General features: G+C 35.3%; 4 protein-coding genes and 1 long non-coding RNA gene across 12 annotated transcripts in view; 2 read left to right on the top strand and 3 right to left on the bottom strand.

Annotated features, from left to right (window-relative positions):
- The window catches only part of LOC134250236 (ral GTPase-activating protein subunit beta-like), a 23102-nt gene extending 7726 nt beyond the window's left edge, over positions 1-15376 (top strand). The window contains exons 9-29 of the mRNA XM_062732592.1: positions 252-493; positions 939-1081; positions 1324-1442; positions 2779-2907; positions 3029-3127; positions 3495-3596; positions 5164-5531; positions 5989-6045; positions 8877-8987; positions 9183-9363; positions 9708-9799; positions 9906-10030; positions 10499-10678; positions 11671-11743; positions 11876-12049; positions 12197-12335; positions 12716-12853; positions 13127-13369; positions 13489-13639; positions 13774-13890; positions 14361-15376. Of these exons, the coding sequence (XP_062588576.1) occupies positions 252-493; positions 939-1081; positions 1324-1442; positions 2779-2907; positions 3029-3127; positions 3495-3596; positions 5164-5531; positions 5989-6045; positions 8877-8987; positions 9183-9363; positions 9708-9799; positions 9906-10030; positions 10499-10678; positions 11671-11743; positions 11876-12049; positions 12197-12335; positions 12716-12853; positions 13127-13369; positions 13489-13639; positions 13774-13890; positions 14361-14478 (3101 nt within the window). The 3' untranslated portion in view covers positions 14479-15376. The remainder of the gene's footprint in view (positions 1-251; positions 494-938; positions 1082-1323; positions 1443-2778; positions 2908-3028; positions 3128-3494; positions 3597-5163; positions 5532-5988; positions 6046-8876; positions 8988-9182; positions 9364-9707; positions 9800-9905; positions 10031-10498; positions 10679-11670; positions 11744-11875; positions 12050-12196; positions 12336-12715; positions 12854-13126; positions 13370-13488; positions 13640-13773; positions 13891-14360) is intronic.
- A 1080-nt stretch (positions 15377-16456) lies between these two features.
- On the bottom strand, positions 16457-24425 carry LOC134250235 (putative transcription factor p65 homolog). The gene is made up of 12 exons (XM_062732591.1): positions 24283-24425; positions 23668-23778; positions 22581-22840; positions 21859-22004; positions 20700-20791; positions 20209-20349; positions 19950-20048; positions 19654-19748; positions 19085-19223; positions 18529-18594; positions 18295-18366; positions 16457-17895 (listed from the first exon to the last, which is right to left on the bottom strand). Exons 1-12 carry the CDS (start codon positions 24305-24307, stop codon positions 17273-17275), a joined length of 1869 nt encoding a protein of 622 aa, XP_062588575.1. The 5' UTR covers positions 24308-24425; the 3' UTR covers positions 16457-17272.
- A 6469-nt stretch (positions 24426-30894) lies between these two features.
- Positions 30895-63300, bottom strand: LOC134250232 (serine/threonine-protein kinase MRCK alpha-like). 8 transcript variants are annotated; one of them, XM_062732584.1, is made up of 43 exons: positions 62730-63300; positions 58195-58286; positions 57749-57832; positions 57489-57584; positions 56620-56862; positions 56289-56345; positions 56036-56179; positions 55553-55724; positions 55169-55251; positions 54982-55061; positions 54600-54739; positions 54219-54353; positions 53825-53940; positions 53611-53717; positions 53379-53514; positions 49711-49886; positions 49269-49563; positions 48971-49095; positions 48307-48409; positions 47942-48093; positions 47699-47799; positions 45645-45715; positions 45040-45409; positions 44748-44819; positions 44549-44613; positions 44294-44430; positions 44105-44186; positions 43699-43842; positions 43254-43326; positions 43071-43133; positions 42875-42955; positions 42042-42377; positions 41110-41217; positions 40813-40893; positions 40562-40659; positions 40079-40166; positions 39879-39987; positions 38958-39074; positions 38034-38136; positions 37421-37553; positions 37032-37171; positions 36431-36460; positions 30895-33620 (listed from the first exon to the last, which is right to left on the bottom strand). In XM_062732584.1, the coding sequence occupies exons 1-43, from the start codon at positions 62908-62910 to the stop codon at positions 33477-33479; spliced, it is 5463 nt and encodes a 1820-aa protein (XP_062588568.1). In that variant the 5' UTR covers positions 62911-63300; the 3' UTR covers positions 30895-33476. The 8 variants fall into 8 exon arrangements, with proteins under 8 accessions (XP_062588568.1, XP_062588567.1, XP_062588569.1 ...); XM_062732583.1 differs by lacking the exon at positions 36431-36460 and adding an exon at positions 34120-34155; XM_062732586.1 differs by lacking the exon at positions 36431-36460 and adding an exon at positions 35692-35779 and having other exon boundaries at positions 33483-33620; positions 37014-37171.
- LOC134250233 (uncharacterized) lies at positions 35084-35529 on the top strand. Its single transcript, XR_009988447.1, has 3 exons — positions 35084-35178; positions 35237-35382; positions 35419-35529. It is a non-coding gene; the product is annotated as an uncharacterized LOC134250233 (long non-coding RNA).
- Positions 63301-67362: 4062 nt separating the features above from the next.
- On the bottom strand, positions 67363-71286 carry LOC134250230 (uncharacterized). The gene is made up of 6 exons (XM_062732580.1): positions 71170-71286; positions 70913-71032; positions 70707-70823; positions 70451-70564; positions 68120-70349; positions 67363-67772 (listed from the first exon to the last, which is right to left on the bottom strand). The coding sequence occupies exons 1-5, from the start codon at positions 71211-71213 to the stop codon at positions 68132-68134; spliced, it is 2613 nt and encodes an 870-aa protein (XP_062588564.1). The 5' UTR covers positions 71214-71286; the 3' UTR covers positions 67363-67772; positions 68120-68131.
- Between the last annotated feature and the right edge of the window lie 803 nt (positions 71287-72089).

Genomic DNA, 72089 nt, shown 5'->3' with positions numbered 1-72089 from the left:
ACCTCATTTCAGAAGCAGGTGTTGTGATTAAACCACACAGGAAGTGACAAGGGGAGGAATGTTAATTGAAATTTAAGTTCTGTTGACATTAAATTAATAACTTTACATCAGAGTAAATGTTAACAGTTATGACGAGACCAAAAATATATTTAAAGTACTTATAATTAAGTATTTGATTATTGTATATTGTTAACAGTCATGATTTGATTTAAGGATACATATTTTACAAGTTCATATGAACCTTTCCTCAGGTTCTATCCACTCTGAGCGGCGGTCCAGTTCTCTGACAGACTCACGTAGGAATTCCGTGTCGTTAGACTTCCACTCAGACTCTATTATGGTGTGCGACAACACGTACGAGAATGGGCGTGCTGAGGCCCTGGGGACACTCTGTAGAATCTTCTGTGCACATAAAACAGGGGAGAGCATCCTGCCAGTGTACTACTCTAGATTCTATCTAGCCATGTATTATGGTCTACAGACCTCAGAAGAGGTAAGCTTATTGATATGGTAATTTTACTAAGCTTTTGAACAAATCAGTTATAGTCTCTCTTTATATTTTGTATATTTATGTGATGAACCTCTATGATTCAGATCTAAACTGATCGAGAATTATTATCAATTCTCGTTATTTTTCAAACTTGAAAGGCCAAAGAAAAAACTTTACACATTTATAATTTGGAGGTAATGATGTTAAATATACATGTACATGCATAATGAAAATGTGGTTAGGACTTCCAGCACACTTTGACATATCTATGGTATTCAAGATATCCATGTACAAGATACCGAACTTCAACTTGATTTCAATATTGTTTTCACTGATTTAAGCATATCCATTGTATTTGAGATATCCATGTTCAAGATACGAACTTTACACTGAATTTCAATGTAGTTTTGACTGATTTTGTTATACTGTGATATTTGTTTGGTTTCAGTATATGAGTGGACAAGTGCTAGCCAGTGTTCTTTTTAATAGCTGTGATATTTTACGAGTGGACTTAGATGGAGTGCAGATATTACTCCCACACATATTGGATGCTATTCAGTTAGTGCTTAATGATCTCCCTAATAAATACAAGTAAGTTCTGTATCATACTCTAATTTCATCATCTTTTCTGAACAACTAGAAAATTTAATATTAATCTGGTTGCTCAATGACATCTAGTTATATCAAGAGCAATTGTGATAAAAACAAACTTTCTGAATTCCATTTGATTTTAGAAGGCAATTCAGTATGTGAAAAAAACACATTTAAAGAATTCCATCTAAATTCTTTGAAATATGTTTTAGTTTGTATTCACAGAATTGTTTTTATTTCAGGTTGAATGACACCAGTAGTTCAATAGACTTTAAGAATGTAGATCTACAGAGGGCCTGTATTAACCTGCTGTTGACCACCCTCTGTCTACCCCTCCACTTCAAAGACCTCACCATCAGAGGTAAGTACTAACCCCCCACCCCCATCTCTCCACTTCAAAGATCTCACCATCAGAGGTAAGTAATACTAATGCTCCCACTTCTCTCCTCTGACCTCGCTCAGAGTTAGGTACTGCCAACTCATTCCCTTCCCACCGTCTCACCTTTGAAATAAGTACTGCCCACATACCCCTCACCCCTCAAGGACTTCACTAGTAGACGTAGGTACTGTACCACCACCCCCCCCCCCCCCCCCCCATTGTCGCATCTCGTGGACCTAAATATCTAATAGTTTAACTCTCTACTTTATGTACATCTGTCCATTACATTTGAGGGACCTCGTCCTAAGAGGCAACTGCCTACCACTACTTTACATCAAGAAACTAAACATTTTTAGGGGAAATTGTGAAATGGCTCAACAAGTTTCAAAATGATCACTATACACCAGGGTTCTCCACAAGGGGTTTAACCATGGTGGCCCATTAATAATTTTGGGGACTTCAACATGTTCACAACATGATTAATAGATAACGGGTTTATAAAAGATGACAATTACGAGGCGCGATGATAATCGTCATGCATGCGATTCAAGTTTCTGTGCGAGAAAAAGATACTTTCAAAATTTCATATTCCTCTGTATTTAAACAATTTCTCATGGTCTGATTTTAAAGTTTTAACTATATTATCTTTCTAATAAAATGTACACAAGTGTCAATCGCCATCTTAGTTTTAGAGTTATTTCCAGTTTTAATGAAACGTAGCGTGGTGCTATTTTTAGCACTGGGACACGTGGAGAAGTAAACAAAGGAGTAAACTTGGTGAAAAATGCAATTTCTAGAAAAATAGAACATTAGAAAAAGGGACATTGGTCCAAATGTTCATTTTTGTGTGAGCTTAAAATGAAATACTACCCATTCATCAGATTTAGTCATATTCAAACAAAACATTTCATACAACAGGCTTCAACAATTCTTATAATTTTTAGTTTCTGAATAAAATTGCCATGGTTACTGTTTCAAAAGTTTTTCTTTAAATTCCTTCAAAAGGTAACTACAGTTTGGGGCAAATATTGGTACATTTGTGAAGTAATATAAATAATCATTTTTATTTCAGTTTAGTCATAATTTTTTTTAGCTTTTAAAAGTGTTGGTTATTTCAACATTTGGTGTTGCAGTGGTTAAGTTTAAAAATTGTGTAAAATCAATCTTTGATTAATGAGGGTAAGGAAGTCTAACACGTTTTCGGTCACATTTAGCCTTTGTGCAGCTTCCTCCTGGTTAAATTTTCAAATGTGGAGAACCCTGTTAGGCTGTACACTGTATTTATATAGATAGGTTGAAGAATCCATTTTCTTTACAGATATTGTATCCAGCACAGACACTGAGGTACAGCTCATTACCTTTATATCTCTGAAGAGGAAGATCCTGGACATGATTATAGGGGCTCTAAAGACCACGACAGACTCCACCAACACACAGATGTTACTGGGTATTGTAAAAATTCTGAAGATAACATGGAATGGATTTGAATTTAAATTTTAAGTTATAATGTAAATACTGAGTAGCCTGTAAGTTAATGCTGTTGACTTTTACTTGTGTTTGGTTGACAGGAGGTTTGATGTTACTGGTGGAGGACATGGCCGTTTGTGAGGCAGCAGAGCAAACAACTTTTCAGCCGCACGAGATCAGTGTGGACTCCGACAATCCTGGTAAATATTACTCCTCTATTTGTGTACAGAGTTTGCTGTGTGGTGTACATGTTTCTCCTGTATCTATGTTTATGTTTAGAGTTCATGTCACTTAATATATCAGTGTCCAAAGTTCATTGTGTGATATTCATGTGTAGTTAAGCTTCTATAAATTGCGGTGCTTCACCTTCCAACAAAACATGTGATGAACAAAATTTACAATTAAATCTACCAGTTATGAAAGGCATGTTTCAGAAATCCATAATCTTCAGTAATCTTGACACTTCATTTACATGAGAAGAAAAGCATCTTGATGACAGAGGTTCAGCTGAACATGAATCAGGTAATAAAGTACTAGTAATAAAACGTTTGTGTGATCTCTCTACAGTCTTCTCAGACAACAGTCAGGCGAGCCTGAAGACTTCGTCCTCAGAGTCCAGTTTTAAGGAGGGATCGTATCACAGACTGGGAAACTCAGCGCATGACATAGGTACCCCGATAGCTTCTCTTCTAACTGTTAAAATTTACCTAACCATAGCTAATGCTGCATGTGTGTGGACTATTATGTACAGTATGTGTTGTCTGGGTTGGATTTTTGTTGATTGTAAATGTGACATATTTGTTTTGTACTACAGCTTCTATTCTAAGTGTTAAAATTAAACTAACCTTAGCTAACGCTGTATGTCTTGTGTGCACTGTTATGTACAGTATGTGTTGTCTAAGTTGGATTTTTGTAAATTGTAAATGTGACATATTTTATTTGTGCATTGTAACCAAAATTTCTCTTTTGGCAGATGTTTGTATGATTTGTTCAATAAGGACTGTTTTACATAGTATATAGGAAAAATCTTTAAAAATCTTCTTCTCAAGAATGACAAAGCCATAATTCATCACATGCTCAGGTTTTTCAAGTTTGTTCAAATCATGACCCCCAGGGGTAGGGCTACATAGAAATATATATCTTTAAAAATCTTCTTCTCAAGAATGACAAAGCCATAATTCAATATTTATATGGGAGCATGCTCAGTAAGATTCAAGTTTGTTAAAATCATGACCCCCGGGGGTAGGGCGGGGCCAAAATGGCCGACCAAAGTTTTACATAGAAATATATAGGAAAAATCTTTAAAAATCTTCTTCTCAAGAATGACAAAGCCATAATTCATCATATTTATATGGGAGCATGCTCAGGAGTGTAGATTCAACTTTGTTCAAATCATGACCCCCGGGGGTAGGGCGGGGCCAAAATGGCCGACCAAAGTTTTACATAGAAATATATAGGAAAATCCTTAAAAATCTTCTTCTCAAGAATGACAAAGCCATAATTCATCATATTTATATGGGAGCATGCTCACGTTTGTTTCATTAGGGCGGGGCCAAAATGGCCGACCAAAGTTTTACATAGAAATATATAGGAAAATTTTTTAAAAATCTTCTTCTGTGACAAAGCCATAATTCATCATATTTATATGTTTTGTAGTTTTCTTTTTACATAGAAATATATAGGGAAATTCTTTAAAAATCTTCTTCTCAAGACAGATTCATGTTCAGGTGTACTACATAGTATATAGGAAAATTCTTTAAACAGTAATTCAGAAGCTCAAGTAGTGTAGATTCAAGTTTGTTCAAATCCTGACCCCTAGGGGTAGGGCTGGGCCAAAATGGTTTTTAAAGATATATATAGGAAAATTCTTGAAAAATCATTCTCTAAAATTAGCAAATCCATGATTGGTCATGGGACTACTTTTGGATTTAAACTTTACAATAAAAAGCCATTTTCTACTTTTTCCTACCCTTAGTGCTCAGGTGAGCGATGTGGCCCATGGGCCTCTTGTAAAGCAGACTTTTGAGATTAATGATTTTATCAGTTTGAACATATTTTATTATTTAATTACACATAAACAGATTGGACAACAGGCAAAGCCTATATGAGCTTTCTCAACTATATACTATGATGTAATCACTTTGATGATAGTAAGGACTGTGTGTGCACAGATTCAGTGTATGGTTTGTTCGGTGAAGCCGCGGCCTTGATATGTTGTGTTTTCTTTCTCTGACAGATTCAGCATACGGTTTGTTTGGTGAAGCCGTGGCCTTGATATGTCACCGCCTGATGTCCCAATGGAAATCAGACCTTAACAGCGCCCTGGCGGCCATGGAGATCTTGTCTGGTCTGGCTAAACTGGTGATCAGCCCCCCCAATCTGATGATGTGTAAGTGTACGGTGAAGTGGATCTGTGAGTTTATTGTCCAGCAGTGTAATCGCCCTGCCCCGGCCCACTCTAAGGACCTCCACAGTACGATAGTCGCCGCCTTCCGATGCCTCACACTGTGGCTGGTGGAACACAGTCGGCTGCTGTATGACAAGGAGTGCCTCCATGTTGTCTTAGAAGTCGTAGAGCTCGGAATCTCAGGGTCCAAGTCACAGGTAATTATCAAAAGTCACGTCACCATAGCTAATGTTGTCTGTGTTATGTGCACTGTTATGTACAGCACACCACATGTGCCCTAAGTTGGATTTATTTGTAGACCGTTAAATGTGACGTATTTGTTGTGTAAATTGTTTTAGTGTTTGATTTCTGTTAATACTTGTCCTTTAAGCATATTTTCCTTAATTTAATGCATGCAATGACAGACTTGCATTATAATATGTTGCTAAATTCTTGGATCTTGGATAATACACTGTAATGATTATAAACTATATTCTAAATTAATTTAATCGCAAGCTGATGAAAATTTAGAGAAAGAGATAAATATTGACATTTTCTTTTATGAATTAAAAATGCTAGCCTTGCACTTCTTTTTCTTGGCAATATAACAATGTCCAATGCTTACCAACTGACACCATTAATTTGGTACATGTATGAGGCATGTGTTTATTTCAGAAACCCGAAATTCAGACTGTGCAATTAAAAGAAACAAAATTTCCCCCATCAGTTCAGGTACAGGTTGTAGTTAGATGTTTACCTTTAATACTGCGCCTTCTGGCTGAGTTCTTCGCTTAGCTTCGACATCAATTTTTGTAAAGCTGATTCATATGTATTCACTTCTTCAGAGTACTTCATTGGATTGCTTTAATATTATATCATCAACATGGTGATATTTATTCACTCTCTGCACAATTCATGCCTAAGTAATTACATGTAACTGGATTCAGTTGGATGAAAAGTATAAAAATTTAACTGACAGTTAATTTAGTGCAAAATTGATATTAAAAATAAACATGGTACAATGTATTGTTAACTGTCATTTAAATTAAAATGCCTTTGTGCGACTCGATCCAGCATTTTTTACTACATTGCATCATTGTTTGCAGTGAATCTAACAATAAATAGATAATACACTGTAATGCTAAAAACAATGCACTGCATTCTTCATAATGAGCATATGCATTTTTGATTACTGCATCATGTGTTAATTTTTGGCTTTAATAATATTTTATCTAATATTGCATTCTTTATGAAAGTTTTAAGATTGAAGTGATTTGCAAGCATTTGATCTAGTTCACTTTCCTAGATTTCCACACACAAATGAATACATTTTTTTCCTGTGCATTTTTCCTGCTTTATAGAAAATTGGACGCAGCAAGTCTGTACCATCAGTGTTCCATAAAACCTTTTCTGTGCGATACACCAAGCAAACAAGCTTAGAGGTGGTAACTTTAGCTAGAGCTCTTCATAAAACTTTCTCTGTGTGATGTATACACCAAACAAGCAAGCCTGTGGTAACTTTAAATAGAGCTCTTCATAAAACCTTCTGTGTGCAATGCACCAGGCAAACAAGCTTAGAGATGGCAAAACTTTAGCTTGACCTCTTCACAGTCTACACTACACCCTGTAGTTAGAACTTATAAGGGGGAAGGGGGGTTCCTTATTTTACAAGACACTCTTTAAATTTTGAAAGGGAACAGAAAAATATTATAAGGTATCAGCTTTGTTGAATTTGAGTATATAAATTTTCTATTGCATTGCATTATGATATCTATAAATTTATTGAATAAAATGTCATTCATATTGTATTTTACTTACTATGAAATAATAACAAAGCTAATCAGTACTTTTAGTAATTTATCATATGCAAGAATTCATTGATTCATGGCTCAATAGTAGCATGATGTCAGATAATTACCTATTTTTTGATACAATGATGTTGAGGTTTTCATTAAATATTCTATTGATAAGTAAAAAATTCAAATTTATTACCCAATTTTCTGAATAAATAGTCTACTGATTTAAGAAACTTTGGAAAAAAAATTCTTATATAAACACATCAAACATACACAGAACATCCCCTCCCCCAAAAAACCCACCCATCCTCACCCTCTTTCTGGAAAGTATCCGTATATTAGGTTGATATAAAGTAGGCATGTGAAATCTTGAACGCCCTAAGCATGTGCATGACTATGAAGGCTAGTCAACTTGTACAAGGAATGGTTTAGAAGGAAATGATTGCTGGAAGTTAATTTTTACTATAGAAGTATATGTTGATTAGTGAGGTAATGCCTGTTAAGCTAGATCAGATCTGCATCATGTAGAATCAATCTTATAGCATGGTCCGTGTTTTCTGACATTTATCAGAAGGTTGTCTATACTTGATTCAAACAGTCATCTAAGACATAATCTTAATATTTTATGTGAACTCAAAAAAGTGGGCTTCATATTTTAGCAACTTTGGCACAGACAAAGATGAAATCATTTAAGGAATGAATTAAATAGCAATCTAAATCATAATCTGGGTTGGGACAGTTTACGCTTTATAAACCGCGAAGCGGTTTATAAAAAAGCGTAAACTGGTCCAACCCAGGTTACAGCTGTATAATTTGGGTTGCTATTTAATTCATTCCTCATAATTTAATTTTCAATCATTAAGAATATAAAACAAGACAATTTCTCATTTTAAAACACCTTCAAATTGTTCATATTTTAAACGTAACGTCAAGCAGATTGATACGATTTTGACATAAGTCATTGTGACGTAAGCAAACCAGATTATACAATTTAGATTAATTTTTTATCCAATCAAATGACGCGTTACAATCAAAATTAAATTATTTACAAATACCGGTCCAATATACTATACGGACACGTGTAGCACTAATTCATAATAATGCCAACAACTCCTTATCCATTTATTGCGCTAAATGTACCCCCAAATTATATACATGTACAGTATGTTACTAGTATATTTTTGTCTCATTTTCTAGGTCAGAATATGTCATTAAAAATTAATTATAAATTTTAGGTTTTTTATAAAACCAGTATGAAAAATATTAGCACTGAGACAACAGAAAGTTTAGCTTAACAATCAAAAGAAAATTTTAAGGTGGAATTAATTGAAAAGAAGTTGTTCAAAATACATTCACGATACATGTAATAGCATCTGGTGATAAGGTCAACAGTTCGGTAAAAGAAATTTTGAACAAATATTTAAGAATGTTATTATTTTTGTTTTTTGGATGTCTTGTGTGACATTTCCCAAAAGAAGATTAAAGGTGTGAACCAGACACACTCCAATTGTCTGAAAGAAACTTATCCATCTATCTGTAAAACATAATATATTAATGAGAAAATAATACATATGTTATTGATATTTTGCTAACTTGTGTGTTTTTAATGGTATAACAAGTAACATTTTATTTTCTGTATTTTTTTAAATAGATTTTTTTTAAAAATACATTTTAGATTTTTAAAAATACACCTGAGACCTCATTTGTAGTACCAGTAAATGGATAATCCTTTTTCTTTACCTGAAACAACATTGACTTGTGTTTCAGAACCGAGCAAGTGACCCACCAAAATTTAAACAGGACAAACAGAGACAACCAGCATCCAAACGAGTCCAAGAGGCCGCAGAAGGGTTACTGACCTGTATCATACAACACGTGGTCAGTCTTCACTTCAAAATAGAATTTTTTTAGACTTTCTTTCAAACAATTTCAATAAAGTTCTTTCTTGTTTTATTTGTTTGTTATTTGAATAATGTCAACTTTCAAAAAATTCTATGAACTTTTTTCATCTTTTATTTGTTTGCTCTTTGAATGATGTCAACTTTAAAATATTTTTTTATAAATTAATTTCAGGGTGCATTCCCCCCTCCCTGTGGCCCCGAGTCCCTGTTTTCGCTGCTGGATGAGAAATCTCTGTTGAAGTACGCCAAAGGAAACAGTAGTCTCCCTGAGCATGGGTCACCGTTCAGATATTACGTCCTGGAAAACTCCATCATTGTGGGACTGCTGGAACAACCTCTAGGAAATATAGAGGGTACCAATTTAATATCAGTAAAACCAATATACTGTAAACCAACTATTATTCGCGTGCGAGAAATTTTTGCAAGAGCCTCATCATCGCCAATATTTCTCACCGTGAACCGATCCTTAAAGTCTTTGTTTCTATTAACAACAGATAAAAAAAAAAGCTTAGTCGTGAAAAATTAATCGTCGCAAACTAGCTAAATCGCAAAATAAAGTAATCGCGAATAAAAGTTAGTTTACAGTATATTAAAGTTCACTAGGAAATCTTGCATCTTCTCTGTAATTTGGTCAACTATTACTACTTTTTGCTTCTCTTTGCATATTCTGATTTATTTTTAAATGAAACAATTTCAGACCCCTTACCCACAGTGACTGCCCTGATTAGGGGACCCTTTGGTCGACATGCCTGGGTCATGCAGCTTAGACACTCCCCCAGGGTCAAGAGAGTAAGTTTTTATGGACAACATTTAACACTAAAATAAATTCACCTTACATAAGATATTTTACACTGAATTTCATTTTATTGAAGCTTTTTTTAACGTTATTTATTAGGGATCGTCTAAGTCCCATTTGGTTGACCCAGGACGACCTCTTCCTGTTGAGAATGTTGGGACCCGTCACAATGTCAAACCTCGTCACTTCCCGGAATCCGTTGACTTGGTGACCCTGACCAAAGCGTAAGAAGTTTTCTGATGATGAAGATAAAATCCAATCTCTCAATAGTTGTAATCCTTGTCACTCAAACACACATATTTCTTTCATCTCCTCAAAATTAGCATCACAGATAGTTTTGTAAGCATGTGTCAAACCAGTCCAAACTATGGATTTGATGTCTTGATTTAAGAGACAAAATATACATATTCTTTAATATTTGTGGAATATATCTATTAAAGAAAAGATTAATAGATTTTCATTGAAAATTTGTATTGAAATATTTGGAAAATTATGATGTTTTGGTTCAATCCGAATTCTAATGCTTAGGAGTAATCAATTTAGGACTTTCCCATTTCATTAATACTAGTAATTGTTTTTGAACAACTTTTTAAAAAAATCCATTTGGAAAACAGAGATACCACAAATTCTTGATGCATGATTTGAACTATAAAAGAGGAAGTTCTTTTTCGTAAATTTAGTTAATTTTGTAGAGACAAGAGCATTCCTAGTCTGGAGTCACTGGTGACTGATGAGAAACGTCCCGAGCTTAACAAACTCAAGTCCTTTATGGAGAAGCAGGCTCAGTATGAGGCTCAGATTAGTCAGAAAAAACAGCAGGAGATGCAGAAAATGTCCTTCCCCAACCGAGACACGGAATGTAAACCTCCAAAGTAAGTCTGTAAACCGAGACACAGAATGTAAACCTCCAAAGTAAGTTTGTAAACCGAGACACAGAATGTAAACCTCCTAAGTAAGTCTGTAAACCGAGACACAAAATGTAAACCTAAGTAAGTCTGTAAACCGAGACACTGAATGTAAACCTCCAAAGTAAGTCTGTAAATACAAAATGTAAACCTCCAAAGAATGTAAACCTCCAAAGTAAGTCTGTAAACACAGAATGTAAACCTCCAAAGTAAGTCTGTAAACTGAGGCACGGAATGTAAACCTCCAAAGTAAGTCTGTAAACCGAGACACGGAATGTAAACCTCCTAAGTTAGTCTGTAAACCGAGACATGGAATGTAAACCTCCAAAGTAAGTCTGTAAACAGGGAATGTAAACCTCCTAAGTAAGTCTGTAAACCGAGACACGGAATGTAAACCTCCTAAGTAAGTCTGTAAACACGGAATGTAAACCTCCTAAGTATGTAAACTAAGACACAAAATGTAAACCTCCAAAGTAAGTCTGTAAACCCAGGCACGGAATGTAAACCTCCAAAGTAAGTCTGTAAACCGAAGCACGGAATGTAAACATCCAAAGTCAGTCTGTAAACCGAGGCAGGGAATGTAAACCTCCAAAGTCAGTCTGTAAACCGAGGCACGGAATGTAAACCTCCTAAGTAAGTCTGTTAACCGAGGCACGGAATGTAAACCTCCTAAGTAAGTCTGTAAACTGAGACACGGAATGTAAACTTCCTAAGTAAGTCTGTAAACACGGAATGTCAACCTCCTAAGTAAGTCTGTAAACACAGAATGTAAACCTCCAAAGTAAGTTTGTTAACATTTGTATTTATTTCCATCAAAGTTCATCAATTGTAATCATTCAGTGTGCTCATGCAAGAGCCTATTGCAAGGACATTAAGGTCATTTTTATATCAGTATAAATAGTGTAAAATTGAGATAGAGAGTTTTGTCCCCTTGCTGACTTAATCTTTATTTTCTTTAGGATTACGGAGGAGTTTCAGGCAGCCCGTCTCTTTCTGTCTCACTATGGGTTCTTGTCACTAGATGCTCTCAAGGTAAGGTCAGAGGTCAAAGTTCAATACCAAGACAATAAAAACATGCTTTTATAGTTCATGTACATATGATACATACATGTATTTCTTATATACATGTATATTTTGAATTTAATTGTGGGTCATTTATTGTAGGAACAAAGCAATACCAGCCTTCCTCCATCTTTGGTTACCTTGGATACCACAAACCCCGGCCTTGCCAATGACCTTGAGATGCTGGATACAATTGTGGCCCGTGACAATGACACGGTTCATGTGTTTTATGTCAAGTCAGGCCAGCGAGTGGCTCGAGATATTTTACGCAATGTGGTAAGCTTGTCAGCAGTTTTTCATTTTTCTGTAGTATGTTGTATAAAAGTAAAAGTGAAGTCTGGAAAGCAATCATTTTAGATTTAAAAATTGGGTCAGATTAAAACTTTTCCAATGTAACTTGCTGTGTACTCTTTATACTTGTAGGGATCACAACACACCATTCAGATCCAGTTCCTGGAGTTTCTACACTCTCTGGGTTGGCCTGTGGATGTCAAGAAACATGCGGGGTGGACCGGTCACATTAGTACCAGCTGGAAAATCTCACAACCTGAAGATATCCAGGGTAAGTGTACAAATTTGTGTCGGAAATATATTATCCTGAGTCACAGCTCATGTTATTAAACGTACATGTAATTGAAAAGTAACAACAGAGAGTCTTTCAATAAAAGTAATTGAAAGATTATGGAAATAAGGTTACAGGTTTGTCCAATTTTTTGTTATCATTTTATCCAAGTTAGATGAGATCCCACCTGAGCGGAGTCTGGCTGTTTCTATAAAAGAGTTACGTACATGAAAACAAACAGGCATAATTATATAGATTTTCTATGATAATGTTTCATGATATTTTCCTCACTAATCACAAAATATGAGCTTTATTGTAAGTAAGAAAACCTGTTTAAAGGGATTAGAAATGTAAATTTCAATGAAGGATTCCTGTTGTAGACAATGCCCCTCCAGTGGGTACTGGTGGCAGTATCTATGACGGGCAGCAGCAGGTCCTGTACTGGGCGGACGTGTCCTCAGAAGTAGCTTTTGTTGTTCCCTCCCTCGACACATTCAACAGGCTGCAGAACGACGGAGGTACTTAAATTTCTATTTTGCTGTTGAATTAATGTTACAATTGATTAGGAAAAAGGAAGCTAAAAGAATATTTTTCAGTAAGATAACTTAAGAAAAACTTCATATAATATAATATCATAGTTTTTGATTGTTAGATGATTATTTTTGTTTTATTATTCACACATATATATGTATATTTGTACATTAAACCGTGTATATAAATCAAAACAAAAAGTTACACCATCTTAGTAACCCAGATAAAATAAATGTACACTTACACATTTGTATTTTAAGACAAGTCACCTCAGATCACTCTCAATATAAATGGAGATGTAACTAAGCCCACTACCCTGTCCCTGGAGAGACAGCTGGGGGAGCCCCGCAGTAAAGGAACTGACAGTCCTAACTCCCCTCATGATGCCCCGACCTTCCGCGCACGTAGATTCGGACGATCCTCTACAGTCACCATTGGACCCGATACGAAAATCTTTGTTGTTTGGCTGGAAAACTTTGAGGACCATGAAAATTTCCCTACAGGTTTGATATGCCTTTAAAATTTCTAAACTTCATACATTCTCTGTTCATTTAACAATGAGCAAGAAAAAGGATTTGATCAACACAGAGTTAGTTAAGGATTGGTGTTTTGTCTGATACAGGAGATTTGCTGCCTATGACCAGCACTGGACTAGAACAGTACTCAGCCACCAGCAGTTCTTCTATGAGACAAGATAAGGATATCTTCATCATCTTTATCCACGCTCTACAAAACGGACTGTTCCGCATCCATATGGAAGGGAACACTGGAAGGCAAGTCATGATTTATTATATTGGAACTCCCCCAACCCCTCTTTCCACAAGAATAGTGAATAGAACCAGAATTTGTAGAAAATTAACATGCAAGAAAACATCGGTAAAATTAAAAACATTGTTTATGTTTACAGAATCTCCATGGCGATCCCTCTAGTGGACGGTATGGTGGTCAGCAGGAGGACACTGGGTTCTATGGTCAGGCAAACAGCCATCAACATCGGGCGCCGAAAACGGCTGGAGAGTGACTCGTAAGTCCTTGTAGATTCTGATCTTGCACCATGTATAAGTACCGGTAATAAGCTTAGAAAGGCCAGAATATATTTATTTTCTCAAATTTATTTATTGATCAATTTGGTGAGGATACTGCATTGTCCAGTTCTTTGATATATTTCTGTGACTTCACCTGACAGGTTATGGCTATGGCTCTTTAGATTAGATCCTTGCCTGACAGGTTATTACTGTATAGTGGGTTGTTTCTCTAACTCTTTGATCCACACCAGACAGATTATTGCTCTATAGTTAGTTGTTTCTTTAACTCTTTGATCCACCCACAATAAGTTATTGCTCTAAAGTGGGTTGTTTTGCTAACTCTCTCATTCATCCCTGACAAGATATAGAGCTTCTTAGTGAGTTGTTTCTCTAACTGTTTGATCCACACCTGATATGTTATTGCTCTATAGTGGGTTGTTTTACTAACTATTTGATCCACCACCGACAGGTATCAGCCTCCCCATGTTAGGAGGAAAATCAAAATCCAGGAGACAGTTGAGAAATATCATCTGAAGATGACCGAGTCGGAGTTCTACACTGCTCTGTTCCAGGATGTCCACAAGTGACAGACACCTGAGAGCAGAAAATTTACCGAGGGCCAAGTACAAGTGTGATGTCTCTTTTGTGATTCTTTTACTGATGTCAATATGTAGTCTGTGAATATTGTCACTTAATGACTAACATTGTCAACATGTTGATTGAAAATGTTAATGGACTAGTCAATGCAAAAGATTAAGATTTTTATTTAAATTGATATTTAAGGTGCTATTTGTGTTGCATGTGATATAATAAAAATTGATGTGGAATACACTCTTTTAAGCATACATGTGCTGTAAATGAATTCATTTTTTACTCCATATTTTGTTAATTGTGTGACATTTTTTCATTCCTATTTTTTTTTTCAGAAATTAAGTGCACCAGAATACAATAATAGTATATGCTGTTATAGTGATGCATTTACACTAACCTAGAGGAATAAAATCTTAAGTACCCATGTAAAGACTAGTAAAAAATGTTTTTTCCTCTTAATTTTTTTTTTTTTTTTGTTTTTATTTATTTTTTTTTGAAATGCATATTTCTGCCTGATTGAATCACAATTTTTTTCTGCATTTTAATTTCTGTTGTTTTCTATCATTCAGAATTTATTCATGAAACATGTTAAAAGTTTGGTTAAGACTTGACTTTCACCTCTGTCTATTATTACATCTAGTACACTTTCAAGTGCAAAGTTTGTGAATAAATTTACACACATTATAAGAGATCTGTAGAAAAGGTGTAATTTATGAAAGTTTTATGTTGGAAAAAGTCGTGTATGCAAATATTTGAATACTTGTATTTATTTATATTCATATCATAATTTATCATTATTCAACATATGAAATTTAAATTGTGTGCAATAACTGACAATGTAATTCTTTTATGTTGTTTTTCAATAAATGATGTATTAAAGTACATGTACCATTTTTTCTTTGATTTCCGTATCTGCCAATTCATAATGTAGACATTTAGAAATAATCTGCCATTTTCTTAAAGTGAAAGAAAAATATAAATACTGAAGATCTTTCTCTACACTGCACACTAAAGAGTTCTGATTTTTTGGTATTTTTCTGCAGTAAGAGTGATCTGCCCTTAGATCTAAATTTCAAGAAAAAGAAATTTACAGCATATTATTCAATTTGTAATCAATTCAAGTATTCTTAACATTTTCCAAGGCCAAGATAAATTAATGGAACATTTTATTTATGTGTATTTTCTCCACAGAAGTAAGAAAAGTGATTTCTATTTGCTGCTTCTGTGATGTGTTAACTGTTTGAACATGTTTCCTGGGAGTAAATGCCACGTACAATATACTAAAAATTAAATAGATAAGCTCAATATTTACACCTTTATTCAAAATAATTTTCTCAATGTTGAAAAAACTTTTTACACTGGTGTAGAGAGTGTCCTTAAAATAAAACTTGATATAAAATCTTGAAATTAAAATGGAATTTTGATTTAAATATTTCTGACATGAAGTATACAGATATGTACCTTGATTTAAAATTTTAAATATTTCCGACATTAAGCATACAGATGTGTGAGTATGTCCGACTGTGTGAGATCATTGTATAATACTGTGAAATAAAGAATTATACTTATCTTTTAAAAACCTTTTCCCATGATATGTTTGTGATGCAGAAAGCATATTTATATATAGGACCATTTCAATTGAACTGAACCTCTTTTCACTTCTAGTTTAGATAAAATTCTTGCATTTGAGCAAATTTTCCTTTGATTTTCCCTTTGCATGTCTATTTGTAACATGATGAGAGTAGCAGAGACATCACATTATAGGAATTTGTATAAAAATTGTGAATATCATTACCCTTACAATGGGAATAAAAATATATGGGGGGCCAAAATTCTGCAAAGTACCGTAATACTGGTACACTGTATTTATGACAAAAATTTTGTGACAAATTTTTACTTTCTTTCCACTTGATCAAAGATACCAAACTTTCTTGTCATTCACTATCAAATTTTCTTATGAATGAAACAAAAATGTAGGAAACTGTTTATGATTTTATTGACATGAAGCTGTAGTTATACACATAAAAAATGCAATTTAAAAAAATGTAAATATATATTTACAAAAAAAAAAGTCATCTTAAAACAATATACATGTACTGACAACCAAACCATGTCACAATCGCATGTTATGAGAGCACTATGAGGAATTATTTACAAGAATTTTATTCACATATATATATAATTATATATACAACTATATTAAACATTTCATTATGAGCACTATGAATTATTGTGAGCACTGTACACATGTATGTACACGTATATTTGTAGTATATTAAAATAGATTTAGGTACTTTCCAATCTTCTCTCACATCTCATTCCAACTATATATTTATATATATATGACTCCCACACACTCCCAATATCTATTTAAAGATATGGCTAATCTCCTTACTTTCAGTTTCACAATCTAAATATAAACAGAGGGGTCAACAGGTCAAGTTTCACTTCCTGGAGCACTGAGTGGGTGGTTCTACTTCCTGGTTTGTATATTTCCACTTCCACTATGTGACGGCCAGCTCAGGCATGTCTCAGGTGTACTTGTAATCGGGTATATTTAAATCTCCATTGTCTACTGACCTATTTTTAGGAATATTCCCGCTGACTAGGTTATTTTAATTCTGCTGGGAATGCTTTTGTTGGGTGGTCTCACTCCTGCTTGGATGTTTTCCCCATCAAACACAGATTTTCACACAAAAAGCTGACATACTGTGAGGAAAAACCAGTCACTACCCGCATTAACACATAGCAGTAAATTACACAATGCCTAACCCTGTTGACAGGGGGGTCTCAGGACTGATTCAGTGAATGCACAGCTGCCCTTGTCTCGTCCATGCCCCCTTGTTCACTTGATACATTAATCATGGCTGCCACATTAGGGTCAAAGTTCATATCGTTTCCAATGTTACAACCGAAGCTGTCAAAGGACATGTTTTGTTCCTGGTCACCAAGATAAGCCTGAAACATTAAGTCTACATTGTCCTGTTCCATACCGGGATTCTGAGGCATGGCGGGGCCGCTGGGCAGCATGATATTCTGGGCGGGAGTTTGGGCGGGGTTAGAGGTCTGGGGCAAGGGGACGCCCCCACCGATTAGAGACTGAAGAAATGCGTTTGTGTCTTTAGAGTCCATTGTGCCCTGGTTCATTCTGCTGGAGGCCTCTTCCTGGAGTTTACGATTGGCGATGATCTGAAGCAGTTTGTTTTGGACGTCATCGGGAAGGTTTGCCAGCTGTTGTCGTACGCTGTCCGTGGGGGTAATGGTCACGCTGCCCATCGTTGTGTTGTCCAGAGTTCGGACATTGAGGGATGTTCCTTCCTTGGTAAGAGTTGTCGTGACGCTGGAAGTTGCTGTCATTTGATGAGCTCCAGCGCCCAGAATGTTCTCCATGCTGTAACCTGGCACCTCAGGAGCTACATAGAGAGAACATAAAGAATATCAAATAAAGATAAAATTGTATAGATTATCAGGATCAACTGGGCTTATCAACTTTATTTTAAAACACCTAAAATTTGTCTGTGTGCATGCATGTAGAAGATTTAATACTGTATACAGGGTAATTTTCGCCCCCGTTTTATTTTCGCCCCTTTCACCCTATCCTCATTTGAGCAAATCTAAAACGGGGCGAATTCAAATAATACAGTATAATTTCTTAAACAAAACTATGATCGGGCGAATTTAAAACGGGGCTAGATTGTTTGCAAGTATGAAAAGACGAAAATAACACGGGGCAAAAATAACCCTGTATACAGTAATTTATCATAGATTACCACGGATATTTCCATCGTAAAAAGACGATTCAGAAATATTACCTTCTTGCTTGATCCTTGACTTTGTGGCCTTCAGTTTGAGTCTCTGTTTAAGGTCATCTCCAGACACATTCACTGAAATAAAGATAAAGCACTTCTGAAATGATCTCAACTCTGCTCACCACGGAATGACCAATGGACTCAAAATATAAAACAGAATTTGAGATACAGTTGTGATGAGGAATAAAATTTATGTATCAGTGATAAGGTATTGGGTAAAATGGAGACAGAACTCACCATCAAAGCCCCAGTTCTTCAGCTGATCAGCCTTTCTCTTTCTTTTCTCCATGATTCTGTCAGGATCTGTTATAACAATACAGGTATTATGATTAGGATCACTGCAGTAACCATTTACTTTTATATCAAGCATCATGTATAAATACTGGATAAGGTCTATATTTGGCGAAATGCAGCATAGTCTACAGAGTATAGTGAAAAACGTTTTTGTATGCAGTCTAATAAATATAATATTTTTATTTCTTTATGCCACCATTCAATAGCACAATGACCATGAAAACCAATTTGTTAAAATATACATGTAAATCACATAAAAATGAACAGGTATGTCAATCCATTAGAATAGTCTTTATGTTGGTTTTGACCTGATCAGGCTATCGATTCCTTGAAAAGTGTGTGTATCAAAATGTACATATTCATGTAAGCAGAGAAACTAAATTACATGTAATATTACTACATAGTGAGGTAAAATTTATACGTTTACATGTAGTACATGTGTTTAATTTATTGCTGAAACCTAATTGTAAGTAAAGATGGATGACAATTAAAAATCTACCTGGATCTTCAGGCATGTAAATGAAGGGGATGGGGTCACTGGTTTCTGGCTCATTGTTGCGTTTGAGTTGCATCTTAACTTCCTTTGGTCTCGTGATCATTGTATCTTTGTAAGGCGGAGTACGGAACACAATGGCATACTGCAAGAAAAAAAGTATACATTTAATTCAAAATGAGGAAGACTTCCCAGAGATTTCACAAGATAATATCAAAACTTGTATCTTTATAGGGTGGAGTACAGAACACAATAGCACACTGCCAAAAAAAAAAGTCAGTAATTCGAAATGAGGAAATTCAGACTTCCTGAAGAGATATCAAAACTCTGACAATTCTTTGAATACAAAGATCATTTAATTAGGTCCAGGTCAAGTTATCACAAAACTTGGGTCCCGTGGCTCTAGTTCTTTGTTTCAAAATCTTTAAATAAGATCAGAACCTGGTTACAACTGGATTTCTGCCATCATCAGAGTCTCAAACACCAAAATTTACAGCAGTGTTCCCTTCACTGACAGACTTGTTTTTATGCCTGTTCTGATTTTTTTAATGGTGGACCTTGGAGTTTTTTAGTACCTGTCTGTGGATGTCGTTTGTGCTGAAGTCGGCGAAATCTTCCCAGAGGCATTCACCGAATTCCGTCTCCTCATAAAATCTCACAACAATGTCATCTGAAACAGGAAAATATTGTAACATATAGTTTTATATTTCATCAGTTCCACTGAAATACATGTAACACAAATTGGAATACTTTTCTCATTCCTGGAAAGATTTTGAAATAATTTTCTACATCCTTACACTTTTGTACAAATCCATGTCTTAGCTTTTTTTTTATTCAATACAAGACAAAAAAAGTCTATCAATTATCTCACCTCTGTTGATTTTTTCACAGAGTAAGAAGACTTCATCACCTCCCTTAGCTTTCCCTGACGACCGGTCAACTCGACAGATGATCAACTCATTTAGAGATTCTACCAATAATAAAAAATAACTGTATTCAAAAACATCAAATCTTCAATATCATTACACGCATAAATCTATGTGATGTAAATTATAAAATTTTCATAATTAAAGAGGAAAAATTTCCTCAAATAATTCAAATCTAAAATACATGCCATTAGTTTTACTCACTTTTATCGTGAATGCAGTGAGATACCACAGGGGGAACAATGCGGGTGATTTTTCCACTCTCGTCAGGAAGGAAAACTTGGAAACAGAGTCGTACCACATTTAGGTCTATACTGTTAACTTTGTTTAAGTGTCTAAAGCCACCTGTAAACAAAAACATAATTCAAATAATTTCATCACTTAATAAAAAGAAAATTTAAAACAAATAATGTAGAAGGCAACTGCATGGAAAGAGTGCAATTCAATAAATTGTACCAGGTGTTGGGAAAAACATCTCATGCGTTAATCAATATTTGATAAATTACAACTTTCAGAGATTTTTCATAGTCATAAATAAAATTTTAAGATAAAACACAAAAAAAATTCTTTAAGAGTTTCTTTTACATGCGCCACTATCTCATCTTCGGCTTTTATTGACTTAAATTCAAAAGCCCCATGCTCACTACTCAGTTTTTGTAGGGGCCAAAGTTCATCAGAGGTCAGAGTTCACTTACTCTGGAAAGGATCCACATTGATTTCTTTCCTCTGCTTTAAGTTATTCTCCACATCCTTTTTCTTGGCACACTGAATACCTAGGTGTGGAAAACTGCGAACAAAGAATGACACTAATTAATTAAATGTCAAGAACTTCCATGATTTATCACCTTTATAAAAAACAGAAACAAAAAAACAACTGTTATTTAACATTGATCACACAAAATATGGAAGGTTGAGAGCAGTATATCCATATAAAACAGAAAATTTTATTCTATTAAATAGGCATTTTTTAAAATATCCAATCATTTTAAAGATTTTTATTTAATTTACATTTATGAAGATGTTTATATTGATTAAAAATGATTTATAAATTCATTCAACAAAATGTAGGAAGCAATATTTCTGTGGTCTTTGTCACTCTTTGATTTTTTGTGTCATGGACTTCAAACCAATTAATTTAAATATTTCTAGACTGCATTTAAATCCATCCAGTTATATCTAGTCAAAATCCCATATGAAAAAGGTTTAAATGACTTTTGATTTCCAATGGTAATACTACACCCTATCAATAAATATGTATATCCCTGCACTAAGCCACCCCTGTATAAACTGTCTGTAACAACATACAGTTAAACACCTGTCCCTGAATTAGGGTAATATTACCTTACACCTCTCCAATCTGATAATCGTTACCTAAATACCTGGAGTCACATAAATCCTTCAGTTGAATACAGCCTAGAAATTTTCAACATCAATTCCTACACTAAAAATAGCTTATTATATTTATGGACAATCTGTTTTAAATCTTCTTTCGGTTTCCATCAATTATCAATAATCTTAATAGCCAAAATTTATCACTATATTTCTCATTCACACAAATAATGGGACTTGCATGATAATTGAAACCACTCAATTACACCCTAAACTGAACCCATTTAAAAAAATTATATACTCAGGAAAAAAAATCAAAGGTATACATAATAATGTCAGAGAACATTATAAAACCCAATCAATAGCCCAATCCTCTTAATACATATATTGATAATTACTTAATAATAGTGGCAGCACAACAGTATAAGGAAAGCTAAATAAAATATCAATGAAATAAAATGTCCAGAATGTCATGTGATCTCTCACACTACACTGATTGGCCAGATCTTCCCCCCTAACCTTTACCTGATGACATTGGTGTCCTTGACCTTCAGAGTGCACACTCCCCTCTTACAGTCCCTCCCCACCAGATTGTGGGGGTGGGGTTCATAGGGCTGGTCTTTGGTGACACAGGACACCACGATCACAGCTGTGCCAGTGTAGTTATGTATCTGGGGAAGGAAATTAATAAATGAAAAATAATACATGTATATTACTTTGAATACTGTAAACCAACTTTTATTTGCGTGCGAGAAATTTTCGCGATGTTCGCGAGAGCCTCGTCATCGCGAATATTTCTCTGCGCGAACCAGTTCTTAAAGTCTATGTGTCTATTAACAATAGAACCTAAATAGGCTTGATCGCGAAAAATAATCGTCGCCAACTAGTTTACCCCCGGTAAATCGCGAAATAAAGTCGTCGCAAATAAAAGTTGGTTTACAGTAAATGACATTCTTCATGTTGATGTTGTAGGCCAATATGTCACTGACATCACCTTAATACTATCTTAATCAAAACATAATAGAACATTACATGTATATAGTTTTTAAGGTCAGATTTATTTTACCACTGTATATCATAAGGAAGTTCACCAATGGTCATTTACATTACACAAGGCAAAATAATACAATTATAATACCGTTACCTTATCTGTGTTTTGGTAAATTAAAAGTAATATCCCCACCCTCCCCTTATCAAGATCTGCCCCCACCCCACCCCCAAAGTTCTGAAATTTTCTCCTTCCTTACTTTGATGGTAGGAAACGTCTTTTTCTCGGAGGTACTGTTCTCCCCGGGGATGCTGCCCGCTGACCGCCCCTCACACTCGTAACGGAACCGAAGCCCCCTCTGTTTGGGCTGCTCCGTGATTTCCACGTATATTCCGTCAGGGGTCTTATTATGAGAGGATCTGCCGCTCGCCTGTTTGGGGGGCTTTGAGGGCTGTGTCTGATTCAGGGGGAATTGTGTCCCTGTCTGAAATAAGTTGTTTTCCTGTTGGGTCTGAGTGGCTGTGAAAATAGAACAATGGGGATTAGGGTAAGCTATATATATCTATGAAAATAATGGATGAAGAGTCCTATGCCAGGGTGATACTGCAGGACTTCTTTCAAAGGAGCAGCTTTATAATATCATATGGTATAATTCTTTCCAACAATAAATAATGAGTCTCTTTAATAGTTTAATTTGTTGTTATTAATTTATTATGGATTTAATAACTTTATAATAAGCATGGAAAATGTTTTTTATGACTTAATTGATCTTAAAAGATTGCGTGCCTGTATTTGACTTGAGTCAAAGTTGAACATAAAATAAACAAACTCTCTCAATGTACAAAAAGCAAATACGACGGACTTACATATAAAAACTTTCATTCATAAAATATAAATAACACAACATGATACTGGCTTAATTTTCTCTTTTAATCTCGTTGAATTCATTAAGCTGTTCAGATAGACAACTACAGATTTTTTTTCTTTTTGAATTTTGAACTGGTTTTAACTTAGTTCTTTTTTCATTAAAAATTACATACATCTCAATAATTTAGTAATTTTAATGAACAAAAAAAGAAGGCACATTGAGAGAAAAGTACAACTTTTCAACCATGTAAGCCTAATGGCTTTTAAATTAAGTCAAACAGAGCTATCTCAAACTCAGTGGGACCAAGAAAAAACTTTCCAAATATCCAAGGATTTGAGAAATCCTGGGTAAAATATCTTTAAAAAGGGGGTTGGTGTCTCAAGTTACTTTGACATATCCATCAGGTATTCGAGATGTCATTGTCTAAGATACTAAAACTAAAGTTCAACCGTATTATCGTATATATAAAAAAAGTTACCAATAAGTTGCTGGACAAGATCGTTGTCGCTGGGGTCCATAGTCAGCAGTTCCGTAGTCCCGTCCATGAGAAGCCGACTCAAGTCATTGCTCCCCAAGCCCATGGGGTTCTCTGTTATAACAGAACGAGTAACAAAACTATTCAAACAACAGACAACAATATTATCAGGAAGTTTAAAAATTCGCCCAGGCAAAAGCTGACAACTAGTTCTTATAACGTGACATAGAAAACATGTTCATGTATAATTTTTTTGATAGTGTGGGAGTGAGGGAACACACGATTTTAGATGGCTGAAGTGTTTGCTTGTTGTGATCGACCTACGATCAAAAATCATATCCTACGTCACGCCTCATTGAACACAAAATCGTTTTTCTTCCTTTTCAATTGATTTTAAGTACGTGTCATGCAAAATTATGTAGATTACAAATAAAAAATTGTTATTCGTAACACTGACAGTATGTTGTCAATAGTTTACAAACTTGTTTTGGCTAGATTTTTAAGCAAAATACAAATGGCGACCAAAATATTTCCACTTTCAGTTTGACAACACCCAACAAAGTAAGTTATTTATGAGAATATAATCTTTTTGAAGTAAAAAAAACCTGCAATACATACCCAAACCAAAGTTGATCTCGGCCATATCGTAAATACTTTGCGGTGTATACACGCTCCAGTATATTTCTGGCTTGGGCTTTCCAAACGGTAAATTCAGTATGTGAAATTCCAAGACGTAATGGTGCTAAATTTAGGTTTCGTAGAAATCCGTGGGTGTTCGGCTAAAATCGTATCAACATTCCAAAGATGCTGCATTGAAATAACTTTTGTTCATTATCAGATTTGCAACTTTTATCGTTCATGGTAAGGTACAAGACAGGTGTTATATAATTTGTTTCAGTTTATCAATTTTTAGAGTGCACACGGTATTTTTCGGACATTTCCGATGTATTCTAATTGACTCGACGTCACATGAAAATGGAAACCCCACATTCCTTGTTTATGCTGTTTAATTTCTGTTCCAGAAGGCCCTAATTAATTAGATATACTTTGACAAGTGCAACCTGTTAATAATTTTAAACTCAGCTAATTATGTACAGACGATCTCGAGAGCTTGACACCCCGCCCCCTTCCCTTCGACGGCACAGATTAAATATGCCCTATCTGTATATTGCTCTAAATATAAAACCTGGTTTTAGCAAACCTAAATCTAATGCACATGAAAAATGAAGCCCTGCCGTTGGGCGTGCATCCCTTGAGACAATTTTGAATGACATTTCCCTCAAGTTGTGAGCAAGGATCATATATATATACTCCTCTTCCCAACTTGAAATTCATAACATAAGCTCCTTGCACAGAGAAAATGTATTTAAAATTTAAAATAAAAGACTACAATCTCTTGTTCCGTCCGTCCGTCTGTCTGTCTGTAAACTTTTCACATTCGACTTCTGAAGAACCACACTGGACCATCTTCAACCAAACTTGCCACAAAGCATCCTTGCATGGGTGAAGGGGATTCAATTTCGTTCAAATAAAGGACCATATATGTCCTCTTTCAAGGGGAGATGATTAAGAAAATGTGAAAATTTGGTGGCATGATTAAAAAATCTTCTTCTCAAGAACCACTGGGGCAGAAAAGATGAACCTAATATGGAACATTTTCAAGTATAGTGTATATATAGATTCAAGTATGTTCAAATCATGACCCCTGGGGTAGAATGTGGCCACAATGGCTGATCAAAGTTTTACATCGGAATATATAAGAAAAATCTTTAAAATCTTCTTCTCAAGAACAACAAAGCCATAGGAAAAATGAAAGTGGAATCATCCTCAGATAGTGTAGATTCAAGTTTGTTTAAATCATGAACCCCGGGGGTAGTTATCATGTTCAAATCATATCTCCCTTCCTTTTTTAGGGGTATGTTAGGACCACCTATACTCGTATATTAAAGATTTTAATTGACTGATTGATTTTTTTCTTCTTTCCTAGCCACAGTGCTCAGGTGAGCAATGTGGCCCATATGGTCCTCGATCTTGTTTGCCGGTAAAGGTTTATCTCTTTTAAAAGAGTTTTGAGATAGTTAACCTAATTAAATTGCCAGCATTAGAATGAATCGGGACGGAAAAATTATTAATCAGAAAAGGGGCCGTTCTACTGAGAATTATTCATAAATGTATTGATATGTTTGTAGTTATTTGTTTAATTTCTCCATGGTACAGAAATTTATTATTTCTTCTCAAACCTGATAACCAAATATAATCATGACAATGCATGTAAAATCTTCTATAGCTATAGTGTAATAAAAGGCCACAAAAATGGGTTTATGATAATATGATTGCGGGGATGTATTAAATTTTATGCAAAAAATAGTTATAAGTTGTCGAAGACCTTATAGGAAAGAGAAACTATTTATTTTGGACGTCATATCACAGGGACAAGTTGCTCCTGGCGTGTAAAAAATATTCATGAAAAAAAACGATACACTATAAAACTACGTGTAGTTTTGTAGTATTTTTATACCCCCCGCTTGAAAAGCGGGAGGGTATATAGTGATCGGGATTTCCGTCCGTCCGTCCGTCTGTCCGTCCGTCCGTCCGTCTGTTACGCTTTTTCTCTTATCCGCAACTCCTCTTATACTACTGAGTGAAATTTAATGAAACTTTCACAGAATCTTTATTACATATTGCCATTGTGCACCTCCTATTTTACTTTTTTATTCGACACGTATTTAAGGTTTCCCAGAGCAAAACATGGACATTGCCATTTTTTGTTTACCTATGACGTCACATAATAGAAGCTTCTGGATAACACTTCATAGGACGAGTTATTCCTCTTTACACATTACCGTAAAACAATATAAAGCAACACATCGACATTATGGGAGGCGGGGGGTATCATTTAGTGAGCTCATTGCTCACAGTACCTCTAGTTTTTAATAAATATTTTTTACACGCCAGGAGCAAGTCCCTGTGGTCATATCAAGTTTTTTTAATTGCAAGGTCTAGCTTCCGAACCTATTTCTTCCAGGGTTTGACTAATTTTGTTGTGAGATCATCAATTCATGTATACAGTTAAATGATAAATCTTTCGAATCATTGCAGCCACCTATATATGCAATAAAGATTCAAAATCATGTTTATCTATAAATGATTATCTTCTCCACCACGCATTACCTTCTATAAAGTTGCAAATGCGCAGCTTGAGAGAAATATTTATCCCACTTCTATAAACGCCTTCGCTGTAAGCTAGGTCAGGTGTTCATGTAATATCTAGGCCAGTCATTATTTGAACATATTTTAATATAAAGGTTCTGCATATTTCCACGTCGGCTTATAGTCAAATTAATTATGAAACAATCAGATAATGAATTTGTGACTACCTGTCTTTTAGATTAATTGTAGAGAGAAAAAAATCTCCCTTTGTTCATATTCTGTTGATAACTTGATAGGCTCAGCACAAAAATATATAATTTTATATTGCTACAAATCAAATCACCTACTGATCTTCAACAGACAACCTCCTGTGATTGAGTATGAATTTAAAGAATTCAGCAAGGCGCACATAAGATCATTTTCAGCGAACAAAATGCATAGATAGCTTCATATGTATAAAACTCATATTTACATGTTATTAATTTGTAAATACGGTAAATATACCCAATATTTTCATAAAAAAAGATATGACTCAATTGAATACTTCTGTGAGGAAAATTCTTTCGGCAAAATCATTCTATAATTTTAAAAAAGTAATTTTCTTGGAGGATTGAAGTCAAGGAATAGAAATCCGGCCTATACACATCACAGGTACTTGTGTACAACCCCCCCCCCCCCCGCCTCGATATTCAACCCCGGGGCTTATTGGACATTTTTTTCACAAATTATATTTATTACACTTATTCATCATGTGTACAATATGAGAAAATTCCCCAAACCCCAAAACAATCGCTCCACAAAAAATACCCCACTATTCATTATAATCTCCCTTAAAATGTATAGTGGGTATTTTTTTTTGTGGAGCGATTGTTTTGAGGTTTTGGGGATTTTTTCATATTGTACACATGATGAATATAAGTGTAATAAATACAATTTGTGAAAAAAATGTCCAAAAAGCCCCGGGGTTGAATATCGAGGGGGGTGGTTGGAGGGGGTCCTGTCCACAAGTACCTGTGATATACATTGCATCAATTTCCCTTTCCAGACTACGGCACGCTGGGTAACCACTGCGCAATGCAGTCCATAATATTAACAACTGAATGTTGTCTGAAATTTAAGGTGTATAATGGGTCTTTGCTCCATGAAACCGAAAACAAGAGGTACTGTGAGCAATGAGCTCACTAAATGATACCCCCGCCTCCCATATGGTTATAATGGCAAAGTCCATGTTTTGCTGTTGCAGGGAAACCCAAAATATGTGTCGGATCAAAAAGTAAAAAAAATAGGAGGTGCACAATGGCAATATGTAATAAAGATTCTGTGAACGTTTCATTAAATTTCACTTAGTGGTATAAGAGGAGTTGCGGATAAGAGCTGGGTACCCCAAAGCGTAACAGACAGACGGACGGACATACCGATTACAGTATACCCTCCCACTTTTCAAGCGGGGGGGGGGGTATAAAAAAATAGAAAAAAAGAAGCATTCGTACAGATATTACCCCCAATCTCCATGTGGCACAGTGGTTAGAGCGTCTGCTCTAGATCTAGAGTCGCGAAGTGAGGAGTTTTAAATTATGTCGCGGGTTCGAATTCCACTGTGGGACGTGGAGATCGACTGGTCCTTCGGATGAGACCCTATAAACCGAGGCCCCGTGTCGCAGTAGGTGCTGGTACGAAAATGATCTGCATGCTCTATGACTGTAAAGTGATGAGCATAGGACTATAATTTTGCAGCTCTCCACCGGCAAGTGGTGGCGTCTTCGTGCGAGTAAAAACTAGAGGTATTGTGAGCAATCGAGCTCACTAAATGATACCCCCGCCTTCCATATGATTATAAAGGCAAAGTCCATGTTTTGCTGTGGCAGGTAAACCCAAAATATGTGTCGGATCAAAAAATAAATTGGAGGTGCACAATGGCAATATGTAATAAAGATTCTGTGAACGTTTCATTAAATTTCACTCAGTGGTATAAGGGGAGTTGCGGATAAGAGATGGGTACCCCAAAGCGTAACAGACAGACGGACGGATATACCGATTACAGTATACCCTCCCACTTTTCAAGCGGGGGTAGAAAAATCGAGAGGGACGTTTAACAACACATACCCCCCCCTCCTGGAAAAAAATGAAGCAAAGAGGCCTGCTCATGGAGGAACACTTGTGTCTTCGTATGAACATTTTTGCCCTATTCGGTCTCTGCCATAAACGAATAACTTCAACCATTTTGCTCTCTTTATTCTTCCCATCTTCTTTGACTAATAAGTTCAAATGTGAGCCTCATGCAGTAAAACAGATGACTTAATTGATTTTCCATTATCATGTCTTTGTTTCAGCGAGTCACTTGTTAATGCTGTGTCTTCTAATCAAATGAAACGCAGAGACATGGCCCATAATTACATATATTTACAGAGTCTGTACTTCATGGCATCCTTTTTGTTAATGCATCTACTTACTTCATCTTGGTGTGTTTTGTCCCCCGCTTTCTCGAAATTGAGGAGACATTAAATCGCGCTTTCGTCTGTATAGGTCTGTCAGTCTTTTAGTCTGTATCAAACGTTTAACCTTGGTCATTGTTTTAAACGAGAAGAAACAGAACGTTCATACCAAAATTGTGTATTACCCATGACAAGACGATTCTAAATACAATTATGAATTTTTGATCACGTGACCTTGAAGTTTGACCTACTTTTCAATATAGACATTACTTTAAATATATGGCTTTCATATTGTACATGCGTATTACCTGTGACAAGGCCTTTCTGAATACAACTATGAATTTTGACCCCTTGAACTTGAAGTTTTTATCTACTTTTCAAAGACTTTAACATTGGTCAGTTCTTTTCAGTGGATGAGAAGCCTCAAGATAGGGCTTTCACATTTTAAATTACCTGTGACAAGACCTTTATAGCTACGCTATGATTTCTGACCCCATGACCTTGAACCCTGATGCTCGACCTACTTTTCAAAAATGTTATTTTTTCGTCATAATCTTTGATTGAGAAGAAATAGGGCTTTCATATTTGACATGTGCATTACGTGTGACAAAATATTTCCTAGCATGCTATGAAAGTCAGGTGGAGGTGCCGAATTTGTTTGATTTAATGGTGGGGGGGATGGGGGGATGGTTTTGTCTTATACATGTATGTGTGTCTTCAACTTTAACCTTCGCCATAACATTTGAACCATGAGAGATAGACTTAATATTTGGTATGCATACCCAACTAATTAAGGTCTTTCAAATGGCATCAAGGTCAAATGACCTTGACTGTGACATATGACATGTGCTAAAAATAGCTTTTTCGTACCTTCGCCATAACTTTTGAACCATAAGAGATGGAGACTGCATATTTGGCATGAGCGTCAGAAGCAAATTGAAAAAGGGGGGGGGGGGCTAAACCAATAGAGAAAGGCAAACCCCAATTTCAATGCCTATCTTTACAAAAGAATGGATTCGACTCCTATGTTTGGTATGCAAAGTGCACTGGCACTAAAGTCAAAAACTGTGATCTATATGCAAAAAATAGCCTTTTTTGAATCTTCTCCATAACTTTTGAACCATAAGAGATACAGACTTCATTTTTAGTATGCATACTCCACTAAATGGTTTCTTTTAAATGACACCAAGGTCAATGACCTTTTGACCTTGACTGTGACCTATATGCTTGAAATAGTTTTTTGAACTTAATTGCTATCAGGCATATTGTGTTTCACAAACACATCTTGTTTCTCCTTAACAGGTACATTAAATATCTCCACTGCAGGGGACATAAGTTTGTGATCATTTTGAAACGAGTTATTTTGAAATGAAAATTCCAGTGCAGTACAGATATACACTAGTTGTAAAGAAATCTGCAATTAGTTATGTGCATGAACTTGAAAAGTGCAATTCAAGGTCATCTGGAAGGTCAAAGTAATAAAAATTCCTATGGGCCAGCAATTGCTTTATCTGTAGCTATGCATGTGTCCTTACAATTCTTTTTCTTGAATATATTCAACCATCTTTCATATTATACAACAAAAATAAATTCTCAATTCAAGCAGTATATGTTCTATACAGAACAAAGATTCTCAACAAAAACCAAATGATATTTCCAGCAGTTTTTTAATAATTGTCTGTTTCATTGTCATTTTTTATAATTTGCATTTAATACATAGTTAATAATTATTGTGTTAAAAAACTTCTATACAGTAATAAGCAGAGGCCTACGCATTGGGAGCTACAAACAGCCTGACTGATATGCAGTTTATACAGCGACACATATACATATATACATCCTCAACTTCACACTATGTACACCCTCAATTGCACTTAATTATTTTGATTCCTGGTACAGAAGACAACTATCTTAATGTATGCAGGCTTAAAAGTCAAAGGTCAACCATCACATCATAACAAGTTATGCTCTATTGCCTAGCAATATTTAAAAAAAAAAAAACAGGATTTTGGAATGGAAAAAGGAAAGATTTTAGCATTTTTCAAAATAAATATCACTATATTAATTCATTTTAACTGATTAATTACTTCTTGAAATAATGATTAAGTTTCTATGGTGCCAGATTGAGTTTTGTCCTTGAACTTGAAACATGTCACTAGAGAAGAGGGAATAAAGACTAACCTCTTAAAAGGACTAAGACTCAAACCTAGCAAGGGGGATAAACTTTACTTAAGAGGTGTCCTCTTTTAATTTAAAAATCAGGGTCGGGGCTCAACAGTGGACTTCAACACTTACAGTGGTTAAATTGTTGTCTTCTAAGTGGGAGATATCTTGCACATTAATGGGGAGGGGGATGGATTTAAGGACTTGCTTTTAAATGGTAAGTCAACTTGAATTAAAATTTGCTAGTCAGTATTACTAGTACCTAATTTCTCAGAACGCCAAGTTTCTGTTGTTGCTCATGATGAAAAATTACCTTGACATTAAAATATTCTGATCAATTGTAAAATACAAGAAACGGAGAAATGATTTGTTCTAGCGGAGGTAGAATACATAGAGAAGTTATGGCACGGTTCTCATGGTAACACGAGAACGGATGGCTGAGTGCAGCTGTACTAGAACTAGCAGTGTGGAGGACACCTGTCCAGTGTTAATTAAACAGTCCAGTGTTAATTAACCAGTCCAGTGTTAATTAACCAGACACTGGAATGTCACGTGTTGTGTCCCTCGTTAACACCTATCTACGCCGTACACCCATCTACGCACCACTCCCAATCAACTATCAGGTCACCACACTGACCATGTAATATATTAGTTATAATTAATATAATTAATATTCTGGTACACACTATTGGGATAATGAATGACATGTAATGCATTATGAGACAAGCTATTGCATTGCCATTTATGAAAAAATCTCTCTTCACTTCACATTTCAAATTTTTCTGTCTTTTCAGATCCATGAGGGCTGGCTGTATCATTCAAAATATCACTAGTCTTACAAATTGAACAATGTTTTTTTTCTCTAAAAATTCTAAAAACATTGATAGAAACCCAAGATATAATGAACAAATTAACTGAACTATACTTAATAACTATCAACAAGTGCTAGCTTCAATGAATTTCAAATATGAAGTTCAAAAAATTATTTAAATACTAAATCATATATCAGAAGCAAGCATAAAATTTGAAAACAAACCATCGTCAAAATAACAATTCTGGAAGAATAAAGGGGACAAAAGTACTAGATTTGTTTATACATCACATGTCCCATCTATCATCAGTAAAATGTCTTTGGCACAAAAAAACAAAGAACCATTCTGTACACATGGCAAATAAAAAAGAAACTGATATTTGCTTTGGTTTGTTAAGTACAGTTAGTAGAGCACCATGTACAGGGGGGGAGCTGGCCCATCTCACATCATAGGGGGGGGGGGGCACCTGTTGTTGTATCACATTAGATCAGACCACAAAAAAAAAATAATGGAAGACATAAATTGAAATCCATGCTGATACAATACATAGCAACAGAACTATTAACACCAAGCCACTCATAAAAATCATAATCCTTCGCTGTAAAAATTAACCACGTAATAAAAACTTAGTAAAACTAGTAACCCAAACAGCTGAACCTAAAAATAGGCTTAATATATCTTTCTCTCATGTCATAATCACATATCTGGAGCTTGATAAATACTGTGTGTAAATGACAAAACAAATATATTATTAGTTAGGATTACAAAGGGGGAAAACAGTATTATAATCTCTTGTGACAATTTATACAAAATGGACCTAGTACATGAATTATAAAAACTCTTCAGATCTTAAGTAACAATAGGAGGAAAACAACCACAGAAAACAGATTCCTAACAGAGGGAGGAAGGACTTTGATCAGAGAACCGATTAAGTAAATTTGATCATGATTATGTCCATAACACACATTATATTAAACATTGAATTTCTGCCCTTCAACACTACACCACAGATTCAAAATGAACACTTGACATTTTTTTCTCTAACATGTGATCACTGAAGCATGACGACAGCTGAACAATTAAGCCATGTATATTAGAAACAATGGAGGCTAAAATACAATGGGGAGATAACTCTTATACACTGCCATGTCATGTGACCATCCCCAGCAGAGTGTCATCTGGCTATATCTCAGGGCGAGTTCCGACAGGTGAAATGAATCACAGGTAAGATGTTTTGATCTCGACCTGAGCCTAATCATAGGTGAGATGTCTCGACTTCGGGCTCCTCCTGCTGGTGATGTTCCTCTGACAGACTTTCCCGGGCCGAGGCGCTGCTATAGGTACTACTGGCAGTGGAGGCCACAGACAGTCGTGTGCCTGGCCGGTCAAACGAGATATCCTACAACAAAGACAGGGTCAGTGTTACACACCCATATAAAACTGTCAATATCGTTATCTAGTTAAAATGATGCATGAATATTATAAACTGGTTAAAAACATGACAATGTTACTGATGCTGTATAAAACATTTCCAATTTAATGAAATGTAATGACTTTTATGTATTATTTTTCTAAGTATTGTGCCTTACTTTTTATTAAGTAATTATATCATTTATTTCTCTCTTAATTATTCAGTTGGTTAAAATAATAAAATTAATAATTTTGCCTCAATATTAGACTTGTTAATGAAATTCATTTATTAATTCATGTGTTAGGCAGTGAATAACATGCCACCTGTCAACTGGAAAAAATAAAATTGTGAACTAATGACGAAAGTTATTCAAAAAATCAAACGATGTACAATTTTAAGACCATAACAAATCAAAATGAACTGAACATAATGCCTCATGCCTGTGAACGTGAAACGATTGATAGAGAGAGAACTCGGTTTTTCTAACCTTTAGTGTCAGACCACATACTGAATTGGAAAGCTGCTGTTAAAAAGAAGACAGAGCCAATCAAAGACAACTCACTAACAACATGCCATTTAAACGGATCATGCAACAACACTGTAGGATCAACTTATACTGAACAACATTTATACCCTGACAACTCAATGGAACATTTGTACCCTGACGACTCCAATCTATCAATCAATCCATAGATCAAAATTTACACCATGACAACTAAAATCTATCATATAACTGACAGGACAACATTCTTAACCTGACAACTGAAACAATCGATCAATAGAACAAAATCTAAACCCTGACAACTGAATTCTCTCTTAAAAATTGACATAAGATTTTTACCCTAACAAATGAAATTTATCACACAATATACAAAATATACTTTTCCAAATAGACTGCATGTTCATCTGTGAGGATAATGTTTAGTTCAGCCAACCAAAAGCATTTGAGCTAATTAATTGTCTAGATTTATAAGGTCTTAGCTCATAACCTATTTTACTTACAAAATTAGAAAAACAAAACTTCTCTTAATTCTAGCCTTGTATTTTTTTTCCATCAGTCTATGCATATATATTAGAACAATTTTTATATTCATTATTTACTCATTAACCATGTCAGCAATGTTCCAAACATTGTGCCACGCATTGCAACTAACTTATAACACCCCTTTGACACTCTAAACCTACATACATTTCAAATCTTCTTTTCCTTTTCCATTGAACCCTCTTTTCCATTTTCACTATCCAACAAGCTAAATCCCTGACAGCATATTAATTCATTATCCTAAAGGTCATTACCATTAATTTGACACCATAGTTATTTAAAACACCATTTATCTTCATTTTCTATTTCTACTATCAAGTACAATCTTAACTTTCATATAAGATTTAAACTTGTAACACACTGTTATTTTCCATCTTGAATCCTCAGTTTAATTGCACTTTACTATAAGCTATAACATTCAGCCTATTTTCCCAATCCTACAGGCTATAAAACTAAGCCTATTTCCACAATCCTACAGACTATAAAATTTCCACAATCCTACAGGTTATAAAACTAAGCCTATTTCAATCTTGCAGGCTATAAAATTTCAACAATCCTACAGGCTGTAAAATTTCAACAATCCCTAACAGGCTATAAAACTCATCCTATTTCCATAATCCTATAGGCTATAAAACTAAACCTATTTCCACAATCCTACAAGTTTTAAACTTTAGCCTATTTCCACAATCCTATACACTATAAACCTCAGTCTATTTTCCCAATCCTATAAGCTATAACCCTCAGCCTTTTTTAACAAACCTAGAAGTTATAACCCCCAGCCTATTTCTACAATCCTGTAAGCTATAAACCTAAGCCTACTTCTACAATCTTGTAAGCTATAAACCTGAGCCTATTTCCACATAAATATACAAGTACCCTCAGCGGAAATATATCATCCAATAACCCCAGAGAGACAGCTTGTATGTAACCCACAACATAAACCATGCTGAAATCATCTGCAGTGTGAAAGGAAGGGAATGCTAAGCAAAGTGAGTGAGGCACGACAGAAATGAAGACCTGAAAGTCACTGATGCCATGAGCTATCATAGGTAGCATTGGACACACTGCTGCTAACAGATCGAGTCCCCGGCGACACCGTGGTAACCTGTGGTAAGCAGAAGAATAAGCAGTTACTAAGTGATGTCACTGTACAGGTTACCCTGGCAACCAGTTGTGTAATGATACAGGTCGACGGGAGATTATGCCCAGGTATATTAAGTACAGATAGCATGATTACGTATGTAATATTTATACATGTATACATATACACATTTAGGCTGGCTATATATGAATTTAAAAGAAGGGCAATAAGAAATAGTTTTCCATTATTTAATATCCTCTCTTTATTTTCTAAAAATACATGATATTTTGAATCCTGCAGATATTCCATGTGTATTAGTAAAAATTCTTTAGATTTATTTTTAAATAATGTGGATATCATTTTCTGTAATTAATTGCCTGTGGAATGGGAAGAGTCTATTTTTGGCAGTGTATGTAACAGATGTGATGATGATAGGGGATGAACCATGGAGGGAGACGGCATGAGATAGTGTCAAGCTTTAAGCGATTTTCTCCCCCCCCTTCCACAAACTCACCTATACATTGGAGAGTTTCTACATGATAAATGAGAAATTAGTGAGCAGTTGGACCATGCAACATGGCACTAACATCACATATATATATACAAATGGTATACTATGGTATCTGTATTAGATGGTTCTATACTTGTTTTGTACATGAACATAAATTGGCTTACTTCAAATATATCCCTTCTATCATCAATGTACTAAAAGAGAGATGAGATAAACTTAGCTGAAGGTGAGTGGCCTCCCTTACATGTAGAAGGTAGTCAAGAAAAGTAAAAACAACTTCAACCCCAAAAATAAGTGCAAGAATAAAAAGTATTGATGAGGAGAAGCTTTAAAATATACTTTTAAAAATCAGTTTAATTTCTAGAAAAAAAAACATGCATTAGAATAAAAAAATATACCAAACCCTAGCTTCATTATTTTGCTTATATAATAGTGCTTTGTTTTAATTATTTCTTTATTTGAACTGCCTCAATGTTTATTTCATACCCTTTCCATGGATAAATGAATGTGGAAAAAAAAAATTCCATTAAACCATGTGGTCAGGAGTTTGTGTTTAAGTAATTAGTTAATGCAATTATCAAATCCCACGAAAATAAGCCCTACCTTTTTAATATTTTTACATGTCTATCTGTAAGCAGTAGTTAACAAATTTTAACAAATGTATCAATAATTGTTTGAAGCAGGTGTTTGTCAAAAATACTACAGGGTCTTCAAAGTCTAACACTACTGAGAACTAGGAAAGACAACTCCGTCCTGACTACGCACCTCAAATATGGCAGTGGAGAGATCGCCCAGAGATGACGTATCGTTAGACGTGTCGGGACTTTCAGGGTATGAGGCTGACGGTTGACGAGGACTGTTGTTCATAGCGCCGACCTTTGAACTTGAATCACGCCGGGCACTTCCTGTAAACATCACAGTCATAACAGAATACATTGTTAACCCCCAGTATATAATGATACTATTCTATATTTCCTTGTCAAGGTTTCTGAATGTAAAATATCTAATCATAATGGAATTAACTACTAAATCTTATTAATCTGTCACTGGGATATGACTCGGGTATACAAAGAACCGTTTTTTTTTTCACACATTTAAGTCTCGAAGGGGAAAGTCCCCTGCCTCCCCCTCCCTGAATCCTATAAGTGACTCACCATTTGGATGTGCCATTGACGTCCTGGCCCCCCTCATTTGAACTTCCTGGAGAGCTTTCATGGAGAAGAGCTTGTTCTTTTGGCTTGGATCCACCCCTGGGCTTGTTGGCATTCCATTTCCACTCTGAGCACCCTACAGGTCAAAAGGTCACCAATTTATTATCAATGATAATTACTCATTATTTATTATATAACCATTAAATCAGATACATCTACTATGAACACTTTATTAGCTTCCAATAGTTGAGGCCTTGACCTTTCAATTTTTTGGATTTACCCATGAGTTATAAGCAAGCTTTTATTCAAGTACAAATTTCTACAGTTCATCATTGAATCTTGCACAATGAAATCTTCAAAACCCCACTTTTTGAAAATTTTGACAAATCACTGAAAATTCTAGGTACACATGTTAAAAGTTGTTGATATATTTTTCTACAGTTTTGAAAAAAAAATTCCCAAACAAAATAAACTGTTGGAAAAAAATTTCAATGGTCATCAGACAAACAGAATAGAATCAGGTAAATCCCTCCAAGATCTGTTTATAGGGATCATAGTAAAACATACAATTATATAGATATGTATATATTAGTGTAAGGATACATTATAAACTTACCCTGGGCAGGTCAATCAGGGCCTGCATTCCTTGATCTGGTCCCATGTGGGCCACATGACTGAAGTTGATTGGACCAGATATAATCTTCGACCTCCTGTCTGACCTAGATAAAAGGTAAAATTTCTATCTGTAACATGTATCTGGGCTTATAGATTCTCTCAACCTACTAGCCCTAATACTATATACTTTAAACTGTCATAATGTTTGCCCAAAGGCTTTTTCTGAAAGCTTTCTTAAAATTCTTAGATAATTCCATGCTTTCATCATTTTATATGGAAAATGAAACCATAGACTAAAACAATAGCACACAATACCAATACCAATCATGCAATGACAATCTGCACACATGTCCACTCTCACGCAGGAATTTCTCACTCTCAAAAGATCTGACTATATATTAAAAGCATGCAGTTTTACACAAGCTTTGCATTTTGTGGTGCTGAAAATAAATGTACCTGCTTCATACTTTCAGCATTTCCTTTCAAGCTAGAATAAGCAAGAAATTCCCCTTCTTTCATTGCAAACATAATGCACTTACACTCCACCCCCAACCCCGACATACATGCAAGTGTTGTTCTTCCAAATCCTCCTTCATGCTGCAAAATTCTTATCCCATTAAGAGGATTTCATGCAAAAACAAAATCTCTTTCCCACATGATACAGCAAAATTCAGTGCAGTATATAATGAAAGTGAAAGTTAAGAAGTTACAAATGAAAGGAGGCTGTGTTAAAGAGGAAAGATTCCCATCACCTGTGTGAAAACTCCACTAAATCTGCACTACTACAGTCTAACTCTACTATGATTTGGCATAGCCTGCAAGCTAAAGCCAGCAAAGGGAGCCCCACACCCCACCGAGTGGAGCCTTCTAGCGGGCAGTGACATGCAGGGTTAGTACAAGCCGTGGGGGAGGGTACGATTCTTACTGGGTGGCGGTAGGAACGTTGTGGGCGGTGCCGGAGGAGAACACCTGATCCGGGCCCATGTGAGCCACATGACTGAAGGACATCGGAGCTGAGATTTCCCGCGATCTCCGTTCAGGGCTACAGAACACAGATCCTTAGTGTTATATATCAAAGTTAGCTCAGGAGGCTTCCATACACTTACGCCCTGCTTTATTACAAAGGTCCTAATGGTGCTGTGAATTGGCTACAGTCACAATGCTTTACACAGTTTACATGGCAGTCAAAATGCTTTGTTTTATGTGTAAGTCTCAAAATGCTTTGTCAAGATGCTAAGAGTCACCAATGCTTAGTAGAATGCCAGTATATGTTGGTCATAAATTAAGAAGTCAAAGTGGATTAGGTCATGATGCCAAAGGGGGTTATGATTAGAGTCGGTGAGCAGACATGCTAGTATAGACAGTAAGATATTCTGAATTGTAGATTTTCTATACAATGTAGGATATCACTTCATCTGAACATGTTGAAATGACTTAAAATCTGTAAAATTTTAATATGATACCCAATAAATGAGGGACAATAACACATGTCTATACATGTACTGTATATAGTCATGATAAAATTTCACATTACTTAATGTTACAAATACACACATGTATAAATGATCTACATAGAGTTTATATCCCTGTACCTACTGTATATATGTATTAATAAATACTTAATAATCCATCACATTACAATGCTTAAATTATAAACTTACTCAGATATGATTTTACGTGCAAGTATATTGATTAAAAACAAAATAAATGTCAACTTATTACACTGTAATAAAAATCTGCAGATGCCCCTTTCAAAAATATTCCACCCACACTAAAAATTTGACTTTTGAGTTCTTAGTATCAGATTACAGACATGTAGAGGGATGAAATGTTGAAATGGACTTACCCCCGCGATCCCCGATCGTGATCGTCTCTTGTTTTAAAAGAAAACCTTCGTTTGTTACGATTGACACTTTTTCCCTTAAAAATTTCCGATATAGCCAAGGTGTCTTCTTCTAAAATATGAAAAATAAAAATGTTTCAATACTTTCTTCTGATCACATGTATTGGGAAGTTACTGCTCTGCATAGAAAGTTTCTGCCTTACCTGCGTGTAGGTCTTTGAAGTAGACAATATACTGCATGTCTATATTGGTATAGAGATTCAATGAGCCGTCCCTTGATAGGGGCTTTGTCTGTACATAAAAAGATAGGTACAGTGATAATTATTTCACGTTTACATGTACATAAGCAGATGATAGACAGGTATTATAAGTTCAGGTCTCCAAAACCATGTGAAAAACAGAGGCCCAAAATTCAACACTGATTTTTCAATTTTGGTACAGGAATGTTTTTCCTTCTCATCAATATAAATTAAACTTTTGCTTAGAATAATGTTCTTTTACTGAAATATAATGTACTTTCAATGTACTAGGATCTGAACTATAGACCTAAAGGACATTAATTTTACTTTTTTGGGTCAAGGGTTCATAACTTGTCAAGCAAACAGTGTGCTATCATTACTATAGTTAATTTACTATGTATTTTCATTTAGTAGCTCTATCTCACCCCTTCTTTTTTTGATGTTTACCTTTTTTAAACACAGTGTCTGGACCCACTCTCCTTGGTTGACTTCAAACATGTACACTGTGTTCTCTGTATAACAGGTGAGGTAGGGTTCCTTGTAGGCTACAATATACAAAACAATCAGCTGATTATACTCAGACAGATTTAAGAAACTACACAATCAATCCCACAGTGTCTATAAACTATATCTTATTATGACTGCATACCAACACGGTGATGTCATTATATTGAACTGAATAAGCAGAATAAACTTACAGACAAAGTGGGGCTGAGCTGGCCACATGAGTTCATAGGGACGACTCCTTCTCCCACTAGAATCTACATACACACCACAAACTGGAACAAATTATATACAATCAAATAAAATTACCCAAGCAGTACATGCATTATATAAAAGCCCTAATTCAGGATAAAAAATAGATCCATTCTCATTAATTCCTTTTGTTTATTGTTTCATTACAGACTCTTTATGCCTGTGTCACTTTCATTCCACTTAGATGAATTCTGCTTTAATTTTAAACATTGCTACAATTTCCTCCTTCGATAACTTACCACTAAAGACCAGTAGAAATTCATTCTTTGGTAACTCCACTGCCAGCAGGGAGTCATTTTGTGTTCGACTCAGGTATTGGAGAGAATTATCCTCAGCATTCAACAAAGCTACAAATCAAATATATTGTGAATTATAAATTCTAAAAAATGTATCTCTTCCATACAAAAGCATCATCTCCTCCAAGCTTAGGCTTTCTTTTTAAATCACTATTTTTTCACAAATGTTTGACTTTATCAAACTTTCGATGTTTTGCCAATGCCTGGTAAGTTAGAAATTAGGCACTTATTCACTTAGATGATAATATTAAGTACTACAAACTTTCTTAATGAAAAAATAATCACTTGACATAAGGCCATAATAAATAAATTGCTAGATTCTCATCCGATTTTTTTTTTTAAATCGAGGCGGGCGGGCGGCTTTTACTTTATATTTTTTATTTTTTCAATTTTGCAGATTTTTTATTGACCTGGTCAATCGGTGTAATTTTATATACAATACCCGAATAAAAGTCATTTAGTAAAGGTTCAATTATCTCTTACATCACATCATCACCAATCTTTTTCAACCTATGACCCTTGTTTAAAATATATATGCATGTATTACAGCAATTACTATCTTTACAGCTGTCAAAATCGTGTCGACTTTCGTGGGATTTAAAATGAAAGTAGAATGGTAGATGAATACCGATCCCGATCAGAATTAAGATGAAGAAAAACAGAAATAAAAAAAATCGAGGTGGGGGTATAAAATCGGGGTGAGCGGGGATGAGAATCTAGGAATATTTTTATTATGGCCTAAAAGAAAACAGATCATCTTGGACTGAATCAATTCTAAAATAGTGGTGATCAATTTCTCTGCTATATTTCACTGCCCTTTGAAATGAGAGATAACCCCCTTTTTTAATCCATGTCACAATACTGCTACGACTAACCTGTAGGTGGGGAATCCCCTTGAACACTATAAATAGCAAAATAGGAAGGACATCCCACACACAGCCCTTGACTCATCATCTCTAAACACTGCACATGCCCGGGCACCTGAATCTCCTTCAGTTTGCGAAACTTTTGGCGTGTTTTGTTCAGTTCATACACCTGCACAGTCCGTTTAATTGCGACACAGAGACACGTGATGTTACCGCCCTGTAGTCCGTGAGATATTGACCCCACACAGAACATTTGACACCCCCGCGTCTCCTGGATCTTAACCGGGTCTGTGTCATGGCCCTCCAACCCCGACTGATGGAGCAGCTTTATGTGCTTCTGTTTACCTGGTATAAAGGAGGAAAAACAATTCTGTTACACATGAAAATAAGTTTTAGCACAAATTGTAACAAGATTTAATGAGTCAACTTAAAAAAAATCCATGTACAATCTACCATTGATTTCTACATACATTCATTATATGTTTGGCAAATTATAGGCCCTTCATTTATGAGACAGTCTCAAATTTTGGATAAATTTTATAAGCTCATCAACTTTTTTGGAATCATCATTATCTATGGAGGACCAATGTTTGTTGATTTTGTAGGCCACCCTTTCCCATGAATGTCCTCCTCATGAACTATAATTCTGTCAAAATATTGGCTTTACTGAAATTTGTGTACCTTGTATATAAACAAGGTACCAATGAAACTACCTCTCTGAATCAGAAGATTTAGATTCATTGAACATTTATTCTACAAATGATTCCACAGTGCTGTAATGTAAAGTACTGTACATTCTTTCTTTTTAAACTTATTAAGTATCTACATGTATTTATACTGACCACTGATGAAGACCACAAGCTGTTCACTGGGAACCAGTTCAACTTGAAAGACGGGTTTCTTGTCTCCAACTCTTAGCAACACTGTAAACAGAAATACAGTCATGTCTTCATTTGAGTCTGCACAACTGCAAATAACCATCAAAATCTAGACAGAATCACAGTCTCCCCCCCCCCCCCTTTGTTTTATATTACTTACCATCTTTAGCTAACTGGGCAACAAAGAGTCCATCCTCTGTCCCCAGAACCACACGATTTGAATCTGTAAATCAAATTACTGATTCAATTTGCGAACCAAACATAGATTTCTAATCGCTACCTACAAGAACAGTATTAAGATTCAAAATAATTCCATCTTTCTAAAAAAGAATGCAAAACTTACCTAGCACTTGAGCTGATGATGTTCCTTTGACTAGAGATAAACCATTGTCATAAACTTCTTGTGCAAGATAGGCCTGAAAAAAGAAATTTTTAACCATTATAAATGTTGATACATAATTTTTACACCTTCTGTTTGATCAATTTTGCATTTATCATCAGGCTTCATTGACACAAAGGAAAAACTTTTAGCTTGTTTTGCATAGAAATTGTAAAAAACTAACAGCTTTATTTGGAAGCTTATTTTTGTTTAGAAGTGAAATACTCACTGCCTTATTTGGAAGCTTATTTCTGCGTAGAAGTGAAATACTCACTGCTTTATTTGGAAGCTTATTTTTGCGTAGAAGAGAAATACTCACTGCTTTATTTGGAAGCTTATTTTTGCATAGAAGAGAAATACTCACTGCCTTATTTGGAAGCTTATTTCTGCGTAGAAGTGAAATACTCACTGCTTTGTTTGGAAGCTTATTTTTGCGTAGAAGTTTGTGGAGCTCGTTGAGAGCGCCCACCCAGCGATGTCTTTCTTGTTCACTCTCAGCCAGCATTAACACCTGGTGTTTGGAGCCTGGTGGATTAAGTTCACTGGTTGTCACCTAGATAACATAGAAAAACCTATGTACATGTATATACCATTTAAGGACATATGCAATGCACATGTACACAAATTCTACAATGTACCCTTCCCACTGATAATTTTCCAAGTCATACATGTATAAATCATTTACACTGAAAAACCTGAATGATATATAATCCAACATTCAGGTGTAACCAAAAATGCTACCGAATAAGTCTGATTTTTGAACATGACTACATTAGACTTCTAAATTTTTTTTAAGTTATAGTAAATTTATTTACCCTAAATATACAGGGAATATCCTTCTTGTTGGCGTGAATGACGTCTGACGGCAGCACTGGGCTTACTGTAAACTCTTCATCTCTGTCAACACAAGGGAGAAACATTAAGTAACAGTATGTAACAGTAGCTATATCATAATACATATGCTAATCAGTCCTTCACACAAAACTACCGGTATAAAGGCTCACCTCATATCTAGCACTTGTTGAACTATATGACTGGGCTGGTTACGATCAGGATTAATATCATACAAAAATAATTTAAAATCACAGACTACAACAAACTGCCTCGTCCAGCCTTTCTTGATTCCCCCTAATCGAGGAACCTGTAAAGAAAAAATTTCATGTCATGAGGAATGTTTCCAGTATCACAACTCGTGTGCAAATCAAGCAATGTTCTTAATGACTTTAATGCTGGCATGAAGTCAGTTAAAGAAACTTTACCTTAACATAACCTTCATAGGCTGTGCCTATTCCTTTATAAACATCTATACCCATTGGTCGCTTAGCTGAAACATGAAAGAATACACAACTAAGTACAAATCCTGGTCCAAATGCCACTGACAAATATATATATACCATAAATGTGGTGAGGTTTGAATGTCTCACTGTTACAAAGTAACAGAGCGGTCTACACACTTACTTTGATCCGGAGGGACCGGACACACCATGGGGGCCTTCTCCATACAGTGGATGTGACACGAGTACCCACATTCTGTAATATACAAGTAAATGTCAATGTTTTCCTCTTTCAAAGGATTCATTTCAACTCCCACAATATATTTTACCACTAAATTCACATGGGAACTTACGTAAGATAAAATAAAAGGAATTATTTCAACTCTCAAAATATATTTTACCACTAAATAGACATATTAACTTTGTAAGATAATAAAGGAACTTTTTCTGTGTGGATCAGGCAAAGTAATTCTCACCACTACACGTTGCTCCCTGCCTCTGAATGCCCACCATGAGTGATGTACAGTGATTACATTTATATGGTAATGAGAATGTCTTCATGAGGAACTGATGAGTTTTGGGCTGGGCGGGCAGACTCTGGGAGGGACTGATGGGGATACCGATCTTGGAGGCCCCCCAGGGCTGGTCGTACACCTGCTCGGTGGTGCCAGTGGCGGGGTGACTGGTGTGGATGGTGCTGGCAGGACTAGAGGTGCTGGGGGGAGGGTGGTGGGGTTCCTCGTGGTGACTCAGATCTTGGCGAGAGTTGGTCCGCGAGTCGGCCCCCCGGGACAGGGCGTCCTCACTGATACTGTCCTCATCATGTACACTCTCATCCACATCAGACTGTATAATGATGTCAAAACAGGGATTACAAGGTTCAGGTTAACAATCAAATGTAATATTCCTTAAACTTGATCACTATGAATGTTTTTCCTGCTCATATCATTAAGTATTGAGAATTGGCCCTTTATAAATGTCATGATGAATATTTTTTATTAAGTACTGAGAATTGGCCCTTTAAAAATTAAATGAAATTCATTATTTCTTCATTTCAACAATAAATATTTTTCATACTTACGTCATTAAGTATTGAGAACTGGCCCTTTATAAATGTCATAAGACTAGTATCCTGGTGATTGGACTTCTCCCCTGTAAAACAAACAATCATGTCTATTGATTTGTACTCACAAGCACATGAGCTTAGAATTTTTATAACAACATGTGGGTGATATTCAACAGCATTTATTTTCATGTACAGTCAAACCTGTTTTTAGAGGCCACCTTTGGGAAGCACTTAGGACAGGTGGCCTCTTATTCCAGTTTGCCCTCGGAGTAGCCAGTTGATCAATAAATAAACAACATTAACAACTACAGTTAAATTAATTAATCAGATAATTAAACAGGTCGATTTCATAAAAGCTTTTAATGTGAATATATATTTATTCATGCTTATTTAGAATTCAAAATCTTTAAGGTTTTGTGCATGTTTCTGTTCCTACACAAAAGTTAAACTTCATACACTCATAAGTGTGCTTTTGTTATATTCAAATATTTTATAATCGAGTTATTATTTGAAGAAATACATGTGCCTTACTACTATCTTTTTAATAAGAACAAATACACAAGCTTTAATTAAAAGATATTTCAATGGTGAATAAAATAAAGCATCAAATTTTATTTCAGTAAGTGTCAATAAAATCCACTTATAAATTTCACTATCCTATGTTCAGGTAATGATCTGCAATGACCCCCCCCCCCCCCCCGCCCCCCCTTTCAGCTTAATTAATCGGCAATCAACTTACTTGCTTAAGTTTTTAAAGTCTGGTAAATTATTAATATTATTTTTTATAAAGCTGTCAGAATTAAGAATTTCTATATAACATACACAGATACACAAATAAGATTATTTAGTTGACCAGAGAGGTGTATTTACGCAGCTGAAAATCATTCTACTACACAGGTGTCAAGTGCAGTAGAGCGTAACTAATCCCTATCGATCGTCTCCTGATATTGAAATCCACGAGATAATCATGCCATACAAAGCATTTTGTTTTCACAAGAGTAGCAATTAGGGCTTCTACATGGAATCAAAATCTAAAATGGTGTGAAAATAGTGATAGCCCTGTATTTCTTTAGGTATGGAAAAACTATTAATTGTGATTAAATTCTTATAGATTTTCAATCAGCGATCTTGGAAAATAATTACAAATTGATCTAACAGGACAAATATATTTTTAACACAGAGTTAAGCGTATATAAAACTAATTTGTTTAATTGCTTTAATAGGTAAAATTTACTATTGGGCACACAATTACCCAAGCGAATGTGTATAAAAGACATGACGAAATGGCCGCCTATTACAGTGTTAATACAGCTGTGGGGAAGGATTTGGGTGGCCGCTGGCCGCGTTGCACAGGTGGCCGTTTATTCAAGTTAAAATATATAGTAAAAATCATCGGGGGGAACTGAGAGTGGCCGCTGACCGCAAGTGGCCGTTGATTTCGGGTGGCCGCTAAGACAAGTTTGACTGTATTTATGAGATGCACATTTATTATTTTTTTTACAGATTCTAGACATGAAGCCAATAAGAGTTCATAAAGTTTTGACCTGTGTGTACATTTCACACAATACACACTAGGGCTGGGACGATATATGGCGATATCGATATATCGTGATATATGTGAAGACGATACACATATCGATACATTTGAAAAAATATCGAAATATCGCCCAAAAAAATCTGACTTCTGTTTATCTTTGTTTATTTAACAATTGGGGTGTAATATATAAAATAAATAAGTTGAATATAAATATAGATATGAAATAAATAATAATTAACACAACTTTTATTTTAAAACTTTTGTTTTACACATATAAACATCTATTTTTGAATAAATTATTCTCATTTGCAAAGAAATAAATTGTTTATTTCAATGCAAAAAAAGATTTTATAAGCAATTAAACATAACGTGATAAATATCGTATCGTGGCTCAAATATCGTGATACCTATCGATATAGAAAAAGTTGTTTCGTCCCAGCCCTAATACACACTATGTAAAAAGTCTTGATATATGTACACATGAAAAACAATACCCTCTCTCTATTTAAAACTACGTGTTTTGATGCCTTACAGTCACTGAGTTTCTGGTTCTGTAATTGTCGATTCTCAGCTCGAAGTTCATCAAGGTCCTTATTCAACTTCTCAATCAACTGGCTCTGTTCCTCAATTTTACTGAAAAGGAAAACAAAATAATGTAGCTTAGTATATACATGCATGTCTACACTCAGAAGTCATTATTTCTATTCAAAGTGAGTCTTCCTCTAAAGACATCTTTACGAGGAGGAAATTGGCATAAACTTCAATAAGTCCTTACTTCTCAAGGCTGACGCTCTGAGATTTGACCCGGGTCAGTTCCTCGCTGATCTGGGTCTTGGCCTGGATTTCACTGTTCAGATTAGATTGGAGGGTCAGCAGTTCCATCTTATCCAGTCTCTGGGACCGCCGGTTCCTCCAACGCTGACGTCCCTGGAACAAGTTTTTTATAAACTTAAAAAATGAATTTCTATTTCATTGATGCCAAAAAACTTGGCAATTTTTTTTTTAACATAGATTACTGTCCCCATTTTCTGACACACCCATGACTTAAAGGATTTTTCAAATTTATTTTTACGTATAATTAATTCCTTTTATTAATGCCATAAACCTAAACTTGATGATTTTTAGTTATTGTGTACTAACCCCATCGTCAGACACGCCCATCACTTTGAGGTTTTCTAATTCCTCTGTCATCTTACTGGCCAGGGCTTGGAGGTAGCCACGAGCATCCTTCTCATCACTGACCCTGTTGACATCAAATGGATAATGACAAACTTTATGATTACATGGAATTTTTTTGGGATGCAGTATTTAAATTCTACAGATGAATTTATTCCATCATTCAAAACTGGCTATATTTTCCTTTTTTAATGTTTCACTTGAAAACATCAATTCGTCTAAAAAAAAAACAGCATTCCTTTGGCCTTTGTAAGAAATTAACTTAAATTCACTAAAAAAATGTTTTACAAGCACTGAAGTCTTGTGAAGTTGTGATAAAAAAATCCTTTTTAAATTAATGACTACAAAGATCCCCAACCCATTTGAGCTATTTACCCCTGTGTGAGATAAGTCTTACCATTTGATGATCTCTGAGATTTGAGCCTCCCAATGAGCCCTACTGAGCTATACACAGCTGTGTGAGATAAATCTTACCATTTGATGATCTCTGAGATTTGAGCCTCCCATTGAGCCCTACTGAGCTATACACAGCTGTGTGAGATAAATCTTACCATTTGATGATCTCTGAGATATGAGCCTCCCAATGAGCCCTACTGAGCTTTACACAGCTGTGTGAGATAAATCTTACCATTTGATGATCTCTGAGATTTGAGCCTCCCATTGAGCCACTGATTCCCGTTTGTCATAAATCTCCCTCATCTCCTGTTCCAGCTGATTCTTCTCTTTCACCACGTCATTCATCGTGGATTGTTGCTGTGTAAAAATAAATCATAATTTCATTAACTATCCTCATCTTTTAAAATATGCATTATATTCAATTTTCTTCATCCTTTTTCTAATTATTTTGCACCCTCTTTCCCCACTCATCAAAATATGCAGTAACGAGCTATTTTAACAATACTGACACAAATATCAAAGAAACTTACGAAGGCGATTTCTTCTTTCAGTCTTTCATTTTCATCATTGATCTGTGACCTTTCCCGTTCTGTATTATCGTACTGTAATTTAAGTCTCTGTATTTGGTTAATTAAGTCCTCTATTGATACTTGGTTATTTAACTTTTCTTTTAATGCACTGTTTTCACGGTTCAAGTCTTTGTTTCTATTCTCCACTTCTGACACTTGGAACTGTTTGTCCTTTATTTCTGCATGGTGTTTAGAGTTCAGTTTTGTGATAGTTTCTTCTACTTCTACACTTTTTCTGTCAAGTTCTGTTTTTAGCCTGTGAAAAAATAAAAGAAAATAACCAATGATGCAGTACAATGCATCATACAATCTGTTGATCTTCAAACCAAAGCATGAAGACATTCCATTGAAAACCAAACAATTACAACTAATGAATGATGTGGGATATTGGGTGCACATGTACCTTGAGATTTCCTGAGACATTTCTAACACTTGACTTGCGCTGGGCCCCCGACTGATATTTTTCCGTTTGGCGGCCTCTATTTCCTGCTCCAGTTCCCTTGAGTACTGCTCAGCTCGCTCTCTGAGTTTCCTCTCCTTGTTGGAATCGGCTCGATACTCGTCCACCTGGCCATGAAGCTGCAGAAAGCAAAGGAAATGACGTTAAGTAGTAGATATACCTTGTATTTATGGCCTCACATGTCCAGGTTACAGAGAGGATAAGTATGAAAGTATACTATGTATTAACCATTTACTGCAATAAAAGTCCACAAAGGATAGTGTGCATCTCTATATTATTAGTGAAAATAATCTTGTATCATTTGTGGACACTCTACTCATAAAGAAGTAATAAAAATGAGCTTCATGTAATTTATCATAAGAGTAAGTTGTATCATTAATGGTTCAAATAGTGTCTGATCTTAAAATGACATTCTGAATATAAATTCCAAGAATGGTAATTATTACAATGCACAAACATAAGAAAGTGTAGTTGATTCCCTCTACATGTACTTCATTTCTACAACAGCATAGAAGATCTTTGCCTTTAGAGTCAATCCGGGTAATTTCGTACACCTTTGGTCTTGATCGTAAATATAATTGCAACCAGAAAACGCTCGAGGCTTATTAATATCCCATTATATAAAACGTTTTGAGAACTTCCTTATTCCATGTTATTTTGACGCTTTATTTCGTCATCAGATATGAAATCTATGTCTTTTCTGTTGTAGGTACGGAAGGGGTAAATTCGATTGACAACGGGGTAATATCGAACGGAGAAATGGGGTAATTTCGTCCATGTTGGGAAATTTCGAACGCGAAGGAAAAAATTAATTGAAGGAGGAAAATTATAATTTTTTCAGAGAAATAGATCGATGTAAATGCTGTTCTTGAATTTTTTTTATTTGTCGGGAAATATATATAAAGATTTTATTTATGTAACAGTAACATAATTATATATATAATTCGTAATTGTTATATATATATTAGCTTTCAATAAACTATGAACAAAATAACTAACAACATTTTCAAATACAGTGTTAAATCAAGTCTATTTTTTCACACTTTTCTTTGGTACTTTTTCCTTTTTTAGTTTTCTCATCTCTTTCTTGAGTTCTTGTTCTTTCTTTTCTTCTGCTTTCCTTTTCTTTTCTTGTAAAATTTCATCTGATGTGAGGAGTCTATGGGAAGTAAGTTTTCTCTTACTTTGCGACTCTGGTCGTGTTTTCTGCTCAGGGGACGGGACATCAAAGAGGGTAGATAATTGGTTATTCCACAAATCTGAAAATTCATTGTTGACATCACATTCTGGAGTAATGAGTTCAACATTTACACCACCACTTGCAAGATCAGACAGAATTTGTGAGGCGGAAACAGTTTCAGAGAGATTAAAAACTTGATCATCTGAATCGGCCACTGGTGTAATTGGTAAAAAAGGATCTGGATCTCTGGAAGAAGACGGTGCAACTGCAAGTTCACTAACAAAGCTAGAAGTACGCTTATCGACTGGTTGATTGGTTTCAAGAGAGATGATGTTATCAGGTTGCTGAAAGTTAGATACAACAGATGAAGTGGTCAACGCAGATGGAATTGGGCTGGGCGCTACATCTGACTCGGCGGAGAAAGAAATGACTTGTTGCCGACACAGAAGGGTCATAGATAGAAGGAATCTGGAAGGATGTGGAGGGAGTCGAGTCGTCAGTAGAGGTCGTCAAAGATGATATGGACTCTGGTTCAGAAGTCACTGTCGATGAAATAGATTTAGAGACGGAAGCACCCTGGTGAGTAGATGTGGCGGACTCAAAAACTTTAGAAGGCGCTAAGGCGTCAGCGGGTATTACAGATCTATCTAAGGGATAGATTCCTGTAGCACGAAAGCCACTTGCAATGTTCTGCTGTGTAAGGGCTCTATCGAAACTTTGTCTGAAAAGACCTGGCCAGGACTTCTTATTGACAATGTTGTCTGGGCTACTATTCATATGCTCCGAACAGACACGCTTATATATATATGCTGCTTTCAACGGCCTGTTTATACTTTTATCCAGGGGTTGTAGAAAGTGTGTCGTGTGTGGGGGCAATGCAAGGATATGGATGTCATTCTCGACAGCCGCTTCCAGCAGCCCAATAACTTCGTGGCTGGAATGGCTGTCGAGAATAAGAAGCTGGGGACGGTGAGGACCGCAGTTGGGCAAAAAAACCTGGTGAAACCATTCCTCGCCCAGAATGTCATCCATCCAAGCCCTTGCCTGGTAGGTGAATACTGTTCCTGGAGGTGCATCCTCAACCCCCCAGGACTGAAGGCACCTTTTTGTTTTCCCTCGTACAACAACCATTGGAGGCATAGAACTGCCGCTAGCATTCACACAAAGTAGGGTAGAAATAGATTCGCGACTGTTTGATGTCCTTCCGGGTACTTTGGTCCCCTTCCTAGCACACACGGATGATGGCTGGTGCTCCATCTGGAAGCCAGTTTCGTCAGCATTCCAGATGGCTTCAGGCTTGCTCTGTATATTCAGATCAGATACAATCTTTGACAGGGTGTCAAAATAAGATTGAACTACAGACGGATTCAACATCCGTGAGCGCACCACTGATAGTTTCAAGGGCCTTTTTATGCTAAGTGACGGGTGTCTTTTTCGCAAACCATCAAACCAGTCTTTGCCTGGTATACCTCCTTTAAACGGTGTATTGATTTTGAGCTTGTTTACTAGACCCCAATTTTGACCAGTAGCTGTTGCCTGCTGACCCCAAATCCCATGGAAGCCGCATTTTCAACTTTTTTTTACCAACTCCTCTTCGAGTTTGGCTGGTAGCGCCGGGGGGCGACCTATTGGAGCCCCAGGAACCACTCTTTTAGCTAATCTGTCACTCAGAGTTGTTTTGGGAATTTTGAACATTTTACTTGCTTTTCCAAGACTTAACCCCCCTTTTACTGCATCAAAAGCTTTATCCATGTCCTCGGGACTGTAATTTTGGTACACCCCCTTTTTAACATATTTCCGTGGCATGTCTGCAATTAAAAGACAAATATTTAACTCTGTACTTAAAAGAATAAAAATTAGAATATATTCTGTAGCGTTTGTGGTCGAATATTAAGTGTACGAGTTGTCCTTTTGTAAATTTAAGGAACGACTTGTTTGGGAAAAGCCCCTTTATGTATCCATTGTGGAGTGTGGGGTAAAGTCGATCAGGTAATTTTCATTATTTATTCGGTTTTAAATATAATTCTTAATTTAGATTTAAGTTTTTTCAGCATCTTTGTCATGTTTTATGCAAATATACTTTAATTTTTACTGGAGAAAAAAATTATACTTACCAGAAAATCTAATTGTACCGAAGTACCAAATAGTCAGTCTGCTTTGATGTTTCGCTTTCACTTTGATGTTTTGGTGACGTCACACAAGTTTTCATGTGTTTTTACATGTGGTAATTTTATTAATATTATTATATTGGACACAAATAATGACTGAATTTTTAAAAAATATAAAGGTACAAATAAATATAAAACAAGATAAAAATATTTTTAAAAATTTAATAAATTCTTAGGTGTTCGGATTTGCCCCGTCGGTCGAAATTACCCGGATTGACTCTATCAAACTATTTAAATCATTTTCAAAGGAAAGTAACTTTTACCTCCTGGACATTTTTCTCTGCCCTCCTCCTTTCGTTTTTGACACTTTCTAACTTCCGTCTATATTCATCGATTTCTTCATCTTTGTTCCTAGCATCCCTTGTTAATTCTTTTACTTTGGACTGAGATTTCAATAATCTACAAGAAAGCCAGAAATCAGTGGTATCATTTCTTATTGTGCTTTCAATGCTTCTACTTGCCTTATCAACAGAAAGGAAACAAATGAATACATACGACTCATTTGTGTCCGTAAATTGTTCAATGGCAATCTTTTGTTTGGCTACGGCATCTTTGAGTTCTCTTGCTTGTAACTTGTACTTGTCCCTCAAATCCTGCAAATCCTGAAATGGAAGAGGGGGAATACAATATACAATGTTATGACTATCCATCCCAAACTACATGTAAATGATACCATACCACAGCTTGTGTGATACTTTACATCACTCACCTTTTCCAGAGCCATTTTCTCCTCGTCAATGATCCTCATTTTACGTTCCAGGTCGATTTTGAGGTCCTGTGCTCTTTTAAAGTCTTGTTCCACTTCACTGATTTCGGTCTGAGATTCTGGAAATATACAGTTTAAATTGTTCAGTCATCTGAAATGTTTTGACTTTTTAATATTGTTAAGAGGCCTAAAGAACGTAACTACAATTCAGCACACTAAGAGCCTTGTCCAATAACTTCTCAAAATAAATGTACTGTCTATTGGGTTTTCTTTCTTATTGTATATGAAGCCTATCCCTATGGATAAATTTCCATGTCAACAGTATGAATCTATAAAATAGCTAGTCCTTTGCATACCTGCTAAAAATCTATGTAACAGGGCTGTTTTATTTGCGTACCTGCTACGACTCTGTGTAACACGGCTATTTCCTCTTTCAGCTGACGGACCTCGGATTCAGCAGATGCTGAGGAAGCTCCAGCTGCTGGATTGATCTCCCCTGAACTACTGCCTCTTTGTATCGTGGCATTTGCTTCTACAAAGAGGGAAAATGCATTCGATAATTTATAAACATGCAAAATAACTTGTGTGGAATTGATTACAAAAATTGGAAATAAGGCATTTATCTGATATAATAAAGTACAATAATTAACTTATTCATATCTAAATTTGTTTCCTCTGATAGAAAGAACATCATAAATTTTATCACATCTTTTTATTTACAATCTACATTTAAATTTGGAACATCTTTACTGAACCATTTGATTGATTTATTTCTTACCTGCTAGTTTCCTTTGTAACTCCTTGTTTTCCCTCTCTAAATTAGCTATCCTCCTCTCAAAAGCAGCTGCAGCAAGAGATTCAAGGTTTTCTGTGGCAATCCCTGAGGTATCCTGAAGATTTCCAGTGTCAGAAATTTGACTGCAAAATACATTAGACTTTCTTAAAGCCATTAATATACACATCAAAACACCTGACCATGCATTTTGCATACAAAAACTCTACGTTTAAGATTTTAATATTGCCTTTTATGTAGCCTTCACCTTGTCAAAGATTAGTAAGTATGAGATGACATCCTTGGTTTTAAATTTCAATAATCAAATATGCTTTTGTAAAAAAAATTATTTTTTACTTTTGAATCACTCTGTAGCTATATAACTGACCTGTCTTTGGTGAAAGTAAAGCCAATAAAGGGAAGGTGATGTCCTTTGAATGCAGCATTAGAAGTGGGTGGCACAGTATCCTACAAAAAATATCATAAAACCATCATCCCTCAAAATCTATTGTTAATGTATACAGCTATCAAAAGTATTCACTTGTATACCTGAACACTTGAGTGCCAAAACTTACAGTGTGCCTGAAGTCACTTTCGTCTACATCAAAGTTGGAGGTGTCTGTGGGACTGCTTACTTCAGGTATGTACGGAGCATTCACTGTAGAAAGTAACACAGAATACTGAAAGTCATTTCAATTCCACAATAAAAATTTCACTATCTCTAAAAAAACTAACAATTGTGATGGTTTAAATTTCACACTATAAGAAATTAATTTGAAATTCTTATAAGCTTTCATATACACTTTTAAAACTTATGATTTATTAATTTTCCGAAAAATGATAAATCACAAATATAATGAAATTAAAACCACTTGATTATTTGCCAATCTACATTATTCAGCAAGTGTTCCGAACAGAGTTGTCACTATCTTTTAATGAGGACTAAACACTGTACTCACTGTCTCGGATTTCCTCCCACTTGATGCCTTTGAACCACGGGTGACTGATGAAGTCTTCCAGACCATTTTTCCCAAACCTCCTATCTGCTCCACATATAAGTTGCTGGAGTAGGTCTTTAGCTTCGTCTGATATGTCTTCTATATCTTCATCGGTTGGGAACTCAAACTTGGACTATAAAAAAAGAAACAGAAATATGAATAAATGTTAAATGGGATACTTCAATTCTATAACATTTTCACACAACACTGACTGTAGTCCTATGTCACAGTATTGAACATTTGTACTTTAAAATATATGAGTGCAACTTCATTTTCTGGGCCCCATTTTGCAAAGGATTTTATATGTAAACATAAGACTAAAATGTTATTGTGCAAACAGTTTTAGTCTAATTTGTAAGTTCTTTAGTAAAACAGGGCCCTGATATTTTTAGATGTTTAAGAGAATGTTACTGGTACATGCATTAATCAAAGAATCTGACTTACCTGATGGTTCATGATTTTGCCGTAGGTTTCTACGAGTGACTCGGCATAGAAGGGTGTAAATCCGTACAACATCTCGTACATACAGACTCCTAACGACCACCAATCACACTCAGGACCGTAACGGCCGTGTCCATCCTCCATAGCCTGGGGACAAGAGAGAGGTACATTAACATGACAATAGTTCAGTGGGTGAATAGAAAACAATGTTATTCAGAGTAATGAGACAGAAAATAAATTATCTTTCTATAGTTACCCGAAGAATTTCTGGGGAGATGTAATCAGGGGTACCCACAGCAACAGAGGACTGGACCTGTTAAATAAACAATTTAATTAGTTTTGCAACTCTCTAATGCATGACTATTTAAAATTATTATCCCAAACCATTTTATTCAGAATTTACTTAAAAGTCAGGAATACTTCCTATCGAAAATTTCCAATTTTTATACTGATTACACAAAGCATATCATATTGAAAATGTATTTATCGGAAAAGTTTAATGTTACACAGTGACCGTTGCCAAGGTAAACAATGTAGTAAAACTAACTGTCCCAATATTATAATGTAAACAATGTAATAAATCTTACCGTCCCATCATCCAGCATTTTGAGACAGGAGCCGAAGTCGGCCAGTACAATATGTCCTGTCAGATCCAGCAGTACGTTGTCTGGCTTGATGTCCCGGTGGACGTAGTTCATCGTGTGGAGAGAGTGGATGGCCAGCACCATCTCGGCAATGTAGAACCGGGCCATGTCCTCAGGTAGCCGGTCCTCATACTTACTAAGGAGGGTCAGTAGGTCTCCCCCACAGTAGTAGTCCATCACCAGGTACTGAAATAGACAGATAAGTCATTACATAAAATACACAGAGAAAATATCAGTAGTAGTCCATCACCAGGTACTGTAATAGACAGACATATCAATAACACAGGACAAACATTATCCCCCAGAGTAGTAGTCCATCACAAGGTACTGAAAGAGTAAGACATAGAATGACTACTGTATACAAGGAAAATTTTACCCCCATTTAATTTCCGTTTGCCTAATTACATGTTGGCCAGTTTAAAACAGGGCAAATTCAATTTACAAAGAACATTTTCTTAAACAGAACTGACACTGGGCGAATTTAAAACAGAGCAAAATTGTTGGCAAGTGCGAAAGGGCGAAAATGACACTGGGAGAAAATAACCCTGTATACACTATTCATGTAAAGAAAAATACTGAAATGCAGTATTATTAAGTTTTGAAATGACATGTTCATGATATTAAACTATTGAATTACAGATTTAATATATCAACTACTTCTGACTGAATACCTCTATGAAGTCATTTTTTTTTTCTTACAGAGTTTTCATTGATGAGTAATCAGAGTGTTTTCAATTTCATATGTTCATGCATATTCACATCATTAAATAAGGAATTTTATCTTTTTAGATACACTTCAAGTCGATACTTACCAAGTAGTTGTCATCTTGGAAGGCATAGTGTAGATTTGTAATCCATCTTCTGTCACCATATACCAAGACATCTCGCTCTTCTTTGAAACAAGCCGTCTAAAAAACGTGAGACATGAATAACAATTTCACACTGGTTGTGGGCTGTTTATAAATACAAAATATTTTGCACCTTAAAGATTAAATGACATGAATAAATTACAGCAAATACGTTGAAAATATTACATGTACTCCTGAGAAAAAAATTCACGTAGTATCCTTACCTCCGCTCGTTTCAGCATCTCCCATTTATTTAAAATCTTCATGGCATAAACTTTATCAGTGGATTTTAACTTAACAACAGCAACCTGCAAATGAAACATTGATTTTAAATGATATCATATAAAATTACACTTTACTAGTGTATTTTTGCCAACTTGAAGTATTTTTTAGCAACTATGTCAGAAACTTGAAATGGGAGGGGAAACAAATGACACACAAAATTACAATCTGCATTTAGAAATATAATTCAAATTTTTTAAAATTTTAATTATTTTTAAAAAAAATTCTGTTTTATGTGAAATGAAAACAAGTGAGTGAACATTTATTTATTTTGAAAATTGCTACTTAACATCAGCCTTGAAGACAAATGAAATAGGCCTGAATTGAATGAGCCAGATGCTGAAGACATTTTCTTCACAATTGTGCCTGGTTATGATACCCTACTTACCTCCCCAAATGCCCCTTTTCCAATGATTCTAATGACCTCAAAATCATCTCGGTGTAATCGATACTGCTTAACCTTGGAAACAATCTGTCTGGCTGCAAGGGAAAATATTTACAGCTATAACACTATCTCTGAAACTCAAAGTCTGTGTATTCTGTTTACTTTCTGTGATTTATTATCAACTCTAAGTTATAACAAACTGTGCTACTGGCCACATGATGTAGAGGGAGAGAGAGCTTTATTTTGTTATGATGAACAAAGTTATTTTTAGAGGGGTCATCACAGGTCAATGCGAGAGTTGAGGGGGAGTGCTGACCACATTCCAGTTTTCACTCTCCATAACCATTAGGCTGTGCCTCACACGGTCAGATATAGGTATAAATAGGTATACATTTATTACATAAATGGTTGTATCTCTAGTGAATGGGGATACACAATGTGTTCCAAGATAAGCAGGGAAGTGCTATCTCCAATTCACATTGTTGACATAACTAAGTTAAAGGTCCCTAACATGATAATTTATTGATGTCGACAATCTGTGAAGTCTCTTTTGCCTTTTGAGACGTCCCCCTTGTATAATAACTGTCAATGATGACTCAGAGTGACTGGGAGAGAATTTCTTTGAGTCCTGCATCTGTCTACAAAAGATTCTGTGTAACCGCTGCTCAGGAAGTGGAAACCGCACACACTCAGAGCTAGCCCTACATGTCATTACCCTCTTCCTGCATTCACACCACTATATAATTACACTCAGCTCAAACAGAAGCTTTTCTACTTATGTAATGCTGTACATGTGCAGCATAAGCCAGTGATACACCTTGTTAAGACATTTACTGGAATCGTAACATTCTAACACAACTCTTGAGAACAGGAACTGGGCCAGGGTGACAGTCTACCTGAGAACTAGCCTCATTTCCTGAAGATTAGTCACCTTATTATACACATCTAAATCTGAACCCACCCAGGAAGATGTTATAAAGAAAAGGAAAACATTAACTATCTATTTATAGTGTTTCAGACATCATAATCTGACACTAGTTTACTCCTAAAAGTTCCGAAGATGACACTATGGGGAAATATCAGAATGCTGCATGTAACATTTTCATTTCCTTTTTAGCTTTGTTCATTGTGTGAGCAGAGAACACTTGTTCCTCTTATTCAGAGAGAAAAATTCAGCCTTGGTTTATTTATATCATCGTGACCTAGAAAAGTAGGCATATATTGCAATTTATCAACAAAATGTTTTTAGACATGGTACTGACAACTAGCAGGTGGGAACAAATTTCAACCATCAATGAATTTTAAAGGGGAAATCCTGCTTATACCTTAAGATGAGTCTATATTTAGATTGTACTATCTCAGGAATGGCATGTGTGAGTGAGAAATCAAAGTGATGACAACAAATGACATAATAATGCATATAATCCACTAAGAATCTCTGTCCTGATGATTTATACACAGCAGACTTAGGAGAGCCATCTCTGAATGATCATTTAAACAAGTCACTGTCCTTATATACAAAATTAATTATTTCAAACAAGACTTCATCTCAGACAAATGATTTAAACAATAAGTTATCTTGGAGCAACACTCAGACCAACCTGATGTTTTATACAGTTATCTCAGACTCTGACCAATCTTATGTTTCATACTCAGACATAAATATAATGTTTTAGACAATTATCTCAGACTATCCTAATGTTTCATACAATTATCTCACACTCAGACCAACTAAAACAATTATCTCATACCAACATAATAATTTGAACAATTATCTCAGACTCATACTAACCTAATATTTTATAAAATTGTCTCACACTCGGACCAACCTAATGTTTCATACAACTAATATCTTAGACTCAGAGTCTCAGATCAACATTAGGTTTAATACAATAATCTCAGAGTCTGATGAGACTATCCTAAATGCTCGACTTTCATACAATTATCTCAGACTCATACTAACCTAATATTTTACAAAATTGTCTCACACTCGCACTAACATAATGTTTTAAACAATTTAATATCTTGGACCAATCTATTATTTTAAACAATTATATGACTCAAGCCAACCTTATGATTTATACAATTATCTCATTTCTGACTAACCTTATGTTTTAAACAATTATCTCAGACCCAGACCAATCCAATGTTTTATACAATTCAGACCAACCAAATGATGTATTAAAACAATTATCTAAGACTCGGATCAACCTTATATGTTTTATACAATTATCTCAGACCAATCAAATGATTTATTAATAGAATTACCTAAGACTCAGATCAACCCAATGATTCATTTGATACAATAATCTCAGACTCAAACCAAACTATTGCATATTGCATACAATTCCTTATGATTTATACAATTACCTAAAACTCAGATCAATCTAATGTTGATACAGACTCAGACGGGATAATTATTGAAATAATTGATAAAAGTGATTATAAATGTTATTTATAACTTCATTATATTTTGAGGAAACAACAGTCTGGGAAAGAGATAGAGAGAGAGATTTCTTTCTAATCTGTTATCATGTGCAGCAGAGGTAGAACTCCTGTATACCTCATTACAGTGAGATACGACTCAGTTAGGTTCTCTGGTTAATGCTCGTACTGATGTCAATCAGATTTCTTATAATTTCCATCAGAGTAATTAATTTATCACCTACAGTATGTTCCAACCAGACAAGATACTCTTATAACTACCTTATCAAAACTGATTTCTCATTACTCTCATGAAGCACCGATCATAAACCACACACACTTGAAAGCATTACATGTGTACTACTAGAATTGAAATGTGACTATCTGCATTTCATACATGCTTCTATTTAACATGCTCTATGTTATGATAATAAATTTACTATGTCTAACGTTTATTTCTTATTATATTTCAGGAAGTAACACATTAAAGAATGACTCACACAACGATCTAATATACATACAAACATGTATTATATATAAAGTGATTCTTAGTAACTCAAGATGTTGCATTGTTATTTTGAGTATGTATATTATTAAAGTAGATGTACGGTAATATATTCAGGAAACACCAAGCCATTATTACCAAAAATATTACAAGCTGACCTTGATGTGACCTTGATCTGGCATGAGCAACTGATTCAGTTGAATTTTTTTACAACAAACATAAGAATATTAGAAATGGACGTCGATTAGAAATATGGATACATCCTAGACACATTTATAAGACAAAAAAATCCCAAATTAAAAAATGCATTTTTGTATTCTTTGACCTTGACTCTTTGGTGGAAATGGTTAGAATCCAACTTGCCTTACATGTATTAAACTGTAGTTCTAGAATCTGAATTTTGTTCTCCTCTGAAGCCTCTTGCTGTCGTAAAGACAACTGAATTTCATTTTTCATAAACATCTATAAAAAGAAGTTCTGAACCAAAAGTCCTTTTAATTTGTTAAAGTCACTATTCTGGGGTCAAAATGAACAGATGAACAATAATTAGAAAACAAGATGTCAAGAAACAATATGAACAGGAATGCATACCAGGTTGCCATAGTCTAGAAGTCAAAAAAGTATAATGGGAGAAGAGAAAATGTGATGGACAAGATTAAGATTTGAACTTGGATCCCTTGATTCTCTAGTCAAGTGCTTTACCAACTCGCCACCAGCAACTGAACATATGATATCCAACTATATGGCTGTCACATTCTTTCCCCCTTTAAGTTCTTCAGTCCCCAAAGACACCAACCCAGGCAGGTCTTTCATCTGTCACTTCCAGGGCATGGCACAGTAACAAATGAAATGGGAGAGAACAATGTAACCGACCAGACCAGGATTCGAACCCTGCTTTTCTGTCAGCTAGGTGGTAGTAAGTTACCTTGTCATCGGCAATCAAACTTTTAAAAGTAATAATTACATGCAGTAAAAAAACAGCAACAGTAACAAAATACAGCAGAAAACCTGATCCAAACAAATGACAAGAAAATCTTCAAGGTAGCTGGAAGTCATATTGCAAGCAAAAAGTTTTTGGTCCACACCATTCCCCATCAATGGGGAGTTGTGCAGACCGAAACCCCTTGGCTAGGAAAGATGGCTGGAAGTTATTTATCAGAGTCATTATTACTTGCAATTATCATTTTATGGGTATTACATAGGTATAAAATGCTCGCTAATTGAACACAACAGATTTGTTGTCAGTGCCTACACCTAGTATTCAGAATACTGCATGTTAACAAAATAACTGTTCAATCGAAGTGTTTTTGTCATACAACTGGTGAATAAAAATATTTCAACTTCTTGACTAAGGTCTTCTATACTGTAACAAAGGGCCTTTAATTTTTGTTTAAAGAAATATATACATATACAATAACATTAAACAGGTTCATGCAAGTGCAACCTATGAGAATGACTCAAGTAAACATTATGATGCATCAATGTGTCCGAAATCGTATTTTTCTTTGTATAATACATATAAATATATGATGGAGTACGTAATATCAAAAAACAAACCTTTCACATGTCAAAACAGAATATAAGTGTAATACTCAGATATTCCCCTTACCAAAATCTATGAACTCGGATATGTTTTTCTCTCTGCGTTGTGTGGTGTTGCAGCACTCATCATAAAGGACAATGAGAACGTCCAGGAGGGTCTCCACACTGAGGGCTTGTCCATTGCTGTTCGGCACCCCTCCCACATACAAATCACTTAACTTTTTTAAACGCTCTTCTGCAGACATCATATTGTCGAAAGAGCGTCTTTAAACCTTCGTGAATCAAATTTTTGAGAACAGACTGCACTCATACCTTGTTTTCTATATACAAGGTATGATCTTTGGTTCTTTCACTTACAGTAAGAATACATATTTTGTCTGAAATTAGTAAAATTATCACTCTGCTTTTAGGGGGAGCCTGTCAAAATAACCTGCATACTTCCGATTCTAAACGTCAATTAATCACTGCGTCCAATGGCGATTGTTTTGTCACCAGCGGTTTTAAATAATTTGTTAAACTAGTTTTCAGCTTCAATCCTATTAAGTTTCTTTAAGATTGCATTCCACTGATCTGAATGTTTATACACCCTCCTTTCAACGAGTCGTTCATTCTTTCGGATGTCATGAACATGGCCGACGATAATGCATTGTGGGATATTAATACGCAGGTGTGACGTCATCTTTTTTATTACACATCCAGCATCTGCATAAAACACGCATACTGCCCACTTAGCATCAATAGATTGGATACCAAATTATAAACTTAAGCATAAACTCACTTAATATGCTTTCACGTAATGTTACAATCATTTTTATAGCAAAATTATGAGCACTGTAATCTACCAGACATCTCAGGGGCGGATCAAAGTATGTTTGGGGTGGTGTACATGTTCAGATCATCAGGATTACAATATTTTAAGACCAACACGAAGTCATATATCAACAGAAGGTTGTCATCACTGATTAATAGATTGATTTAAAGTGTTTTTATGTACAGATAAATCTGAGGACTATGTGTGTTTGTTTGGGAGGGAGGGGGGGGGGTTGGTCTATAGATTTTGGAAATAAATATTCCATATAAAGTAATTCGAGTCTATTTAAATATGGCAATTTATAATTTTTTGTAATAAAGAAAAATCTGTTTCTTATTATCTAAAAATATACCCCCAGCATAAAAAATAAATCTGTGACAGTCATAAGACTTGGAAAAAATTGTCCTACCCAACCCCATCCTAAGCAAAATGTATTTGGTCATAATTTTGCTACAGAAACATATGTAGATGCTTAATAGGAAAAGACAATTGATGCTAAGAACTAGCCAGTTTGTTAAGGTCTCAATCAGGTTCCTCAATGTCTATGAGGAAAAATACCTTGTCAAAATCTTTGAGAGGGATCCAACAGGCTTACGCAGTGTAAATCTCCATCTTTTTTTCCCCGAGTAGACCATTATACCACAAAAGTAGAATATTCAAAAGAAAAATTGCAGTTTGATATACCATTTTCTATTTTCTGAATTCCATCTAATAAAAATGACCAGTCATTATGAATCTCTGTTGAATTAACCACCGTGCATAGAAATTAAAAAGAAAAGACTTTAATATGGACAGATGATACAAAAAAAAAATTCTTTAGAGAAAATGGCAGCATTTTAACAATTTAATCTACACAAAACCAAAATGGTAAAATAAGTTTCAGCTTTTCTGGCCCATGTTCTTGAGAAGTACTTTTCAAAGATTTTTTATATATTTCTATTAAAACTTTGATACCCCATTGTGGCCCCGCCCTTCCCCCGGGAGTCACGATTTGAACAATTTAGAATCTACACTATACCACGATGCTTCCACATAAGTTTCAGCTTTACTGGACCAGTTTTTTTTTCAAAGATTTTTCCTATATATTTCTATGTAAAACTTTGATACCCAATTGTGGCCCCGCCCTTCCCTCGGGGGTTCTTAATTATTTGAACAATTTAGAATCTACACTATACCAGGATGCTTCCACATAAGTTTCAGCTTTTCTGGCCCAGTGGTTCTTGAGAAGAAGATTTTCAAAGATTTTTCCTTTATATTTCTATGAAATTTACCCTTTTGGCCCCGCCCTTCCCCCAGGGGTCACGATTTGTTTTTAGAATCCACTTTACCAGATGCTCCACATATAGTTTCAGCTTTTCTGGCCCAGTGGTTCTTGTTTTCAAAGATTTTTCCTTTATATTTCTATGTAAAACTTTGATACCCCATTTTGGCCCCGCCCTTCCCCCAGGGGTCAATTTGAACAATTTATTTATACCAGGATGCTTCCACATAAGTTTCAGCTTTTCTGGCCCAGTGGTTCTTGAGAAGAAGATTTTCAAAGATTTTTCCTTTATATTTCTATGTAAAACTTTGATACCCCATTGTGCCCCCCCTCCCCTTGGGGGTCACGATTTGAACAATTTAGAATCTACACTATACCAGGATGCTTCCACTTAAGTTTTTGCTATTCTGGCCCAGTGGTTCTTGAGAAGAAGATTTTCAAAGATTTTTCCTATATAATTCTATATAAAACTTTGATTCCCCATTGTGGCCCCGCCCTTCCCCCGGGGGTCATGAAACAATTTAAAAAGGATGTTTGTAAGTTTACATTTACTGGCCTAGTGGTTCTTGAGAAGAAAATTCCCCAACCTATTTTTGTCTTTTCTTGATTATCTCCCATTGCGACAATTTGATATTTTCCCTTCACCCAAGGATGCTTTGTACCAAGTTTATTCAAAAAAAAGCAAAAATGTGAAAAGTTTACAGACGGACAGACAGACAAATACAAAATGTGATCAAAAAACTTCTTGATTCGGCTCAGGTGAGCTAAAAATGACCAGTCATTATGAATCTCTGTTGAATTAACCACCGTGCATAGAAATTAAAAAGAAAAGACTTTAATATGGACAGATGATACAAAAAAAATTCTTTAGAGAGACAGCATTTTAATGAATTTAATTAGGAAAAGCAAAATGGTAAAAATCAGCCTATGTGATACTGCTGATTTTTTGTCATTTTGTTTTTCCTCATTAAATTCACCTGGCTTGGTATAATTTTTTTTTTTAAGTTTATACATTTGTATTACACTTTTAGCACCAAAGTAACATATTCCGAAATTTGTTTTTATCTGTTTTTATCTTTACCGAGTCTGTTTTGTCCATATCTGTAATTTTATTGAAATATTACAAATATTTTCCAAGTCTATTTCATCTTCCAGTTCTTAGAAGAAAAAAAATCGAAGAATTATCCACTTTTCTAAACTTGTAACATGATATTAATGAAGTCTCCTCCAAAGAAAAAAAAAGTTTGTATCATCTGACCTAAAAAAAAAAAAACAACAACAACACTGATATTTTTAAAGATAAAATTTATTTAAAAAACAAAAATAAACAAATGTACAACCCGCAAATAATACAAAAGCCTTCATATTTAATACTTGACAATGTAAATTTGGACATGACTGGTTTGGTCACATTGGTTGGAAACATCATTTTAATGAATTTCATTAGGAAAAGCAAAATGGTATAATTCAGCCTATGTGATACTGCTGATTTTTTGTCATTTGTTTTTCCTCATTAAATTCACCTGGCTTGGTATATTTTTTTTTTTTAAAGTTTATACATTTGTATTACACTTTTAGCACCAAGGTAACATATTCCGAAATTTGTTTTTATCTGTTTTTACCTTTACCGAGTCTGTTTTGTCCATATCTGTAATTTTATTGAAATATTACAAATATTTTCCAAGTCTATTTCATCTTCCAGTTCTTAGAAGAAAAAAAAAATCGAAGAATTATCCACTTTTCTAAACTTGTAACATGATATTAATGAAGTCTCCTCCAAAGAAAAAAAAGTTTGTATCATCTGACCTAAAAAAAAATTATTTAAAAAACAAAAATAAACAAATGTACAACCCGCAAATAATACAAAAGCCTTCATATTTAATACATGTACTTGACAATGTAAATTTGGACATGACTGGTTTGGTCACATTGGTTGGAAACATTTTGAATGAGGAATAACAAAAAAATCAACAGCATCAATCAGAAATTAAAACAGTTGACATGGTCTTACATTTAAAACACTGAACTGAAATAATATAACTATCATTTAAGCTAATACCCCTAAACAGATTGCTACAGTTTATTTAAGGAAAAAAGAGGAAGGCTTTATCAAGGTTCATTAACACTACTGAGGAAAATCATCCAGATGGACACTGAAAAACCTAATGCAAATGGCAGAAAAAATATAAAAAAAAAATGTGGAACAAATCACCAAGCTAGGTAAACTGTATTGTATGTATTTTCCAATCTCTTAATAACCGTTGCAGCAAAGTTTAGAACTTTATTGAAATTAAATCACAACACATTCAGTATAAAAAAAAAAATAACAATGAATATTAAGCACTACATGCAGATTTAAGCTAAAGGAATACAATGCTGCTATATACTGGAGTAAACATCCTTGGCACAATAGAATACTGGCACATATTTAATACTGCATAATATCCAATTTCAATGTTACTATGGAATACAGAAACAAAGAAAAAATAATTTGTTTTAAAATGACTCAAATTCTATAAAAGTATTACCAAATAGTGCGTAAATTCATGAGATCAACTTTTAGACTAGGAGGCAATTTCTTTTTACTTGAATAATTGAAATAAAATCGTTTTATGAAAGAAAGAGACTGATTTGAACAAGAACTTTTGATATCATCAAAAGCACAAACAAACAAAAAAAATCCATAATTGAGATTAAAACAATTGAAGCTCAATAAACTGTTGCAATACACTACATAGAGTTACATGTATAGGACCTTGGAAAAAGGACAATCTATCAAAATCTAATAAACATTATTAATCAGAAAAGTAACAATTTATCTGTTGAAAAAAAATCATGAAAAGCAAAAGTAAATATTTTTTAAACAAAATAATCCATGGCAGTAAAAACACTTATATTGTATAAAAAGCCAATGTTCTCCTTTGGAAATGGGGAAATCCATAATTATCAGATCACATGCATTAAACACTTTATCTTCTACTCTTCTTTGCTGGGAGGAAAAATCAGTTTCTATCCATGTTACAGGAAAGCAAATCAGCCTGCAAACACACAAGTTTATACCAATTTAAGCATTCATTTAAACACTAATTAAAGAATTAAATGAAAAATTTACAGGAAAGCAAATCAGCCTGCAAACACACAAGTTACCACATTACATTTAATTTACCCATTCATCTAAAAATAAATTAAGATTAACTTCATTTACCAGTTAAACACAATGAATTTTGTAGAAGTTTCGTCGCAGAAGTGACAATTTTCTGTTTTGTAGACCACAGTATATCGACACATTACTTGTGTTTATTACAATACCTTTTGTTTTAAGACAACTTCATTTACCAGTTAAACACAATGAATTTTGTACAGTTAAACACAATGAATTTTGTACCTTTTTTCCCTCCTAGTTTTCTTTCAGGGCGTGCTGGATCAGGGCCTGCACCGTACGCGTCTGTCCCTTCTTAGTGACCAGACTCTCGGGAAGTTTCGTCGCAGAAGTCTGGTAAGTCTTGGAGTCCTCCACATGTTTTGTCAGGCTTTTCAACACAGGCAATCTATGCTTGACACGGTCTTTTTTGACAGTCCTCATCTTTTCCTTGAAGAAGTTCTCGGCATCAGCATTTGTTTGAGTTGGAAGACCACTCTTTGAGGGTAGGATGATCAATTCACTCCCCCAATCCTCCTTATCTTTGGAGTGGCTTGTCTGAGCTAAGCTGGTGTCCTGTGATTTCCAACTTTTTAGGACTGCACTGTCTTGTCTATTTATTGAAGAAGACCTAGAATCAGAGGAAACGGCTCTATTGTCTTTCAGTGACTGTGACATTTCTTGTGTTGGAGAACTTACAGTATTATCTCCCAAAGACATTTTATCAAAGTTGAGTCCTAAACTTTCCAGCTCTTCAACCTCAGTTTTCTTTGCTTGTGACAGGCTCTCCACATCTTTGTCTTCTGTCTTGACTGTTTCTGCGAAAGTTTTGGAGGGTTTAGGACTCCCTTCTGCTTCAGATGTCAGCAGAGAAGTGGGAGAACTTTCACTGGTCTTTTCCTTTTTAATAGGGTTTGGAATGATGCCAAACTTTGCCATCTTTTTAAACATGTTAGACATTTTCTTTGGAGGTGGTTGCAATACTTTTTCATCACTTTCAGCTCCATCTTGAACAGTTTGCACTTTGCTCTTTTCAGTTTTTGGTTGGTTGGTGTTCTTTGCTTCTTTGCTGATAATAGGTGCAGATATTACATCTTCCCAGCTCTCTTGTTTCGGCACAATTTTGTCTGACATTGCCGACGTCTGCTTTTCTTTGTTTTGGACAAATGGCAAAAGTGATGGCACTGTGGAGTCTGATGCAGCACCAACAGCTGCACTGGTCTGTTCACTTACAACCTTTTCTGGTGATATAAAAAATTCAGGAGGACTGTTAGGTTTCTCAGTTTTGATTGGTTGTTTTGTCGGAATAGCCCAGTAGTCATGTAGAGCACCAGAGGAACCGCTGCTAGAAGTGGTCATCTGATATGACTTCCGTTGCAATGAAGCTATTAGGGATTCAGTCTTCTCTTCTGACTGTTTCAGAGGCTTTGTGGTCTCTCTTGATTGGACGGAAGACTTGTCTTGTGTATCATGTGATAACAATGAGTCAGGTGACTTCTTAACCTCTATTTCTTTCTTGACTTGCACAGATTTCCTTGTAATATTGGAAACATTCCAATAATCATTGGTATTTTTATTAATAACTGTTAGGGCAGAAGGAACAGCAGAACCTTGTTCTTCTTTACCTTTTACATGAGAAAGAGAGCAGGCACCTCCAGCTGTCAGAGGAGCAGTAATTGCTCCAGCTCTCTGAACTGTTGACTCCTCAACCTTCTGAGAATTACCCTGGGGATTGAAACCCTGAAGATTATTCTGTAAGGGTGCCATGGCTTTGGCGCTAATTTGTGATAAAATTGGCCCTTTCAAATTCTGGCTTAGGTAAGCTTTCCCAAGAATTGGGTTTTGTAGAGGAGCAGGAATTCTGTCACTAGAGGTAGACTTGACTGCTTTCAGTGGGATTTGCTTGCTTTCTGACCACTCAGCGTTAGGTCTTGGATCACCAGATTGATGATCAATGGCCTTATTGGACCAAGGGCTCCTAGCCTTCTGTGTACTTTCTTCCTTCTCTAACTGGGTACTTTCTGCCAAAGCTGGTTGGTCTTTTTCTTCCTTAATATTTCCATTTACATCTTTCTTGCCACTAGGTTTTAAAGATCCACTTCCAGGCACATACCTAAGCATATCAGGTCTATTTCTTTGCTCCAAATCACTGGGATGGGCAGAATTGTTCCTGTTTTCGTTTGCAGACATCACAAGTTTGGCACAAATTTGCCACCGGTAGCACTCTCTAGCAGTAGTGGGTAGTTTGGAGGACACGAACAGATACTGGCCATCGTCGTCCCAGGATTCCTTCTCTGTCTTCTGAGTGGAGACGTGGACTCTGGGTGGAGGTATGAGGTTGGCGTAGTTCGTGGTTAGAACAGATCTCTCTGGGGCTTCCTCCTCTGCGTATAATTTTGGTTTATCACCTGACGGAAAACTGCTTTTTGGTTTTGGAACAGATTCCCAGATGTTCTCAACTTCTTCTTCTTTGGTGCTAAATGTGAAGAAAGACATATAATTATGGTGCCTAGAATCATAATCATTTAAATGAAAAAATGAATAAGAAATGTGAAGTACATATATTGATAAGCTTGCTTTTGCATTTTGGTTGTAACAGCTTTAGCAAAATTTATTGGGCCCGCTTTTGTTACTGGTTTTCTTGGCTCTGCTGATGTTTTAACTTCACTGTTGTTTTGTATTCCAGTATTCCTACATTTAAAATGTATATACTAGTACATTATATTTATTTAATTCATTTTTTAAAAACCTTTCTTGCATTGCACATCATTCACATATAGGAATTTTTTTTCTTGAATAGGCTTTATCAAAATGGTATATAAAGTAATCTTACATTTGGTTTTTGGTAGTGCTGTCTGAAGTAAAATTCTTTACACTGTTATCATTAGCCACTGGTTTAGTAAGCTTTGTTGATGGTTGGACACCCTGGTTCCTTTGCAGATCTGCAGTCCTAGATATTACAAGCAGAAAATTGTTACGAGATCTGCTGGAATGACACAATATTTACTTAAACATACCTCTGAGAACATCAGGCCTTACCTGGGCTCTTTAGTTGTCACAATGGAAGCGGAACTTCTCACCCCCTCATTTTCGGCTTGTTTATCAAGTTTTGTGACAGACAATGACACAGATTCCTGGGTATTTTTCACTTCTGTTGTCCTAAATATTATGAAAAGAATCATGTTAATTCTTTAATAACAGGATGTTTTCTGTAAGTGAAAGAGACTTTATAATATATAATTGTTTAATGCCAAGTTGGCAATATTTCAGCCAAATTTGATTTCTTTCATTCTTACCTCTGTCCTTTAGTGGTGACAACTTGATCAGAATTACTGGACATATTCTTCCCTCTATCGTCTATAAGACTGTTGACTTCTGTCAATGGATGGCTTTCCTGTCTCTTCTGTAACTGTTCTGGTGCATTGTGGGATATTAAAACGCAGGTGTGACGTCATCTTTTTTATTACACATCCAGCATCTGCATAAAACACGCATACTGCCCACTTAGCATCAATAGATTGGATACCAAATTATGAACTTAAGCATAAACTCACTTAATATGCTTTCACGTAATGTTACAATCATTTTTATAGCAAAATTATGAACACTGTAATCTACCAGACATCTCAGGGGCGGATCAAAGTATGTTTAGGGTGATGTACATGTTCAGATCATCAGGATTCCAATATTTTAAGACCATCACGAAGTTATATATCAGGAGAAGGTTGTCATCACTGATTAATAGATTGATTTAAAGTGTTTTTATGTACAGATAAATCTGAGGACTATGTGCGTTTGTTTGGGATGGAGGAGAGGGGGTGTTGGTCTATAGATTTTGGAAATAAATAATCCATATAAAGTAATTCGAGTCTATGAAGATATGGCGATTAATTATTTTTTGTAATAAAGAAAAATCTGTTTCCTATTACCTAAAAGTATACCCCCAGCATTAAAAAAATAAATCTGTGACAGTCATAAGACTTGGAAAAAATTGTCCTACCCAACCCCATCCTAAGCAAACCGGTTGTCTCCTAAATGTATTTGGTCATAATTTTGCTACAGAAACATGTAGATACTTAATAGGAAAAGACTATTTCCTACAATTGATGCTAAGAACTACCCAGTTTGTTAAGGTCTCATTCAGGTTCCTCAATGTCTATGAGGAAAAATACCTTGTCAAAATCTTTGAGAGGGATCCAACAGGCTTACGCAGTGT

Source organism: Saccostrea cucullata, unplaced genomic scaffold (assembly GCF_032062105.1).
Source record: "Saccostrea cucullata isolate Sc308-1 unplaced genomic scaffold, CSIRO_AGI_Scuc_v1 ctg2026, whole genome shotgun sequence".
Taxonomy (NCBI): Eukaryota; Metazoa; Mollusca; class Bivalvia; order Ostreida; family Ostreidae; genus Saccostrea; species Saccostrea cuccullata.
Note: the sequence above shows the minus strand (reverse complement) of the source record. Positions and strands in the feature narration are given on the sequence as shown.

Excerpts from the sequence above, each read along its gene's own strand:
- LOC134250232 (XM_062732583.1), bottom strand. The coding sequence starts at position 62,910 with ATGATGTCTGCAGAAGAGCGTTTAAAAAAGTTAAGTGATTTGTATGTG. Across the intron at positions 53,718-53,824 it reads AGAAAATGGCTCTGGAAAAG|GATTTGCAGGATTTGAGGGA; the intron begins GTGAGTGATGTA and ends CTTCCATTTCAG. Across the intron at positions 48,410-48,970 it reads ATCTCAGAGATCATCAAATG|GGTCAGTGATGAGAAGGATG; the intron begins GTAAGATTTATC and ends TGATGTCAACAG.
- LOC134250230 (XM_062732580.1), bottom strand. The coding sequence starts at position 71,213 with ATGTCCAGTAATTCTGATCAAGTTGTCACCACTAAAGGACAGAG. Across the intron at positions 70,824-70,912 it reads GTGACAACTAAAGAGCCCAG|GACTGCAGATCTGCAAAGGA; the intron begins GTAAGGCCTGAT and ends TGTAATATCTAG. Across the intron at positions 70,565-70,706 it reads AGCACTACCAAAAACCAAAT|GAATACTGGAATACAAAACA; the intron begins GTAAGATTACTT and ends TTTTAAATGTAG.
- LOC134250235 (XM_062732591.1), bottom strand. The coding sequence starts at position 24,307 with ATGGCCGAGATCAACTTTGGTTTGG. Across the intron at positions 23,779-24,282 it reads CGAGATCAACTTTGGTTTGG|AGAACCCCATGGGCTTGGGG; the intron begins GTATGTATTGCA and ends CTGTTATAACAG. Across the intron at positions 20,350-20,699 it reads CAATGTGGATCCTTTCCAGA|GTGGCTTTAGACACTTAAAC; the intron begins GTAAGTGAACTC and ends TTTTGTTTACAG.